The following is a 72,089-nucleotide window of genomic DNA, read 5'->3' as shown; positions in this document are numbered from 1 at the left end:
CAAGCAAGGTTTCATGTTTTTCTGATCATTATTTATTTATTTTTGGAATTAAAATGCCATGGCACTCCATGCACGTGTCCATGCCGTGAGACCAATATGTTTGAAAATTCCTTCTAATTTACTACACATGGAATTAACTCGCACACAAGTACACAAATATGATTTTTCAAACCGTTATGGTTAGCCGTTGCATGTAGATGGTTCAAATTTGAATTACGTTCATTAAATGGCTAGAAATTCACTTAAATGTCTTTAAAAGGTCAAATGACCCCTAAAATTTTCCAAATTTTCCCATGACAGTTGTATTAGTGGATGTTAAATGTAGAAAAAATTTGAAGGCCGTAAGGGGAAGCTATCTCCCGTTCGTCATCAAACATGCATTGTTCCCTCTCGGAAACACGAGCCTTCTAGTGAGTTGCTTCGGTTTGTGAGGGGTGTGTGTCCAAACTTTCGTCCAACATGCCAAACTTTGTACCACATCATCTTGGTGGCATGTCATTACATCAAGCAAGGTTTCAAGTGTTTTTAATCTTTTTTTATTTTTTTTGGAATTTAAATGCCATGGCACTCCATGCTTAATTGTGTCATAGCCGTTAGACCAATATGTTTGAAAATTACTTCCAATTTACTGCACATGGAATTAAATCACACACAAGTACACAAAATATGACTTTTCAAACCGTTATGGTTAGCTGTTGCTTGTACATGTAGTTCAAATTTGAATTACGGTCATTAAATGGCTAGAAAATCACTTAAATGTCTTAAAAGGTCAAATGACCCCTGGAATTTTCCAAAATTTTAAATGATAATTGTATTAGTACTACAAATTTTCTCGTACATTTAAAACACCATCCGTTGTCACTTTACTCCAAATTTGTCTTTCACAGCTAATAAAAAATATCCACCACATCACACACAATTTTTTTGTAGGAACCATTTGCGATGAAAATTTCTGGGTCTATTTAAGTCTTCCTCCTTAAGCTTCGCCTGCTCGTTTGCTCCATTGCCGGTAGCCCTCGAATCCATGAATCCTGATCCCCATTCCCGCACCCCCTTCTTGCAAAGATGACGCCATGGAAACGCTTCGTGAAGGCCCGTACGATGGTTGCGTCCTCCCCGAGTGCCACCGCCTGCGCCGAGAGCGTGGTCGCCTACGCCGAGAGTGCTGCCGCATACGCATTGTGCGCGGCTGCATCCGCCGTGAGGGCGTCTGCGGCAGCCAACAGGGCAGCTGCAGCAGCATAGACGGCTGCAGCTGCTGCTGTGACAGCGGCTGGAAACACCGAGAGCGCTCGAGCTGCCGTCCGCGCCGCCGATGTCGCCCTGGCCCGGGTCGAGGCCATCCATGCAAGATCGAGGACGCAAACGCCAAGATATTCCAGGCCACCTCAGAATCCAGCAAGTAACCCACGTACAAAAAGGTGGCGGTGGCCATGGAGCACCAGCTTCCTCATGAGATCACTGAGAAGGAGCTCGAGATGCAGGAGGCGGCGGAGATCGAGGAGCGCCGGGAGGAGGAGTTGCGTGTGGCCGAGGTCGAGGTAGAGAAGAGTCTGTCCGTCGAGGAATCGGCGGTGGAGTACCAACGCTAGCTTTGGCGAAGCCACTACTAAGAGTACTACAACCTTGAGGACGGCACCGAGGATGAGGACTATGACGTGGTCGACTTCAGCAGGGGGACGCGAAGTCCACCAATGGCGGCATTTCGCCAGGACAGGTCATCGACGTCTCATCTCACACCGGCGATGCATAGGCCGGCGCGGCAGCGGATTTGTTAAAATTATGCGTACTTAGGCTTTGTTTTTAATGCTGGTCTTTTGTTAAAGCAATGTTTAGGTCAACCAGCTTTGTTTAATTACTAAAATTGCTCGATTCAGTAATTGTGGTCTGTGTGCTATACGCTCTTTTGTGTTCCCAAATTAGCAAGCGATGTTAAATTATGCAATGACGTACCTGGGGAAATTTCGACCAAAATTTGAATTATCAAACTCATCCCATGCGCGTAAAGTAGAAGAATTGTTTGCGATGCACACAATCGTTCAAAGTGAATGGTGCCCGGCGGCACTGCGTGCAAAGTTTCCCTCCACATTTCCAAAATTTTGGCCTACCGCCAAAATATCTGCCCCCACCCCCCTTCCTCACCCCCTTTTCGCCTCGACCACAAGTCACATTTCCTCTGTTTCCTCCTTCCTTCCTTCCTTCCTTCCTTCCTAAGCTATAGCCGCTTCCTCGCTTGCTTCCTCGCTCTCGCCGTCTCGCATCCTACCGCCGGGGTCGCCATGGTCTTCTTCAATGACCTCTCCAGCGGTTCCTCCTCCTTCGACTCCTTTACCACCTGGGTATGCCTCTCTTCTCTCCCTCTCGGGCTATGACTTGGAATGAAGGATTTTAACCCAGCGGTCGATTTGAGTCATTTCTTCCTCTTGTAGCTCCCTAGGACCATCAGTTGCAACGAATGGAGCGGGGTGGCTGAAGATCTGTCTGCTCGTTGTCACCATCAATCTCCATGCGTGAAGCTAGTTGCGTTTGAATATATGGACAGTGGGAGGAAGTTTCTGGCATGTGCAGAGAAGGTGAGACCCTCTTTCATTGTTACAAATCATTTGTTAGATGTGATTCAGACAATGTCACGCTCCCAACCCATTCATACCACACCTTCAACCAAACGCATTCTAAGACAGTGTCACAGTTTGTACCTAGTATCTAAAAATGTTGCCATCTCATCAGCGGTGCCATTAGAAAATTATTTGGCACCGCTTTAGCAGTTTGTGCAGCCAACTTTGGTCCACACATCCGAGTAGCCAAGCAGTAAAATACTAAATCTTTATGGCACGAAGGAACTGGGCATCGGAGCAACTAGTTGCTCCGGTGTCCGGGTCCCTAAATTTTTTCCGCTGCATCGGCTCGCCAGTGCAGGTCACCGGTGCGAGACGTAGCAACAGTTGTCTTTACACCGGTTTTGGCATACATAGTGGACGACCTTAGTGCTATTAGTTCTCTGTCACTAAATTTGTGCATGTACACACCTGTTAGCATCAATTTGCTGTCATCCAAACACTATCGCTATGCCGTTGCAGTTATATTTACCTTCCTCATAAAATGTTCAATTTATTATTTATAGTACATGAGTAAGAACTCGTAGCGTTGTTGTAGTTAATTATAGCTTCTGATGTTTCAGAATTTGGTTGTTGTCTCAGTAGCAATTAATTCATTTGCACATTGATCTTTTTGAGAAGATATGTCATAATTAACCTGTTTCTTCAGTTTTTCAAAATAAGTATTGGTGATTTTCTATGTTGCTATAAACCCATTTCCCCTACAATTGTTACTGATCTTGTTTTAAATATTATTGGATAAACGGAAGTGTTCTTACTTGGAGTCTGTTGACATGGATTTTGACCAAGATAAATAAAATGTATAAACCACATAAAATATAAACACAAAACGGCAAAAATCCATTTTATAATGAAAAGATAATCAATTATAATCAACCGCTCAAATTGATGACTAAGAAAAAAATAGGCCTATGATATATTTTCGAATGTCGATTATGCACGCATTAAACCAAAAATTATAAAATATTATGAAACAAATAAACAGCCATTAAGTTTTCACCTATTGGAAAATGGAGAACACATGATTTATATGTACGTGCACCATCGCTGACAAAAAAAGAATATATGAAAAAAATGAGGGATGCACATTTCATATGTACGCGCACCGTCGCCGATAGATACTGATCTAAAATTTCACAGTTCGAGGCTGCTCTAATATTGTCAAATCAGTCTAAAATTTCACCGTCAGATATGACGCCAATGTTGTCGAAGCATCATGGGGTATGTTCCTCCATCAATATATGACTGTATCTTAACGGATACACACAAAACAAATTTGATAGAGATAGACAATAATAAGAGCGATCCGCTGCACACAAAAAATGATGATTCATTGGATTGCGTACATACATGCATGAGGTGTGCGTACGTGACATAGCTAGGCATGCATGCATATATTAGGAGACCCATACGGTGTCATGCCACTTAACAAAAATTAGCCTTAATGAATTACTAGAATCAGGCCTAGCCCACTTTAAAAAAATGGCTACGTACATGCACATGCGTTGCCTCATCATCATCCATCAGCCATACAAGCAAATGGATTAGAGCAAGAGCCCACACGTTGACAAATGATGGCCTAATTAAGCACATATTGGCTGATGGGACATCGCCGGGTAATTAGTGATTAAACAAATAAAGAAGAAGAGAAGAAGAAAAGAGCAGCCCGCTCCCACGATTCCCATGATCCCACGATCGATCAAACGTGGGTGCGCATCCAGCGAGAGCCTTGCTCTGCTCTAGCCCACCCCTATAAAAATAGGAGGCACCGTGGCTGCTCGAGGGTCGGTCCTTTAATCCATCCATCTCCTCCCTGCTAGCCACATACGGAATACATACAAACGCACAAAAAGAAAAGAAGAAGGCAGGCCGTGCTTGCTAGGAGTTTGAAGTTGAGATTCATGGCTCCCCCCTAGCCCCTGATTTGGCCCTTGTGGTACAGATTAGGGAGCTTTCTTCTTCCTCCTCTCCCAAAACCCTAGCCCTTGGTTCGGCCATCGCGGTACAAATCAAGGAGCATATTTCATCTCCCTAAAATTCTTGCCTTTGGTTCGGTCACTGCGGTACAAGCCAAAAGTGCATGTTTAATCTACATAAAAATTTGTCCTTGGTTCGGCCATCGCGGTACGAGCCAAGGAGCATGCATGTTCCTTCTGCATGTTGCATATGCTTCGTCCGAACGATCTCCTTGGTTCGGTCCCCTTAGCGATACAAGCCAGGATGAACGCCTCGTTCCTTGGTTTGGTCTCTATACGCGGATACAAATCAAGTGAGCGTCATAGGTACGAAAACCTGATAAAAATGCCTTAATTTGGTCATCATAAAAAATGGATATGACTAAGTTGGAATGAAATTACGAATGTGCTAAACTGAACTCATGATAAACTCTTGTTTGGTTGCGCTACGGGCATTATGTGTCACGCTAGTTGTAATACAAACAAGAGCATAAAAATATATTCCCTCACTTGGTTACGCTGCACGCGGGCATTATCTTAATGTCACGCGGTGTTAGTAGTAATACAAGCAGGGCAAAACTTAACTAAAAATGTGTTCATGTTACACACCCAAAAACCAAAATCATGTTGGACGAATTATAAAACATGTTGCATCATAAAAACCAATCTTACCTAGTTACGCTACACGCGGGCATCATCTTAATGCTACGCGGTGTAAGTCAAATAAAAACCAATCTTACCAAATACAAGTGAGAGAAAATTAAACAAAATATTTGGACCACATATTTTGGCCAAAGTCAAATAAAATATGGCATGAAATGCTCCAATGCTATAAGAGCCTAAACTATTAGCATCGTCATAAATGGGTGTCACAAACTTACTTTACTTGGGTTATGCTGCACACGAGCGTCAATGATGTGACGCTATGTGGAGTTAGTGCTAATACCACGTAAGGTACAAACATAAAAAAATGATAAATGTCAGATGACTCATGCAATACCATAATTGCTCCACAAACCTTTGCGTGGTTACGCTGCACGCGGGCATTATCTTAGTGCTACGCGGTGTTAGCAGTAAAACGAGTAAAACAGAACTTAAAATAGGTTTACTCCACATCTACATATGCATACAAAATTCATACAAAATAGATGATGAGGCATATTCCATGTAGCCCACATAGGCTATAAACAAACAAAAATATCATAAACAAACTCCACTCAGGTCAAGCTTGATACTGGGCGGACTCAGAGTCAACAAAATATGGCACATATCATATGCACCATAAAAAGCATCAATATTGTATCAGAAAGCTTCGGTCCATTACGCTACACACGAGCACCATATCAGTCTCGCGCGGTGGTAATGTGATGATGCAAAATTTATTAAAATTGGCATGTCACATATATCCATGCCACCAAAACCAAAGATGCCATATAAAATTCCCAAAGAAAAATATATACAGATCCTATATGCCAAGCGTAGGATACAAATATGCCTAGCCAAAATCAATCTCCATTCTGCATATAAATGAGGTTGAACACGAACAAATTGTTGCATGCTAGGAAAATATATCCCCATACATCACACCTGAAATTATGGAGTATTTGAATGAAACCAAACTTTAAGTTCACCAAGGAGTTCATCATCGACTGCGAGGAGGATTTCTCTTGTAGAATATTGTAATAGGCATGTGATGTAATCCTATGTAATAGATAGGTAGGAATTCTTAATCAGGGATTTTCTCTTCGGAGATGTAACTAACAGAATTTTTATGTAAATGTAAGAGTTCTGGAAATAAAGTACATGCAATATTTGATTCTATTTTTATTTTATGCATTTAAATTTCATTCTGTATCAATGACGTGCACGCGTGTTTCACGCCTGCCATTTTCTCGTCATTAGAGTGGGTTGATCAAGAGTGGCCACAGTCTTTGAAGATGTGTCTAGCAAAGCTCTGGAGCATGTATGAGGAAGAAAACAGAGGTAGGCTTTGAGAAAGTGTTGTCAACACTGAAGAATATTTGAAGATGCATGATAAAAATAGGAAGGTGGATAATGAGCTCAGATTTTTTAAATCAGACTTTGCTAAGATGGTGTTGGCGAAGGAGGAGGCACTTTCCTAATTGAACAGTGCAAAATAGGTTCTTACTGAACTAAAAGCAGAGGTGGATAAGACGTGCATGGATGATCTCGATTAGGGAAATGTATATATTGTTCTAATATTGTTCTTATGAAGTTGAACTAGCTATATGTTGTATTGTGCTGTTTTCAGGCAGCTATTGTACTGTGATGTTAAAATATATTTATGTGCCTGATATGAAATTGGCATATAGCTGTTCGATATGAAATGTGAATTTGCGTAATACTGGAATTATGAAGTGTAAACTAATAAACCTGATAAATGGGTCAAGGAACTTTGCATACGGTTCTGACAGTAAACGCGCTTGTGAAGGATAGCCCAATGCCACACAGTTTTCTTCATCAAATTGTGTGTGATGTAGTTGATAAAAGCAAACAGTTAACCAAGGCAGAGCGTGTGCGATATTTACACCTTTCACACATGAGTCTATACATAAAACTGTGTGGGATGTACATATGAACGGAAACGTTTTCCCTGGATTGACTGTGTGGGATGTACATAAGAACAATGTAGGATCGAAAGTAGGTCTATAGGGGGTGATTAGACTACTTGACCAAATAAAAATCTAGCCTTTTCCCAATTTTAAGTCTTGGCAGATTTTATCAACTTAGCATAAGTCAAGCAATCAACCTACACGTGCAATTCTAAGAGTATAGCAGCGGGATGTAAAACATTGCATACGAAGGTAAAGGGAGGGGTTTGGAAAGGCAAACACAATGTAGACACGGAGATTTTTGGCGTGGTTCCGATAGGTGGTGCTATCGTACATCCACGTTGATGGAGACTTCATCCCACGAAGGGTAACGGTTGCGCGAGTCCATGGAGGGCTCCTGTCACAGCCCTAGAATTGCTTGTAACTAATTGCATGAAAGCATTCATGTCATCATGTTTAAATTCAAGAAATTTGAATTGGGGATTGATAAACCCTAGCACCAAATGAACTCAAATAGGTTCAAATAAAATCTTTTTCAATAAACCCAAAATGCTCTAAGAAAAGTTCATGATTTCTGCTTAAGGTGCAAACCTCTGCTAAAAATGATGAATATATTTTTAGGTCATTTTGGATTCTTGAATTAACACAAAAGTATTTGAGTTGGAGCCATTTAAATGCTATATATATTTTAAATGGTCCAAATATTCTGAAGTTATTTGTGGAGCTCTGGAATAGTTCATCTAACATCCACAATAATTTTCAGAATTTACTAAAATGATTTAGGGCATAAACTAAATCAAAACAAACAGAACCAAATATAAAACAAAACAGAATTAGAAAAGAGAGAGACAAGAACCTACCTGGGCCAACTTACCTGGCGGCCCAGCTGTCCTAGCCCAGCAGGCCGGCCCAGCTGACTGGCCGACGCCAGTCGTCCCCTTCCTCGCGCCAGGAGGACAGGGGCACGCACCCAGCGCGCGTGGCCACGCGACCCGGCCACCTCCTGCTTGCCGCTTCGCTCCGGCCCTCTCTAGACTTCGACACGTAGCCCCCTGGTCCTCTCCCTCGCTCCCCTCGTCCTTTCCCTCCCCTGGATCCCTCTCTCTCTCACCACCGAGCGGGGCTCGTCGCCACCGACCCCGTTCACTGTAGCCACCGCCTACTCCTGAACCTCTCTCCACGCCCAGAAGCTCCGCCACTTCGTCCTCGACCCCCTCACTGAGCCATGCAACGCCGGATGCCCTGAAGCCTCGCCAACACCGCCGTTCCCCTCATCGATCGCTGCGGATCCTCGTCGTTGATTCAGGAGCTACAAGACCTCCCCGAGCACTCTGAGCTTCTTTGCGAGTCCTCCATGAGCTCCTCTTTCCCCAACCCCTAACCTCGTTGCGTCGCTCGACCTCTAGCTAGCGCTGCCGCCATGGCCGAGCTCCGCCGCCGCCTGCCTTGTCATGCGCCACCATTGCAGCCCGCGCCTGTTGTTGCAGAGCATGGCAACGAGCTCGCCGTGCCTCCAGGAGGCCGGCTATCCCTTTTGCTAGCTCGCCCGTGCCCCGTAGCACCGCTGCCGCATGTGCCCGAGCGCCGCCGCCGCCCACCTCGACACCGGCGACGCTACAGCCCTCCCTTGCAGCTGCCACTTGCACCACCCGATGCGCCTCTTTGTGGGCATTCGAAAGAGCCTAGCCGCGCTTCAAACGGCCGACGGAATCGGCCAGCCGGAGTACCTCCGCCGTCGGTTGTGGTCGCTGGTGGCTAACCGCCGGCGTAACCAGCCATTAGGGCCTAAGCACACTGCTAATTACCCCGTGCACTCAATGACAGCCGGGCCCCACCGCAAAACTAACCGGCTAACCAAATAGTTTAAGGTTAATCTAATTACCGTGGGGCCACGTGTCAATTTTGACTACGCTGACGTGCCCGTTGACCGGACCCACCTGTCCGTGACACCAATGACGCCGGGTCACTGACAAGTGGACCCCACTGGTCAGGTTTGACCCTGGTCAGCCTCGGTTGACTCGCTGATGTCATACTTACACAATGCTGACGCAGTTAATCATTTTCTGGATTAAAAATAATCTAGAAAATTCCAGAAATTAGTCAAAACTTCAAAAATTCATAGAAAATAATCTATAACTCCAATGGATATAATTTATATATGAAAATTTATCAGAAAAATACAAAGAATCTGTTTATGGCATTTTCATGCATGTTTGAACAAATTAAGGTTGCTGTATACGAGAATTTGAATAAAGCACATTTGAACTGTCACATATGGAGTTTGAATTTGAACCTTTGGTTCAAACCGACTTCATTTAATCTGGTTGCTAGTTGCATTAGCTCAATCAACAGTATATTTCCATGTCATGATCATGCATCATATTGTTGCATTGCATTGATTGTGTTCCCTCTTGTTTATCGGTGTTTGTCCCCTCTTAGTAGACGTTGTTCCGGTGATGTGATCGATGGCACCGATGAAGAGGTATACCATCTTCAGAAGTGCCAGGCAAGCAAAACCCCCTTGTTCATTCCGATACAATCCCACTCTCTCGCTCCTGCTCTCTTTTACTGCATTAGGACAACAACGATTCAACTGTTACATGCTGCGGTAGTTGAACCCCTTTTCCTCTGCATGACCTGTCATTGCCACAGTAAATAGATGAAACCCACTAGCATGAGTAGGATTTGTTTGAGCCCTGATGTGCCTACTCATTCATGCTTGTTTGTCATGCCTGCTACTACTTAGAGTTGAGTCAGGTCTGATTCATCGGGGATGAATTGGAATGTGGTGAACATGTCCTACTGTTGAGAGCTAAGTGTGTGAACACGATTTGGTAAAGGTAGCGGTGAGAGGCCATGTAGGAGTACATGGTGGGTTGTCTCATTGCAGCCGTCCTCAGGAACTGAGTTCTGTGTTTGTGATCCATGAATAGTTACTACCACGCATTGGAATGCTTAAGTGCCCCTCTCGACTTATTAATCAACCTGATCTCTATCCAAGAGTTGCAACTAGTTTCTGGTGTTTGTAGGTAGTGTTAGTAGTCTACCAAGTGGCACCCGGTACAGGTGGGCTTGGGACAGACTAGGCACAATGGCACGGTCTACCAAGTGGCACCCGAATGGTGGGCTTGGGAACCCTGCTCACATCATTTGGGGCCGTGAGCGACACCCCGGCCGGATCTCCTTGCGGATGGAACCCGAATAGGCGATAAACCTGGACTAGAGACTTGTGTGGTTAGTCAGGTCATGGCAGACTCCCTCGCTAGGCTTCCGCTTGAAGGTTGCCGAGATACACGATGTGTACATGGTGGTAACTGGCGAGAGCATGTGTGAAGAAGTACACCCATGCAAGGTTAACATCATCTAATCAAATAGTCATGTCCGCGGTAAAGGACTTATGGGTTGCCTGTACAGTTCATAGACAAGTGAAACTGGATACATTAAAATGCGCAAGATAAGCGTGAGTGCTATGGATGGCGATCTCGTAGGGAGACGGGAGCGGATCCATAGTGGTGTATTCATATGGTGAATATGTGGACTCGTGTGCGCCACCTCAAAAGAGTTACTTGCAGTCGTAGTTCAGGATAGCCACTGAGTCAAAGCTGGCTTGCTGCTGTTAAACTCCACCACCCCCTTTGTTGATACTGAGGCATATGTAGATAGTTCTGATGTAAGTCTTGCTTGGTACATTTGTACTCATGTTTGCTTAATTTATGTTTTTGCTGAGAGACTTCAGTCTCACTAGTAGTTCTGCGTGGATGTCGACGTTTAGCTTGTTACCTCAGCTACGATCTTGTGCCCTCGGCGGGATCTTGTAGATAGTCAGGCTTCTCAGCCTTTTTCATTTGTAGTTGTCTGTACTCAGACAAGTTAAGCTTTCGCATGTGCTTGTTGCTTGTATGCTCTATATGTGGGGTCATGAGACCCATGTTTGTAATACTTGGCTCGTCGGAGCCTAATGAATAAATACTTTGAGTTGTAGAGTTTTGTTGTGATGCCATGTTGTATTTGCACATATCGAGCATATTGTGTGTATGATTTGAAATGCTTGGTATGTGTGGGATCCGACAACCTAGTTGTTTATCCTTGGTAGCCTCTCTTATGGAGAAATGTAGTCTAGTGCTTCCACTGAGCCATGGTAGTCTGCTACAGCCGGGTTTACCGGAGTCCTGCTAGCCCAGTTGCTACTGCTCCGGAACACATAGACTGGCCGACATGTGTCGTTTTTCGATCCTGTGTCTGTCCCTTCGGGGAAACTTCACGCGGTGTCCTTCGGAGTCCTGTTAGCCTGCTACAGCACGGAATCCAGGAGTCCTGCTAGCCCAGTTGCTACAGCCCGAATTCACTCGCTGATGACCGACACGTTCGTTACTAGGTCATGTATGCCTGTCCCTGTAAGTTAGTGCCACTTTGGGTTCACGAGTAGTCATGTCGGCCCGGGTTCTCTGTCATGTGGATGCTAGCGACACTATCATATACGCGAGCCAAAAGGCGCAAATGGTCCCGGGCCAGGTAAGGTGGCACCCGTGGGAATACCGTGCGTGAGGCCGCAAAGCGATATGATGTGTTACATGCTAGATCGATGTGGCTTAGGATCGGGGTCCTGATAGCTTTGGTATCAGAGCCTGACTGCCTGTAGGATTACCAAGCCAAACTGGTCGAAGTCGTGTCTAGAATTGCTTTAGTTATATAAGGGAATTGATTGTGGAAGGGGTCGTAAGGCTCTTTTTACTCCTTATACCTTATGTCCTTCTGATCTGAGTCATCCTACCTTTCCTACGGGGTTAAGAACTAGGCTTCTCATCTTTCTATCAGGTTCACATGATACTAACCCGTAGACTCATAGGATTGTTGGTTTCAAGCCTCAGTTCAGTTTCTACTACTTCCGTGTGTTAACAGTTGGTCTCGGAACCTTGATATTGTGATGTTGAGTGGTTATGCCACTATTTTGCAGGATGTCTCAAATCTTTTTGAGCATTTACAGCCGTTATGCTGTCCGAGTCATCCCAGGTTTCTAAATAGTCTGATGCATTTGCAAATTCCTTCTTCCCGTTCCCGCTGTCCCTTTGGGCCAGATTAACCACACTAACCGGTGTGTTGAGGTACTCCACTACCTCAGTATATATGTTGGAGCTATTATTATGACACTAGGTATCTTAGAGAACCACTCAGTAATCTAGCAATGTTTTGTGTTCCCAGTGTGATGATTCTGGCCATCATTCTCAAAAGCATCCCGTGATGCCATTTAGTAGTAGGTATTCTATTCCTGGGTTCTTGAACCCGAGATTCACCCTACTTACTTCATGTTGATAGTGTTTGCTAGTTCCTTTAGGATATTAGTAACCTTGTGATAGTCTTCGAGGTCCGTGGTATATCATTCTTCCAAATACCATGAACTGCTTATGGCAGAAGTTCTTTTGAACCAAAATATCACAACCAGAGTGCTCTTGATAAGTTTCCATTCTACATTATGAATCTGCCAGTTCTACCTTTTTGCATGGGTTATCCGGAAGAAATGTTGAGCTTTGCTCGACATACTAATCTATGCATCCACAACTCAGAAAGATATATGTTCCTTTTAGTTGTTCCTCTCTTTAGTTGAATCCTGATCTCCGTCTATCATTTGATAATCAAGAGCATGTCATGCATTCATACTCCTCGATACCTCATATTCTTGTGGTGTGTCAAGCCATTCTATTCCAGAATGACTAGGAGAAACAAACTCCGGTACCTCATCCATTTCTAGGATTGGGTCAAAGTAGTTGTATTCCATAGATCAAAATGCCAATCCAGTTTTTGTTTTGTTCTACCTTGGAGTATTACCATCTTTATATCAAGAATGTCATGGGAATTGCACACCATCTTATGAATTCTTGGTACAGTGATACTTCTCGCCATCATTATTCATTCCTCGGTCTTTGTGTTGTTGTGACCGGAATGTCGACAAGTGAACCGTGATGTGTGAAATCAATACTCCTAGCAACCCCGTTGCTCGGTAGTTAAAGGACAATAACTTCATTCTTAGCGTGTTGGTTATTCAATCATCATCCTGAGATTGATCGTTTTACCTAGTCCATTTTTCCTGGTGCACTCCTCGATCAATGAGTTAGGATTGTGTCAATCCCTCGCTCTTTAGATCATATCGTCTTGCCCTGAAAAGCAAGATTGTTCTCGAGCTTAGTAACATATCGGTGGTTCGTGATTTTCTGAATATCTTCTCGGAGGTATCACCAGGTTGTCACCTGACCACTATGTTGAGTTCGTGATCAAGTTGGTTTTCCAATAAACCACTCTTTCTCCAAGAATCTGTGTTGGGTACCCCTGAGCTAGTTGGTTAAGCTAAACAACAACTTGGAGAGTTGGAAGATGGAAGCTTGTCCGACTTAGTTCATCACTAAGGGATATCTTGTGTGTGTGTGTTGAAGAAAGATGATATCATCATTGATTGATCCTCGTGATCAGTTGTTGGATCTATTATCTTACCAACCTTTGATTTGAGTGTGGGCACCAAATCAAATCAGAACCAACGATGTTCATAATGTTGTCTTACTCGTGGTTGTTTCCTCGAGCATACACCATTATATCTCTTAGTCTAACCAATTCTATCATCTTGTTCACATAGTTAAGGAACTCCATTTGTATGGAAACCTGGATGACTTGTTGTTGAGCCCATCGACAACATCCTTATTCTATCGATGATTTTGTTGAACATTAAGCTAATGTTGGAAACTTTTGAAGGCATTTCTTCATGCTAGCTCATGAAGCATATGTTTGGATGAAAGAAGTAACTTCCTCTAATTCATTTGCATCTGATGCAAGTTGCCGCTGTGAATTCGAGAAAGCTTGTTTTTGCCTCCTCTGGAATCATCCCAAGTCAGTCATGCAAGTGCGAAGTATACTATGGTTTGGGAGATTAGCTACCTCCATTCTATATGTGTTCCTAGCACACCAAGCCACTGATTGATTTGTTCAAGAAAGAGAAGTCTATGCTTGAGATCTAATCCACGGACTTGCGTAAAGACTTCGAAATTCTTGATGATGGATCCTAACTAGAACTTGGTAGTATTTTGTTGTAAGACTACTACGTGGGCATGCTTGTCTGGGACAGTGTGTTCACATGTGTGTACCAGAACCAGCTCATGTTTTGGAGCTTGTTACCATAGTCCATTTCCTGAGAATCTCGCAACGTCATCTCGTCGATTTGTGTTGCAACCTTTCCTTTTCAGATGTTGTCTGAATTATCCTGTTACCAACCGGATTTGAATCTCAGGCAGATATGATGGTTGGAACTTCTTCCAAGAACTATGATATAGGTTCCAGTGAAGTGGACGCACCTAGCTGGAAGCACTGTTATTGTAGTATCTTGATTAAGCCGTTTGGTCACTTCCCATGAGGATTTCATGCGACTTTTTCTAGAAGTTGTTCCTTATGGATGTTTCTGCTCCCGAAGTCGGACCTATACTCGATTGCCATGTTAATGCCTTTGAGCATGATCGTGGTACCTAGAACATCAAGGAGAACATTAGAAGCGGAGTGCTAAATGTCTCTCGGTCGATCATCCAGTTTTTGTTTCCTTGGCAACGTTAAGGTGAAATCTAAGAAAGTGCTGTCTTCCTTTGCATCTGCATTCTCCATCATTGTTCATCATGGTAGTATGATGTGTTGCCAGGATCCTTGGCACGGATGTTGGTAAGATCTTGATGAGTATGGAAATTCTCGAGTTCTTGAAAGCACGCTCAGACACTAGGTTATATCTTCGGTATCAGTCGGATTGTGCCTTCCATTTGCCGAATGATCTATAACCATAGTTCCATTCCAAAACTGAGTATGCCATTTCTTCGAATTCCTTCAAATGATCGTTTTTGAATTGCCATTAGCCTGGTATGAAGAGCTTCAATGATCCTTTCCGATAGAGTTTTTTTTCTGTCATCAACGTGTTGGATGTAGATCTCAAAAGCAAGACGTCAAGATAAACTTGATGCAATGAATCAAAACCTTCAAGAATGCAATGGATCATGAAGATTGTGTTAGCTTTGTGTCCCCTCTGTCTTCTTACCTCACGTCTTGAATCTCGGGACGAGATTCTTGTTTAGTGGGGGTGAGTTGTCACAACCTTAGAATTGCTTGTAACTAATTGCATGAAAGCATTCATGTTTAAATTCAAGAAATTTGAATTGGGGATTGATAAACCCTAGCACCAAATGAACTCAAATAGGTTCAAATAAAATCTTTTCAAATAAACCCAAAATGCTCTAAGAAAAGTTCATGATTTCTGGTTAAGGTGCAAACCTCTGCTAAAAATGATGAATTTATTTTTAGGTAATTTTGGATTCTTGAATTAACACAAAGTATTTGAGTTGGAGCCATTTAAATGCTATATATATTTTAAATGGTCCAAATATTCTGAAGTTATTTGTGGAGCTCTGGAATAGTTCATCTAACATCCACAATAATTTTCAGAATTTACTAAAATGATTTAGTGCATAAACTAAATCAAAACAAACAGAACCAAATAGAAAACAAAACAGAATTAGAAAAGAGAGAGACAAGAACCTACCTGGGCCAACTTACCTGGTGGCCTAGCTGTCCTAGCCCAGCAGGGCGGCCCAGCTGACTGGCCGACGCCAGTCATCCCCTTCCTTGCGCCAGGAGGACAGGGGCACACGCCCAGCGCGCGGCCACGCGACCCGACCACCTCCTGCTTGCCGCTTCGCTCTGGCCCTCTCTGGACATCGACACGCAGCCCCCTGGTCCTCTCCCTCGCTCCCCTCGTCCTTTCCCTCCCCTAGATCCCTCTCTCTCTCACCACCGAGCAGGGCTCTTAACCACCAACGCCGTTCACCGTAGCCACCGCCTCCTCCTGAACCTCTCTCCGCACCCAGAAGCTCCGCCACTTCGTCTTCGACCCCCTCGCTGAGCCACGCAATGCCGGACGCCCTGAAGCCTCGCCAACACCGCCGTTCCCCTCGTCGGTCGCCGCGGATCCTCGCTGTCGATTTAGGAGCTACAGGACATCCCCGAGCACTCTGAGCTTCTCTGTGAGTCCTCCGTGAGCCTCTCTTTCCCCTACCCCTAACCTCGTTGCTTCGCTCGACCTCTAGCTAGTGCTGCCGCCATGGCCGAACTCCGCCACCGCCTGCCTTGTCGTGTGCCACCATTGCAGCCCGCGCCCATCGTTGCAGAGCACAGCAACGAGCTCGTCGTGCCTCCAGGAGGCCGGCTATCCCTTTTGCTAGCTCGCCCGTGCCCCGTAGCACCGCTGCCGCATGTGCCCGAGCGCCGCCGCCACCCACCTCGACGCCGGTGACGCTACAGCCCTCCCTTGCAGCTACCACTTGCACCACCCGACGTGCCTCATAGCGGGCATTCGAAAGAGCCTACCCGTGCTTCCAACGCCCGCTGAAATCGGCCGGCCGGAGTACCTCCGCCGTCGGCTGTGGTCGCCGGTGGCTTACCGCCGGCGTAACCGGCCATTAGGGCCTAAGCACCCTGCTAATTACCCGGTGCAGTCAATGACAGCCGGGCCCCACCGCAAAACTAGCCGGCTAACCAAATAGTTTAAGGTTAATCTAATTACAGTGGGGCCACGTGTCAGTTTTGACTACGCTGACGTGCCCGTTGACCGGACCCACCTGTCCGTGACACCAATGACGCCGGGTCACTGACCAGTGGACCCCACTGGTCAGGTTTGACCCTAGGCAGCCTCGGTTGACTCACTGATGTCATGCTTACACAATGCTGACACGGTTAATCATTTTCTGGATTAAAAATAATCTAGAAAATTCCAGAAATTAGTCAAAACTTCAAAAATTCATAGAAAATAATATATTACTCCAATGGAAATAATTTATATATGAAAAATTATCAGAAAAATACAGAGAATCTGTTTATGTCCTTTTCATGCATGTTTGAACAAATTAAGGTTGCTGTATATGACAATTTGAATAAAGGGCATTTGAAATGTCACATATGGAGTTTGAATTTGAACCTTTGGTTCAAACCAACTTCATTTAATCTGGTTGCTAGTTGCATTAGCTCAATCAACATCATATTTCCATGTCATGATCATGCATCATATTGTTGCATTGCATTGATTGTGTTCCCTCTTGTTTGCCGGTGTTTGTCCCCTCTCAGTAGATGTTGTTCCGGTGATGTGATCGATGACACTGATGAAGAGCTATACCATATTCAGAAGTGCCAGGCAAGCAAAACCCCCTTTTTCATTCTGATACAATCCCACTCTCTCACTCCTGCTCTCTTTTACTGCATTAGGACAACAACGATTTAACTGTTACATGTTGCGGTAGTTGAACCCCTTTTCCTCTGCATGACTTGTCATTGCCACAGTAAACAGATGAAACCCACTAGCATGAGTAGGAGTTGTTTGAGTCCTGATGTGCCTACTCATTCATGCTTGTTTTTCATGCTTGCTACTGCTTAGAGTTGAGTCAGGTCCGATTCATCGGGGATGAATTGGAATGTGGTGAACATGTCCTACTGTTGAGAGCTAAGTGTGTGAACACGGTTTGGTAAAGGTAGCAGTGAGAGGCCATGTAGGAGTACATGGTGGGTTGTCTCATTGTAGCCGTCCTCAGGAACCGAGTTCTGTGTTTGTGATCCATGAACAGTTACTACCACACATTGGAATGCTTAAGTGCCCCTCTCGACTTATTAATCAACCTGATCTCTGTCCAGGAGTTGCAACTAGTTTCTGGTGTTTGTAGGTAGTGTTAGTAGTCTACCAAGTGGCACCCGGTACAGGTGGGCTTGGGACAGACTAGGAACAGTGGCACGGTGTACCAAGTGGCACCCGGATGGTGGGCTTGGGAAACCTGCTCACATCGTTGGGGCCGTGAGCGACACCCCGGCTGGATCTCCTTGCGGATGGAACCCGAATAGGCGATAAACCTGGACTAGAGACTTGTGTGGTTAGTCAGGTCGTGGCCGGCTCCCTTGCCAGGCTTCCGCTTGAAGGTTGCCGAGATACACGATGTGTACATGGTGGTAAGTGGCGAGAGCGTGTGTGAAGAAGTACACCCCTACAGTGTTAACATCATCTATTCGAATAGCCGTGTCCATGGTAAAGGACTTCTGGGTTGCCTGTATAGTTCATAGACAAGTGAAAGTGGATACTCTAAAATGCGCAAGATAAGCATGAGTGCTATGGATGGCGTTCTCGTAGGGAGACGGGAGCGGATCCATAGTGGTGTATTGATATGGTGAATATGTGGACTCGTGTGCGCCACCTCAAAAGAGTTACTTGCAGTCGTAGTTCAGGATAGCCACTAAGTCAAAGCTGGCTTGCAGATGTAAAACTCCACCACCCCCTTTGTTGATACTGAGGCATATGTAGATAGTTTTGATTTAAGTCTTGCTGGGTTCATTTGTACTCACGTTTGCTTAATTTATGTTTTTGCAGAGAGACTTCAGTCTCACTAGTAGTTCCGCGTGGACTTCGACGTTTAGCTTGTTACCTCAGCTACGATCTTGTGCCCTCGGCGGGATCTTGTAGATAGTCAGGCTTCTCAGCCTTCTTCATTTGTAGTTGTCTGTACTCAGACAAGTTAAGCTTTCGCATGTGCTTGTTGCTTGTATGCTCTGTATGTGGGGTCATGAGACCCATGTTTGTAATACTTAGCTCCTCGGAGCCTAATGAATAAATACTTTGACTTGTAGAGTTTTGTTGTGATGCCATGTTGTATTTGCACATATCGAGCATATTGTGTGTATGATTTGAAATGCTTGGTATGTGTGGGATCCGACAACCTAATTGTTTATCCTTGGTAGCCTCTCTTATGGGGAAATGTAGTCTAGTGCTTCCACTGAGCCATGGTAGTCTGCTACAGCCCGGTTTACCGGAGTCCTGCTAGCCCAGTTGCTACTACTCCGAAACACTTAGCCTGGCCGGCATGTGTCCTTCTTCGATCCTGTGTCTGTCCCTTTGGGGAAACTTCACGCGGTGTCTTTCGGAGTCCTGTTAGCCTGCTACAGCCCGGAATCCCGGAGTCCTGCTAGCCTAGTTGCTACATCCCGAATTCACTCGCTGATGACTGACACGTTCGTTGCTGGGTCATGTATGCCTGATTCCCTGTAAGTTAGTGCCACTTTGGGTTCACAACTAGTCATGTCAGCCCGGGTTCTGTGTCATATGGATGCTAGAGACACTATCATATACACGAGCCAAAAGGCGCAAACGGTCCCGGGCCAGGTAAGGTGGCACCCGTGGGAATACCGTGCGTGTGGCCGCAAAGCGATATGATGTGTTACATGCTAGATCGATGTGGCTTAGGATCGGGGTCCTGACAGCTCCACCCATGAAGGGTCCATGAAGAAGCAACCTTGTCTATCCCACCATGGCCATCGCCCATGAAGGACTTGCCTCACTTGGGTAGATCTTCACGAAGTAGGCGATCTCCTTGCCCTTACAAACTCCTTGGGTCAACTCCACAATCTTGACAGAGGCTCCCAAGTGACACCTAACCAATCTAGGAGACACCACTCTCCAAAAGGTAATAGATGGTGTGTTGATGATGAACTCCTTGCTATTGTGCTTCAAATGATAGTCTCCCCAACACTCAACTCTCTCTCACAGATTTGGATATGATGGAAAGATGATTTGTGTGGAAAGCAACTTGGGGAAGGCTAGAGATCAAGATTCTTGTGGTTGGATTGGAATGTCTTGGTCTCAACACATGAGTAGGTGGTTCTCTCTCACAAAATGTCTGCTGGAAGTGTAGGCACGTTCTAATGGCTCTCTCTCGAATGGATAGGAGGGTGGAGGGGTATATATAGCCTCCACACAAAATCTAACCGTTACACACAATTGAGCCAACTCGGTCAGACGGAATATATGAACTCGGTGAGACCGATTCAGTTCAAAATGTGAACGTTGGGCTTTTAGGTGGGATCGACATGATCTACTCGGTGGGACCGATGAGCTAGGGTTAGGGAAAACCTCATCTCGGTTTGACCGATTACGTGAACCCGGTGAGACCGATTTTAGTAATAGGCTAACAGATAGTTGGTCAGGCAAACTCGGTGGGATCGATCGCTCCTTTCGGTGATACCAAAACGTTACAAAAGGAAAACAGAGAGTTTGCACTGCGAACTCAGTGGGACCGATCGCTCATTTCGGTGAGACTGAAATGTTACGAAGGGAATCAGAGAGTTTGCAATCCCATCTCGGTGAGATCGAGATACCTATCGTTGAGACCGAACCTATTAGGGTTTCTGGCTATGGCTATGTCAAGTGAACTCGGTGGCGCCAGATGAATCAAATCGGTGGGGCTGAGTTTGACTTCAGGTTTAGGACTTATTTGGATTTGAGAAAGTGGTTGAGGGCTTTGGAGCATATCACTAAGCATTTTGAGCAAGTAGACCATTAAGCAACACATCATCCCCTTTTAATAGTATTGGCTTTTCCTATGGACTCTATGTGATCTTGGATCACTAAAATAGAAATGAAGAGTCTTGAGCTTTTGCCAATATTTGTCCTTAGCATTTTGAGGGGTCCACATCTCTAGTCGATGCCATGCCAATCATTGAACTTCTGAAATAATCAACTTGAAAGGATATTAGTTCAATGAGCTATATGTTGTTATGAATTACCAAAACCACCTAGGGATTAGTTGCACTTTCAAACAGAAACGTATTCCTTGGATTGACTGTGTGTGATATACATATGAACAGAAACGTTTTCCCTGGATTGACTGTGTGGGATGTACATAAGAACGGAAACGTATTCCTTGGATTGACTGTGTGTGATTTACATAAGAATGGAAATTTTTTCTGGGATTCACCATGTGGGATGTACATACGAACAGAAATGATTGGGTTTCGATGCCTCACCTGATCGCACACGAGCTCATTTTGCCTAGCCTGTGTGCCAAGAGAGCCTATCCTCGACGGTTTCTGGGTCGTGTGGGAAGGACCCCCTATCTCCCACACTCACTTGGCGACGGTTTCAAATGCCGTCGCAGAAAGGGGTTAAAAATCGTTTGTATAGCACCGACGCGTACCAGTGTGTCTTTAGTAAACAGGTTCGCGTGACATAATTCACATACATGTTATCTAAGTAATCAAGATATCATGATTTAATTCACATATGTGATTTATATGCTAAGCAGAGGGCATTCGCATATATGATGTCTGAACTAAGAACATGGTGTTGAATATTGTGTATATGATGTATAAACTATGCAATGCAAGACACCAAATGCATGATATGAGCAGTATAACCGTGCCAAGTTAGAGCATACACCTCGATAGGGGAATAGGACTGGTCATCTATCTTTGAATCCATCTCTGAGGTGCTACCGGGGCCCAGCAAGAGATATGCTTCGACAGGTAGCATTGTCTGCTGTGAAGACCTTGTTTTCACTCCATATTTTGCCATCACACACTCAAATGGCTGATTCACAGTAAGAGTAGTTTAATGTACAAACATTGTCGACAAATGGAAATGCAATGAAGAAAAGGATGGGCAAGATATCATTCAAATATATAATGCCTGGTTAAACAGGATGGCATTGCATATTTCACATATATTATGGCTGGCTAAAAGAGATGAGACTGCATAATTCCCATATATGATATAGAAACTAAACAGGTGGCATTATAGAACATGTCTAAACTAAGCAGATGACATATATGATGTTGAAAGTAGGCACTGCAAGGCAACATATGAATGATATGACCAACATCATCATGCCAAGTTAGAGAAAACACCTTGGGGGGTAAATAGGAGTGGTCAGCTGCGTCTGAATCCGCCTCAGAACAGATATATTCCTCTGGATTACAATCTAGAGAGGGGGGGAGGTTTTCCATTGAACCCACCATGGAGCGATGTCTGCATGAAATTGTATTGCTGCACAAAACACTTCTCTTTTTCTCTACATGTTCAGCATGACTATGTACAATATCTGATACGCATACGAAAAAAATATAGTGAGATTATGTAAGGAGAGCATGCAGAAATCTAGAGTGATGGTAACAACCAGTGGATGGATCCAAAAATAATGATAGCAGGCTGATGATAGGTTTAGTTTAATAAGAAGACAGATGATGATTGGTTTACTATTTGTTTCCCACCCAAGATGAACAACATAGGCATACCCTAGGTGAACCAGATAATAGACAGAGATACTATTCATTGCTACCTCGATATGTGCCACACAAGTAATTTTAAAACTCAAGTTTGAACATTAATTTGGACCTGACTTGGAGTCTAAGAGGTGAACAAGACGATAAGTAGCAGGTAATATTAAGCAATGCATAACATAAGGAGAAACAAAAGAGTGCGACCTCTCTTGTGGACCCGTGTACTCCTCAAGTTTATCTGCTGAGTCGATGATGGTGACGCAGTTGCGGTGGGTGCCGGCAGCATGGAAGGAGATCTGAGGCGGCAAAAGACAATCATGAGTCGTGATGTCTGGTTTGGTGGATGCTTCTGTCGATGGAGAAGCTCAGGTGAGTTGAACGACGTCGCGACAGGAGCAGGAGAAACCACACAAAGTTTTCTTCGACACCTACCTGTAACTGAAGTAATTCTATAAGGGCTCCTTTGGCTTGCAGGATTCTAAAAGCGCAGGCATAGGAAAACACCGAAATAGGATAGGAATGCACGTGGGAAATAGAGCATTTGTAAACACAGGATTTCTGTCAACTTGGGTGTTCGGTTCACAGGAATTGGAAGAGCAAAGGAATGCAAAGAAACATGGCCAAATTAAAGTGAAACCATATGAAAACATGTATAGTTAGAATGTTATTCTGCCACTAATGCACTTGGTCATGTTTTCATGGATAAGATTTTGAAAAGTAGGTCCAGGTGGATGTTTTGCTCCATTCCTTTCAACAAAATGCATGAATAATTGAATATTAGAGTGCCATAGGAAAATTTCCTATTGCTATGTTTTTCCTTTGAACCAAAATAGCCCTAATGGATCGACTTGAATGTAGAGTAATAAGTGATGCGACAAGTGTACAACCTCTTTGCCATAGCCGTGTCGAACTCGGCAACATTGGGTTGGTCGCTGAAGAAGTTGAGGCAGAGGTGGCTGTCGGAGGTGTGGAGGAAGATCTGAGGAATCTGTAGACGGCGACCAGGTCACTGCTCTGTTGTGATGGATGGTTCCGTTGTTGGAGCAGCTCTGGCGAGCCGTAAGACGTCGAGGCTGAAGCAGTACAAGATAGACATCGTTAATCTCAAGTGTGATTCTAATTGCATCTCCAATAGATGATGTAAAATACATTATCAAAAAGTGATAGATGTAAAATTTACACCATCAAAAAACACCTGACTACAACAGATGAGGTAAAAACTGTTGACTCTGAACTTAACTGTCGAAACAGAAATTTACTGTGGAATCTGAATGTTACTGATGAAACTAAACGCACTGGTAGCAAAGAGGCACTTCACATGTAGTTTGGGCTGCTCGAGCACTAGTAGTAGGGAAGCAGTGATCTAAATCAGCAGGCGGTCGACGGGCAACACATTAGCAGATAGCAGCTGGAGCAGCAGCGCGAACTAGAGCCAGAGCAGCAACTCATGTAGCTGCATCAGCCCATGTACCAGCATCAGCAGCGCGAGTGAGAGAAAGAGAAGAGTAGCAGCACGAGGGGGGAGAGCAGAGCAACAATGTGAGCGAGCGATAGCCGGAGCAGCAGCAGCGCGAGCGAGCGAGAGCCGAAGCAGCAGCAACAGATCCAACCGGTATGGACGCCGCCGCCGAAGGGGCCCCGCGCTGGGGGAGAGCCGCAGTGGAGATGTCGCCCTTGGCGCCGGCTTCGAGGTAGCCGCGCCATGGGGGTCCGGGATGGAGCACCGTCGGCGCCGGGAGGTCAAGTTAAGGAGAAGGTGCGATGCGATGAGTGTACAACCTCTTTGGCGTCGTCGAGTAGGCCTCGGCTTCGTCCGAGGAGTCAGTGAGGATGTTGCGGTTCTGGAGGAGCAGGTTAAGGCGGCACTGTGGGGATGGAGCAGCCGCGATAGATGAGGCGATCGTCAGAGCAGCTCCTTGGACGTGGAGGACGGGGCGGCTGAACCGGCGGGACGACGAGATCGACGATGGATCCTCATCTGAGGAGGTGGATGAGGGACATCGAGCTGTTGCGGTGGACGACGTCGTCGGGAAGAGGCTCCGGGTGGGCAGCGGTGAGGTGGCGGACGGAGGGGGGTGGGGTTTCGCGGCTGGAGCAAAGAGGTTATGGCGGCCTAGGATTTCGAATGGCGAAAAGGAGGCGATGGGAGGGGGGAACCATGACTTAGGGATGCGCTTGTACAAAATGTAGGGTGTGTTACAAAAGTACCCCCACCAATTTGAACTAGCGGCCCTTTCGGCTCAGGGTTAGAAGGGGGATTTCGCGTGTCAGGATTTGGCAGCTGGAGGGAGTTTTCGCGCGCGTTGTAATTTTGGGATAGCAAGGCGTGGGTTGTGAAGACGCGAGTTTTGGGAGCACGATATCTGAATTTTCGGGATATAACAAGGCACGGGTTGAATTTTAGGGACAAGCCTAACATGTAATATTGTACGTACCAAATCAATTCGCACTCCCCTCAATGAAAAAAATGAAAAAAAGAAAACTATTCACACCACACAAAGAGAGAGTCTTGTCCCGTTTTACTGTACAAATGCTATTCAAAGCTATGAATCCATGTTATGTCCAATTAAATTTTTTCGCTGGTTGTATAATGCATGTAACCTACTCATACCAACATTTTAGTGCATTCCAAATGTCTATACTACCGCTACAATTTGAACTAAATTTGAATTCATTTCTCTATTTGAATAAGAATCTACAATCATGATTGTTGCCAACTTAAACAATCATTCGTGTATTATCTTAACAACACACCACATGATTACTATAGAGATAGATATGAACTATGTGTACTATATGAACTCGAATTCAATTTTTTTAATACACTTGATGTTGATTCCAAATAATAGTACATTTGATGTACTAACTAGATCTTCATAATCTAAACCATGTTCCATACGTACACCGTGTTTATCACACAAAGTATAGTACCCCGCCCCCTACATTATGACAAGTATTTAGCCTTGAGCTGCAAAAGCCACACATTATCACAAATTATAAGCAATGTTCTATATATTATATGTAGTATAACATGTTCATAACCACACTATGTGTATCACCATTATATATATTCATTCATGCATGCGCCGGTTTAAAACACTATGATATTTTATTCGTATATCCGAATCCACTTTTTTTATAATGAATTATGATCTCTGTTCGTCTTTTACACCCACACAATCCTATTATCTTTGTAGCTAGCGCTAAATTTCTATCGTGCATGCACATGCCTGCCCCCCTCTCACCCTTCCTCAACGTCCCCTCCATCGCGCACATTCATTATTTCTCTTTAGGTCATTCACCCATGGTGTGTGTAGGCCCCCGTCTCCTTCTTTCCGGCACACACACCGGCTGATACACCTCTCTAGCCAAGTGTGCCTACCACAAACACACACTTCCCCTCTTCTCTTCTCACCGTCCATGCCCCCTAGGTCCAATACGGTTCCACGCAGGTGCACACTCCCGCCCCTCATTTCATCGATCTCATACTCACACACTCCTTCCCACCTTGACATAGTAGGCCTCTCGCACCACCTCCTAGACGCACCCATCTCCCCATGTCCATCTCTCCAGACCTTATTTGCTTGTAACACATGCATGCATGTATACCTACCAATCTCCCTACATATAGCTAGGTCGACTATAATTCTTTTTCCCCATGCACCGATCGACGTACCTCACTAGTTATGTCTCTCCCTTTCTCCGACAAACGACGATTGATCTTCCTATGTAGTTACGTCTGCTTACCACAACCATATCGTGCCCCCTCATCATCCTTGCATACCTCCCGACTCATCTCTCACATGCACGTGCATAGACAGGCAGACATCCCCTCTCTTATTGATATTAAACTCGTCCCTCCGTTTGTCTAGCAGGCCTCTACCACCATTTGTGAGAAGCAACTCCACCACTAACTCTCCGACACTCTACCTTTGTCTCTCTCCCAACCTTATTCCTCTGCTACACATATCCATGGATGCCGATCTATCTCCCTCAATACATATCTAGGTCTTTCTCCTTCTCCACACATATACCAGTCGATCTACCTCTCTATAGTTAGGTCTCTGCCCCCTCCCCCCCACACACACTGATAGTCGAACATTGTAGGTAGGTATCCATGACACAGAGACAAACTTCACCTCTGCCCTCTCACATTCCAGTAGGCCAGCCGCCCTGTATCTTTGACATGGGCAAACACAAATTCGATGGCACTCTTTATCGATCGTGCACCCACACACTTCATCCCTGTTTTCGATTCTATCGATATCTCACGCTGATGATCCCTCCACTCTCTTCTCGTGGATCGCTCCCTCTATATATGATATATCCATGACTCTGTTTCACACACTTTGCATATGTTACATTTTTTATTTGAGATATCATCGACACATTGCCTCTGTTTCGCACAAACCATCTCTCTCACACCCACCCACGTACGTATGTACCTGCATGTAAAGAAGAGGTGCAAGCACGACGCACGTACTCACGTCTCGTTCCCGGCCACACCCGCGCGGGTACACGGTGGAGTTCATTTCTTGTACGAAAAGGCAGCCCACATGATAATTTGATGCGTGTAGTGGTTGTTTACTTGAAGGAGGGTCGTGTACCACGCGTAGACGAGACAAAGTTCGACTTGACGTGTTAGTATTAAATAAAGTTATATTCCTCAATGGCACGTACAGAATATAGAACGATTGTCGTCGGGAAAAAAGAAATCCGCTCCACTATATACAATGGAGCCTGCCTGTCGGGGTTTGTCTCTCGTCACACTATCTCACACAAGGCGGAGGTGGCCTCTCTCTCTCTCACCATTGGTGACTGATCCGGCCGCATCCCGTCCACCGGCGGAAAGGGAGGATGTGCATCGTTTCTTCATTCGACGATGTTGAGGCAGCACGTCCCGATCTGCGGTACCCGTTGTTTTCTCTGACCAAGCTCCGACGCGGTAGGGCCTTCGCCACTTGCTCGCTGCTGCAGTATGGGCAGATCCCAGCCGCCGGCGCCTTCCTAGTTATATCCCGACGACCCTCAGGTATAGCTTCCTCCAGCCTTGCTCCACTGCCCATCTTCCCACGTTGCTGCATGTGGAAAATCTTGCATGTGGATCTTCTTTAGTTATTTGCTTAAAACGTATCTCGGCCGGCATACTTTCCATCTTGCAATCTTGTCCTCAAACCGTTTTTGATAAACCACCATGCTGTTATCTTTCCCTTTTAACATGGAATATGCTTCTTTTTTGTAGGCGTATGTGTCTTCAACTCATGTTATTGGACAGTAATTGCTTCCTTTCTACCTCTTTTTGCAAACAGGGCTATCCATTTCACCTTGTTGCTATTGTGACCTTTTGGTGAACTGCACAAACCACTTTTTTCTTAAGGGTGTTTTGGGCATTTCCGCCAAAATGTCACACGGGCAACATTTTTATATTTTGGTGGGCCTATAGAAAGAGAGATTGGTTTTGCTGTCCTCCTCATCCAACTCCGTGCCTAATCTTCTCCAACAAGTAGTTAGTCCTAAAGAGAGATCGCAGAGGTGATCGGCTTCTATTTGTGTGTGTTATGTTTCATCATCTAGTTCCTCTATTATTGTAATCAAACTGACTGAATATCTTTGCAAACAGGGATGATCAGCTCAATTTTAGTGAAACTGCACAAAATGATCGAATTGTGATGTCCTCCATACACCTCTTTCTTGGCTATAGAGCTGCGTGAAATTAGCTGCCAACCAATGAACATTGTGCCCAGGAAAATGCCCATGAAAAACATCGACTAATTATATATTTTATTTATTTGTACACCTTCTCACAACTTTGTCTTCAGTTGTGATGTGAATATTTGCGCTGATCTACGAACCATTGAGATGCATTAGCAGCAATGGTAGTTTCATTTGTATTTGATGGAATGTTGCAACGAGACAATCTTGAGGCAAGAGGACACATGAATCCTAAGTTGAAACCTTTTTTTCTACGGGAACCAAAGTTGAAACCTTCATAGCATCACGGTACAATTTCATTATGCTGGAAAATTACGCGTACATATAAAAAAATCTTGAAAGATTGATAGCAATGCCAGAAACAATTCAACTTTGTTTCGCCGACATGTGGGGCATCCTTCATCTGGCTCCACCTGCCATGCAGCAATATTGAGTGCACAACTGCAGGGGAGATTCACCCCGATCATTGCGCCGCAGTAATAATGACTAGTGAGCAGTCAAATCACAGAGCCCCACCTTCGCCACAGTAAGTTTCTCAGACGAAGAAACCATCATTTCTCTCTTCGTTGAATCTGCTGGTACTCCAATATTCCAAGTGTAATAGGTTGCTCGGGCGAAGCAGCCATGACTTCACCTTTCCCGCAGTAAGTAGGTTGTGCACCGTGACCAAGAAGGAGGGGAAAACGAGAGAACTTAATGTTTATTTGCTAATTAGTAGCACTGCATGCAGTGAACTAACCACTGCATGTGGTGTTTGGTAGTCTCGAGTCATTGAAAACATGCAGGCCCCACATCCCTTAGGAATTGAGTTTGTTTGATTGTGTTAAGGGAAAAACAAAGGATTTCTTCCAAGAGGTTTGAGTGGATGTTAGAATTCTTGTAAAATGTAGTATAAATGAATCCTTAGGAAAAAATCCTACAGGATTTAATCCTACGAATCAAACGATCAACATAGGAAAAATTCCTAAGGATTCTAATCCTTCAAAGATCCTATGAAAATCCTTTGACTCAAAGACACCCTAAGTGTTTTGGGATTATTTGGTTTTCGTAAGGTGACTTATACACCCTCCTTTTATTTTATTCTAGAAACAACCACACGCGAATATTGGACGGTAGCAGCACAGCAATTTAATCAAAAATCAAAACCAACCAATGAACTACTACTAATGGTGAGTGTTTGCTAGTATCTTGTACTCGGTCTGTCCATGTATATAGGGCTTATTGCGTTTTCCGAGACTAACTTTGGCCCTGTTTGGATCCATGGGTTAGAGTTAGTTTGAGCTAGTTGGGGCTCAAATAGCCCTAATGTATCCAAAGGTCCTGTTTGGATCCATGGGTTAGAGTTAGTTTGTGCTAGTTTGGGCTCAAATAGCCCCAAAGTATCCAAACATGAGGGTTAGTTTGAGCTAGTTGCATCTAACCCACCCCAAAAAAAACTATCCCACCCAAGAGGTGCTAATTTCAGTTAGTTCTCATGGGACCCACTGAAAATTCACCCTTCTCTCTCTATCCCGCCAGCTAAGTGGTGCTAATTGGAGCTAGTTCTCGTGGGGCCCACTCAAAATCAGTTTTCTCTCTCCATCAAGTGCATTTATTGTCAATCTAACCCTGTCGTCCAAACACCTCTTTGGCTAGAGTTAGTTCAGGGCTAGTCATAAGTTAGTCTAACCTCTAGCGAAGTTAGAGTATCCAAATAGGACATGCAAGTTGCTCAAAGCATACCGTCAAATTCATACGTGAAAGGATCTTCGAATGATATAATTCTCAAAGTATATAAAATCTTATCAATAGTAAAAGGCAACCTAGAAGAATACACTAGGCCCTATATATATGTATGGATGAAGGGAGTTGTACTAATCGCAACACATGCATGCGTGTGGAGTACTACGGTACTAAACAAGAATGTTTTACATGCATTGGTTAATTATATCTTAGTTATGGCACTTAACAATTTAATGCACAAAACAAGGACGGTTGACACGATTAGCAGAAAGCAAAGTGCGTTTTTAGCGGGGATTTTCATCATTCTATGAAGGTGCAAAACCAAGTGTTACTGTACTACTACACCAAACAAGTTCAAAACGAGATACTGGACCCACTCACGGCACGGCACGGCACGCTTGTCTTGTTTGGTCCGTCGGTCAAAGTGCTTCCTCTTCTTGGCATAACAATAGAGTACAGTAATTTTTTTAGAATGCTCTTGGCATGTCGCTAACATGTGGGAGCGAGTGATGAGTTAACCGACCTCAATAGACGGCAAAATCGCCAGCCCGCCGCACTTTGAGAGAGATGAGGAGCGAGAAGCGATACGGGCTGGTGGATTACTAGAGCTAAGTGTCGCACGGAGGCCAAGAAATATGGTGATAGCGTGGGTTGGCCATGTATGATGTAACCACACTGGCCTACCGTGTTTCAGACTCTTACGGTCTACTGTGGAGAAGATCGGGTAGATTTTATACCACTAAATAAAAATATTTAAGAGTCCAGACGCTCCACCGTGAGGTTTCTTGCTCCTTCTTGGTCGTCAGAAAGCGTTCTTCTAAGTTTTGCCGACACGTGGGACATCCAGCATCCAGGTCCACGTGTCATGCAAGAAAATGGAGTTAAGTATAGTAGGAGAGAATCACCAACGGTCATGAACGTAGGTGGAGTACATGCATGAATCACCCGAAAAAAGGAATACATGCACGAAGAGAAGAGGTGAAGGCACCGACGCGACTCCACCGACACAGGTACTCTTTGCCTCTTTCCCTAATACTCACGCGCGGGTACATGGTGAGCTCATTTCTGTATGAAAGAGGCAGCTCACCATACAATTTGGTGAGTGTAGTAGTTGTTCATGGGAACCATGCCTGGACGAATCATAGTTCGATCATGATGCGGTGGCGCGTTTTTTATAAATTAAGTTATCATATTCAATGGCACATATGCAACGTTATTTTCTCAATGGAACGTGAATCGTGCACGCACTGAATGACGGAGCACGGGATGGTAGCCATGGACATGGTTAGCCCTTTTTGGAGACTAGAGGCCTCTTGGAGACTAATACACTACTTTTGATGTGTCATGTCAACTCGCAAATGAGGAGAAGCTTTGCTTACTACTACTACGACCTCTCCCTCGCTCACGCGCACGCGCGGTGGCTCGCAGGACGAGGAGAAGCTTTTGCTTTACGATAGTGCGCTTAATACAGCCGGTGGATGTGCAGCAGTTCATTTGGTGTCAAATTGCCAGAAGTATCTATACTGTAGTACCATCATCATTGTTTGACTTCCGGAAGAGGCGAAGAGCCAAGCGCACGGTCACCTACTCACAGTATAACAGGCCGTGTTTGCATGAATTTTTCAATGTAGTACAATCTGAGTGGATTGCTCCAGTGGTCATCACACGTGAGCCAATTGATTCACACCCTTCCGCGCTCCATTTTGTCTTGCGTTCCTTCCTCCGTCCAGCACGCTGACAAGTGGGCCCCATGCTCATGTATGCCAACGTGGTAGTCAATTATTTTGCTAGAGTTAGCTATCACACCCTTTCGATGCCACTTCAATGTACCCACTAGAAACAAGTTAGACTTGTTCGGTTCAACCGCCTCCCTAGGTGTTGCAGGAGTGCTGCAATGTGTTAGCGTCAATTGCAAGATGAGCCAGCCAGCTAGCAGTGAAGTTGCCAACATGCTCAAAGTGCACGCAACATTGAGTAGAAAGAAGCATGCCCAGGAAATTAATGCGTGCTTAGGGAGGCCTTTGCTCAAAGAGCAAGTGTATATAAGGTATAGTCGGCAGGCTATAAGGACAAGGAGCGAGAAGCGATACGGGTTGCTGGATATACTATAAAACTAGGTGTCCCACGGAGGTAACATTCAAAGTTATTCTCACACTATAGAATAGTATAGGAATGTGGAGAGATATGGTTGATTTTATATCGCTGAATAATATAAAATAGTATGAGTGCAAACGCTCCACCGCGAGGTTCCTTACTCCTTCTCGGTCATCGGGAATCTATGTTCTTCCACTCTTTTATTTTACGTGAGCTTTGTTCATCCTTTTGCCAACACGCGGGACATCTAGCATCAAGGTGCATGTGTCATGCAAGAAAATGGAGATAATCAAATAAGCAGTCCGTAAGTGAGTCGTGCACTTCGATGGCACCTACTATGCAATATTTTTTCTCTTCGATGGCACGTGAATAGTGCACATACTCAATGGCGGAGCACGGGATGGTAGCCATGGACATGGTTGGCCCTTTTTGGAGAGAGAACTAAATAACTTTGATGTGTCCCGTCAACTCGCAGAACGACGAGAAGCTTGCTTACTATGCCTTCTCCCTCGCCAACGCGTGCGTGGTGGCTCGCAGCACGCGGAGAAACTTTTTCTTACAAGCGTTGGACGTGCAGCAGTTCATTTGGTGTCAGATTGCCAGAGGTACTACTGTAGTACCATCATTATTTTTCAACTTCTGGAAGAGGCGAAGAGCCAAGCGCAAGGTCACCTACTAACCAAGTACAGTATACTATAGCCAAAGCTGGTCCACCTTTTTAGAGCCTGGTTAATTAATATAGGCGGCTCTTCCAGTGGCACATCATTTAGAGCAAGTACTCTCTTCATAGGAACTTAAAACGCAGGAATAGGAAAAATAAAGGATTGGAGTGGCATGCCCACTTGAATCCCATAGCATTAACACAATGTTCCCCTAAAAAACAGAGTGTTTGACACAAGAAAAACAAAGGAAGTGAAAAAAAGTTGGAGTGGATGCTAGATCGCCAATTAACACATGATTTCATAGGAACAAAATCCTATAGCATTCTATCCTATGAATCAAACGACCAATGTAGGAAAATTATGAGGCGGGGTGTCTCCAACAATGTTCCTCGGCTCACACCTAGAATCACGATGGTCGAACATGGAGTCATTCATCTGGTACACGTGGCATCTTAGATCTGGACACAAGGTGACGTACACCATCAAGGTCCACGGTCAAGGGGGTCAGGGCGGACGCGACCTCTCACTGCGTTCGCCATTTGAAGCAATGCGTCGGCCGAGGGATCCGCCCGCTGCACTCCCAGCTATACCCGCCCCCTCGCCGTATTCAAAAACCTACATTTAAAACCACTTGGAATGCGAGAAACCCACTCCGGCCACACACGTCCGATCAGGAGCAGGACGCGGCCAAGCTCCTCCTTCCACCATTTTCATCACTCTTACGGCGGCATCCGAAGAGCAGGAATAGCAGTTCTCCGGCATCAAAGCCGTCTGGGTGGCCCGCCAAGCCCGGCAGTTACGAGCGAGGCAGCTCGCTGCTCCACCAACCTCGCCTAGCCCATCGGAGGCAGTTGCCGCACTAAGCCAGTGCGTGGTTCCACAGCTGGCCGCTCCAATACAACTCGAGGAAGAGTGCCGACTTGCTCCACACCGGCTTGTTGGGGAGCATGGCGGCACGGGCATCATCACTGCCCTTGACGCCGCTGTGTCGTACATCGCCTCTAGTGTCTGTGACTGCGCCATCCGCCATCGACATGCGCGTAGCCGCGCCATGCAGGTAGAGAAAGAAGCCACCGCAGATGTCGACGAGGTGACGCGGCTACGCGAATGTCGACGAGGTGACGGCCAGAACATCCCCGCTCGCCGCCATCATCGAGGAGAAGTAGAACACGGGAGGCCACCACCGATTGTATCCCATGAAGGCCACCACCGAGGCAACGCCGGTGAATACAGCCGGTGTCTGGCACGATTCTTCTTCAGCCGGATGCTGGAGGAGGACAAAGAGATCAGGCGGTGACCATTTAGATTAGGTATATTAATTCTACCAAGCTGGTTGTAATGGGAGTATCATAAGTAGTATCATGCATGCCAACTAGGCAAATTTGATGAGGTGGCGCAGAATTAAATGAAGAAAGAGAGGGTTGAGTATCATATTATGATACCGTATGGAACTAAGTTACTCCCACTGTGGTTAGTCTTAGGCCTTGTTCGGTTCAACCTCCTCCCAAGGGCTTTGGAGAGGAATGGTGGGGAATTTGGCTTGTACATGATTTAATCCCCCACAATCCCTGTTAATCCCCGTTAAAACCCCTTGAACCGCACATGCCCTTAAGGTTAAAAATGATCGGGATTACAGAGGACATGGTACAAACTTCAAGGACTTAAAGGTGAGGGTTTGTTTCCGACTAGGTCTACAACCTAAAGGTTTATATAAATCGGACTTCACTATCCCCTCAGGCACATGACCGGGTACACTCACGGTGGAGCGCATTTGCACACGAAAAGGCAGGTAACGTGACAATTTGAGACATCTAATCGTCCACTTAATGTGGGGTCTGGGCCAAATATCAGCCATACCAAGTGCGACCTGAACACGGTAGCGCGGTTATTGATCGAGTTTCTTTTTACTGGTACGTTAAATGAAAAAAATATGGCCGCGCGCGTATTCAATTTAAAATGGTCGCTACGGAGCAAAAAACAATTACTACTCCACTAGTCCACTTCGGGACTTGCTTGCTAGGGTTGTTCTCTTCTTCTCACTCTCTCACCCTCTCCGGATCTAAACAAGACCATGGTGTCCACTCTCTTTGTCTCTCTCTCTCTCTTCTCTCCGAGTGACACAGATCCGGCCGGATACCTTCCAGTGGTGGTTGCCGGTGGCGAGGGAGGAAGCCGACACGCGCCGCCTTCTCTGACCTGGTGCCGGCGTGGGAGGTCCTCCTAACCCTTGCTCCCCGCCGTCGAGTTGGCAGATCCCGTCGCCTGCCTCGCCACATCCCGCCGACCGGAGGTATAACTTTTTTTAGAACCGGCCTTGTTCAAATGGCCCAGCTCCCCACGTCGATGTATCTTTTTTTCATCAAGTTAGGATTGCTCCCCATGTCGCTGCATCCTGCATGTGGATATTCTTCTAGTATTACAAAGCTCTCCATGTAGCTAGCTCCGTCGGCTTGTCGAACACTCGTACACCACCTAAATTTGTACTATTAGAAGAAAAAAGGTACTGCAGATACTGGCTAACGAACCGATCTCTTGGTTGGAAAGGGAAATAAAGATGCTGGCCTGACCGGTCTCTTGGTCGAAAAAGGACAGAAAGTGGGGGGTGTTGGGTCGACAATGCAACCTAGAATGAGCACGTCTAGATTTCTTGTGGTAACATAGGAAAGGTCACTGATGAGAACAAAAGATGCACAAATACAAACATGCTTTGCATGTTTGCCGCACTCGCCAACACCTCTGCCTCACCACTTTATACCTCGGTGGATGTAAAACGTGTTTGTGCCTCCCTTGTCCCTATGCCCTTACTGCTGCTGTTAATCTAACATCACAGGTAAAATGAAACAATGCAACTGTTAATGTGATGTCGTTGTTAAGTAATGTTGCTATCAATCTATTGCCATTGATAAAATGAATCAATGCCACCACCGTTTTATGAAATGCCTCTGTCTTGCTTTATTTCTCATAAAGAGTGTTTTGGGACGTTACACCAAACTCTGACACCGGTAACATAGTTGCATCTCCGTTGAACTGCACAAAATTTAATTGCACAATGGTTGACATGACGATGTGTTTCTCCTTTCCGTATCACCCTTTGTTAGAACGATCGTTCCTGTTAACCATGCACGTATGTACTGATCAAGTGCTACTCCCAATCTGTCATCACATAGTCATAATGCAATTGTTATGCATGTTAATGTAAGCCCCCATTAATCTAGTGGCAGTGTTGATTTGATCTGATGGCACTTCTTAGTTAATGGCACTTTTTCATACTATCACTGTAATGTCATTGATAACATATGAGATGCTGCTGTTAATCATATGCTGCTGCAAAAAAATGACACTGCTTAAATAACCATGTTACATATTTGTGCAAACAGGGTTGTCTATCTCCATATGGTGTCTATTTCTGCAAACGGAAGCACAAGCCTCAATTTTAGTGGAACCTGCTGTCAGCTGACCTCACGGTGCTCCAGGTATTCCTACATTCTTAACTAGGTATAATGACCAATGCAAGATGAAATAAGATTATTCGTACGTTGACTTGTTGTTTGCAGTGTGGAATGAGCCTGTCATGTGTGGAGGAGCAAACAAGCACTACAGTCGCTCCGTCCATTCAAGATAAAAGAGACCGGGTCATTGATGGCCTGGCCGGCGAGTAGGGGTCATGCAAACAGCGGTGCATTATTTTAGTGCAACTGCACAAAAAGATATTGGGGTTAGTCGGACAAATTTTCTACAGCCACACGGAAGGAATTGCGCTCATCGATTGCATAGAATTTCCTCCGTGCCATCATAGGAGATCCCAAGGTGGAAATGAACCACCTATAAAATTATGCATAATCTTCCTCACGGAGGTTAGTATCCCCTTCGTCCAGATGATCATGTTTTGTCATGTCGAGCTATTGATATCTGCTACTATTTTGCGACACCGTTTAAGTACACCGCTTTCCTATCTTTCCACATTCAGGACAATGAAGATGATTTCAGTGGAACTGCACAAAATGGTCTGATGTTGAGTGATCTCTATTGTCTCCTCCGTTTGTTGGAATGTGTCAATGTAAATTGCTAGATGAGCAATCAAGCTAGCTGTGGAGTTGCCAACATGCTCAAAGTGCACGCAACATTGAGCAGAAGAAGCATGCCCAGGAAATTAATGCGTGCGTAGGGAGGCCCTTTGCTCAGAGAAGCATCTATAATTTTTTTCTTTATTTCTACACCTTCTCACAACTTTGTCTTGGTTATAGTATTGTGAATCATTTAGATGCGTAAACATCCTGAACTTAAGTGCTTGTGAATGTTAGCTAGTATGCATACCGTATCTTGTGAAGCTTAGTCTAGTGTGAATGTTAGCGTGTTAACCTTTACAATCTATGTATATTGTGGGCATGTTATTTGACCCCTCATTTTGCCGCGCTACGACCAGTGTGAGTGTCTGCATGCAGTACACCATCCTGTAATTTGGTGGATGCCTAGCCGGCCGGAAAAGGAGCTATAACTTTTTTTCAAGTTGAAAAATGTTACCGATGAGGAGCCATAATTAAGTTGGAGGTGTCTCTTTTTTCTTTCGAATGGGCAATAAGCTGGAGAGGTATAGAGTGTCTCTAATGGGCTGCCTCTAGTGTTAAGGCCCTCCAGTACGAAACACGGGCAGCCGACTGGGCCGATACAAAAGCCTATCCATCTTAACGCCCATTTTGCTTTTGTTTTTTGCGAGGAAAAGCCCATATTTCTTGAAGAGGGGGCGATTCCAGAAAAACCCTCCTTCCTCCTCGTTTCCACTTATACTACAGCTCGCTGGACTCTCCCGCTTCCGTCGCCCCCAATTGCCCCTACTCCCCATCTTCCTCACTCGTACAAAAATCCCCGCTAACCTTCTTCCTCGCTCGTACAGAAAACACGTGCTCCTCTTCTTCCACTCCTACAGAAAACCCCAGCCCTCTTTATTCCCCACTCGCAGTGCTAGTAGGCTCGTCTCTGGCTACTCTACTCAAACCCGTGAGCTCGGCGCGATGCCCACAAGGAAAATGGAGCCGACTGGCCCCAGCGCCATGAAGATGAGGCTCCCGCCAGCGGCAACGCCGGTTGTAGATCCCGCACCCAACAGCGCGGGGAGAAGCGGCGAGCCCCCCCCCCCCCACCCGGATCTGAGGAACCCGTAGAATCTCCGGTGGACCGCATCAGCGATCTCCCGGATAACATCCTTGGGGAGATCATCTCTCTTCTCCCCACCAAGGATTGATGCCGCACACAAGTCCTCTCAACTCGGGGGTGCCCTCTATGGCGCACGGCGCCCTCAATCTTGACTGTCATCAGATATCTGTCCTTCCTGAATTTGATCTCCTCAGAGCCAACGTTTCCTCCCACCAGGGCCCCGTTGAACGCCTCTATATCCCGACACGCTACCTGCTGTCCATACCCTGCACGATGGACGCTTGGCTGACATCCCCTGAATTCAAAAAACTCCAGCAGGTTGAGTTCTACCATTACCATGAACCGAACACCAAGAATTTGTGCCCGCACCACCGTTGTCCATCTCGTGGTTTTCCTCCTCTCTCCACACCACCACCTTTGCCTGGATCCATCTACCAGACGATCTAGTACAAATGCTTCGACTCCCACTGCTAAAAATACTTTCACTTGTGGTGGTTTATCTGTCGGAGGCCTCACTGCACAACATCATCCACTCTAGTTACCCTGCCCTGGAGTGCTTGCTGATTGTTTTGGGAATAGAAATCCCTATCAGTTGTATCCAAATAAAGTCGCCTCACCTTAAGAGCATTGGAATTTGTTGTGAAGGACAGCAACTCATCGTCCAAGATGCCCCTTCACTTCAAAGGTTGATCCTTCATTATTGTTATAAACCTTCACAAATAACTGTCGTCTTTGCGCCCAAACTGGAGACCTTGGGTGTAATTCGTGATCCGTTTAATGATCACAACAAGTTGGTGTTTGGATCCTCACTTATTTAGGTACTGTATATTATCATCTACACATTTGTAATCATAAGCTGCATTTTTCATTTGCGCGCATAAGTTTTATATCATCTTGGAGTACCCTTTGGGTACTAATATTATGTTATATGCTCAATGAAGAGTTCGTCCATGGATGGCCTATCAATGCTGCTGGATTCTGTCAAGATCTTATATATCAGAATGTTTAGTTATGATCTGAACATAATTATTGGCTTGCTGCGATGCGTTCGATGTCTGGAGAATTTATATATAAAGGTGATGATTTCATGCACATAGAAAGCCCGTATATATTGTACTAGAATTAACTGTTCAGTTGTCGCTCTTTCGACATACTCTTTTTTCAGACCTTAACTATTTCCAATCTTCATGTCTACTTAGGCACTAACACATGGAGAAAAACATATAACCAATTGGTGGCATAATAAGCACTAGGATTTTCTCAGTTCTCATGACATTCGTTTGAGGACAATAACGATGGAAGGATATGCATCCAACCAGGCAAACAGAAGCCTTGTCACATTCTTCCTGTTGAATGCGAGGTTACTATTCTCCATGAGGCTTAAGTTTTCCAACAAGAAATTTCTCATGGACAGACATGTTGAAAAGCAAAAAAGAAGAAGTTTCAGGTGGACAAATGGGCTTCTGAACGTGCCCGGCTTCTATTTACAACAACTCTTAGTCATGCTCCAATATTTATTTTGCATAGGATGTTGATTTTATGGATCATACCGATCCATTTGTTTTGTGACTGCGAAAAACAGTGGTTGGGTTAGATGTTATTGCCATGTTCATTCTGGGTTTTGTCTAAATTTGATGAACAATTAATCCTTGGGCTTTTTGTACCATTTGTAAGCTTGAGTTACATGTTGTTGCCCTCATACTCCCCTCCGCCTGCCACTACACTGCCACATCTTCCACGGCTCCTATTCGTTCCCGTCCGAGGCCTCGCCGTCGTTCTCCGCCTTAGTTCGCTCGCTGTGCCCACCGCCGTCTGGCTTGTCAACATGGTCAACAACCGAGAGGAATCAGCAGATGACTGTACGTGGAGAGGGTGATAGTAGGGACCCACTAGGGTCATTGCAGTACGCAAGCAGGTGCCTCATTATTACAAGCCAAAAAATTACTTCCTCCTAATTGTTTGACAACGAGCGGATAACACCAGGGACCCAGCAGATCGCCTGGTTGTTTTTTAGTTTTAGAGACGGAGCTCAACTGCGCGTTGTGTGGGGGCTGTGGCCCGTCTAGCCCACGCTTACGCTTTTATTTAAGCACATGACGAGCCCAGTTGATATCTTTTTTCTTTCTGAGAATGGCTAGCCCAGTTCTTTTTTTGGAGAATACCCAACCGAGGCCTACTTGCTTTTCTCAGCCCTGCTGGGCTGCAAATCTTTCAAGACGACGAGGGATGTATTCGGCTTCCCCAGAAAATGGGCTATAAGTAGTAAGAAATGGGCTATAAATTTTTAAACCAAAGCCAACCGGCAATTACATTGAAATATCATTTTTTTTCTAGATTTCAAGATTTTAAATTTCATTCATTTTTTTGCGGAGAATTTTTTCTGAATTTTTTAATATATTTTTTAAAAATTATTTTTAACGTGACTCGAGATTTCGTGATTAAAAGAGTTCGAACCCCACCGAAATATGAAAATTTCGTTGATTTTTTTAGAAGTGCCTAGAATATGGTCTGTAATGATAATAAAAAGAATATGGGCTTCAAAATATCCTTAAGAATTAGCAAATGGGCTGTAAATTATTGAAGATAATGGCAAATGGGATGGAGGCTGACTTCTGGGCCTACTAGGTTGATGATGACGTTGTCCTAAAAAAAATTGACGCGTATGCAAGGCTTTGTCAACTTGGTTAACACAGAGCAGTGACTATTGGATGTCCATGCAACGGCCGTCATGCTTCTTCAATCTCTGATCTTCCTGCTCCAGCCGCCCAAACCAGCGCCGGTGGGACTACCTGCTCCCTCCTCCCGTGGCCGGCTGTGCTGCCATCAGGCCATCCCTCTACCCACCCGCACATCCTGTTATTTCTCGACGACGTCAGCCTCACCCCGCAGCCGACTAGTCCGCCCTCGTACTCCCCTCAGTGTGGGCATCCGCTGCATTGGCTTCGCCGGCTCCGGGTCATTCCCTTCCTGGGCCTGGGCCTCGCCCTCGTCCATCGCGTTTGTGCTCTCGGCGTGGCGTGGTCAACATGGTCAACAAACAACAGCCATCGGAAGAGGGATGTAAGTGGAGAGGCTAACAGTAGGGACCCACACAAGCAACTGCCTCCTTATTACGCGAAAACAGTGGGGCTTCTCCAGGTCATTCCAGTTTGGGGCCTCACCGTCGTCCACCACCCTGGTGCTCTCGGCGACGTGGTTAACGTGGTCAACGTACGACATCCATCGGAAGAGGACTGTACGTGGAGAGGCTGACAGTTGGGTCCATGGCCGCACTCAAGGAAGTGCCTCCTTATTACGCGCAAAAGAATGATTCCTCCACCTGACAGCTGGGACCCACCGGAAGGGCCTCTGTATTTCACGAAAAAACGTTCCTCCCGCTGACAGCTCGGACCCACCAGCTATATCTTCGCACGCAAGGAAGTGCCTCCTTATTACGCACAAAAAAATGAATACTCCCCCTGCTAGCTGGGACCCACCATAGTGGGAGGCTGACTTGTGGGCCTACTAAGTTGACGCGGATGGAGGCCGTTGTCAACTTAGTCAATATGAACGATTCTAGCTCCAGTGACCGTACGATGTCCATCCAACGGCTGTAGTGCTTCTTCAACCTCTGGTCTTCTTGCTCCAGCCGCACAAACCAGCACCGGTCGTGCTGCCTGCTCCTGCCTCCCGTGGCCGGCTTTGCTGCCACGCAGGCCTCACCGCCCCACCCTACTCCAACCTCTGGCCAGGACATCCCTCTACTCACCCACAACCCCTGTTATTCTGTAGCGACGACAGCCTCACACCACAGCTGAAGTAGTCAACCCTCATACTCCTCTCCGCGTGAGCATCCACTGCCGCGTCTTCCCTGGCTCCGCGTCATCCCCTTCCTAGGCCTCGCCGTCGTCCACCGCCTTAGTGCTCTCGGCGCGCCGTGGTCAATGTGGTCAAGGATCGACTTCCATCGGAAGAGGACTGTATGTGGAGAAGCTGACAGCTGGGTCCATGGCCGCAGCAAGGAAGTGCCTCCTTATTACGCGCAAAATAATGATTCCTCCACCTGACAGCAGGGACCCACCGGATGGGCCACCGTATTTCGCGAAAACAACATTTCCCCCTGACTACTGGGACCCACCAGCTACATCTTCGCACGCAAGGAAGTGCGTCCATATTATGGGCAAAAAATATGATTCTCCCCCTGAGAGCTGGGACCCACCAGCTATATCTTCGCACGCAAGGAAGTGCCTCCTTACCTCCCTGACAGCTGGGACCCACCCGGTCGAACCGTACGTAGGGTTGTCTGTCTAGTCGCGACGTGTATGTACATACGGGTCGATCGGTCTGTCTGCAGGCTGCAGCGATGAACCATGGCCGAGTAAGGAAGGGCACGTGTCGTAGTAGAGGCACGGACAAAGCATGTCACGCAGTCCCATCTATATCGTGTACACGTATGTACATCCACGGTGCAAGAAAGTAAATACGGCCACGTACGTACATACATGCGGGGTCTCGAACGCCTACTCGCGCATACGTACGGCCAGGGCTCGTGTACATGGAGAGGCAGCAGAGGGCAGCAACGGCGTCCTGTTCATCGGCAGCCAACCGGTTGGGTCGGAATGGAGAAACTGTGCCGTGTTCATCAGGAGGCAACGGAATGCGTCCTGCTCATCGGGAGCAAACCGGCTTGGACGGAACTGCCGAAACGAGGCCTGGCATATCGCAGAATGGAGGAAATGGCCTTCTGTTCGACTGCCTATGGTCGAAACAGGATCATGTTCATCGTGAGGGGTCTGGCGTACCGCAAAACGGAGGAAACAGACTTCTCTTCGACCTCCTACGGTCGAAACGGGGTCCTGTTGATTAGGAGGGGTGTGGCATGCCGCAAAAAGAAGGAAACAGACTTCTCTTTGACCTCCTACGGTCGAAACGGGGTCCTGTTCATCGGGAGGGGTGTGGCGTACCGCAAAAGGGGACTCCACGGGCTACTGTTCATCCACCGTCTACTGCCTTGCTCCAGCCTCCACGGGCTACTGTTCATCCACCGTCGACCTCCTCCAACCTCCACCTGCGATTGTTCATCCACAACGTCTCCCTCCTGCCTCCACTAGCTACTGTTCATCCAGCCTCCACCGGCTATTGCACAACCAGCCCTCCACGGGGTCCTGTTCATCCATCCCCAACCAGCTCGATCGGGGTCTTGTTCATCCAGCGGCAATGGCCTCTACTTGCTACCACGGGGTCCTGTTCATCCAACCCCCATCGGGAACTGTTCATCCAACCCCCAACAACGCTCACTGTTCATCAAGAGGCAGCAGGTTCGATCGGCTTTGGTTAGCAGCAGTAGCAAAGGAATCGCTCGATCGGGTTCAATTAATAGCCAGGGATCGATCAATCGCTCGGGTTCAGTTACATGTAGCTAGCCAGTGCAATCGCTCGGGTTCAGTAAGCGAACGCCTCGCTCGGGTGTAGTTAGAGCCCAACGCCTCGCACACATGCGCGTACATGTACGAGAGAAACGCGCAAACCTCCGTGCATTGCTTGGCCCTGACCACCCACCATAACCAGGAACTCCCTAATATTTTCCTCGCCCTTGCTTCTACCACGTTTTTTCCGTCATGGAAGACCCAAAGAATGTCTTGCGGTTGCGTCTCCGGCCCGCCCAGGACGAAAAGCCCATTTTCTGTCATGATTTTTTGTCATAGAAGTAGGAGCCCACCACATCTATGATGATACCGGGTTTTGTCATAATTATCGTCATAGAAGTGTCATAAGCATGACCGGAAAAAAATTGTTCGGCCCAAAATGTCACGGATGTGTCTTTTTTTGTAGTGACCCCTGTTAATCCATTGGCTAGCAAGGCCTTACTTTTGAATAAGCCGGGAGCGCTTCAGCATGTTCCTCTGGAATAATCTTGCTTGGCGGATTAAAATCCATGGGAAGGCGGCCAACTCTATAACCCGGCAGAGGGTTCTCATCGGCTGGGGCGGTATTCTTGCAATAAAACCAAGTCTTAACCCATCCCTTAGGGTGGCTTGGCAGGGTGGCTGAAGGACAACAACCATCTCTGCATCTCTGGATTGAGATTCCACCAAGTGCTAAGCTCGGGCCATCTGTGCATCCAGTTTGGCGGTTCATATAGAAAAATTCTTTGAAGAGAGCGACAGTGGGCTCAATTTGCAAATATGCTTCACAAAAAATTTGAAAGTCACAGATATTTGATATGGAATTTGGGCCCATGTCTTGAGGATGAAGGTTAAAGTGGTCAAGACTTCCCGAAAGAATTTTGACTCGGGCGATGTGAAGCCTCTATGGAAATGGTCAGTAAAAGCCACAACTTCTCCTTCACCGGGTTTAGGAACATCATCCCCCTTGGCCGGTTTACCAACTAATTTCTTCCTGAGCCGCCAAGATACCTTGGTCTTGATAATCTTTAAGGATGGCCTCGTTGACTAGGGAAGGCACTCAATTGGAAATACTGGTTTTTGACATGCTTAGCTGCCTAAATACGATGGAAGACTACGGAAATATAAGTGGCGGGTTACTTAAAAAGTAATGACTCCTCATCATAGTCATATGAATAAGACATCATAATGGTAAGTCGCCCTAAACAGTGAATCGGGTTATCTACAAATGCAGTTTCTGAAAACTTGGCGAGTTACAAATATGTTGCTAAGCCGCCTAAGATACAATGGCGGGTTAGCTAAGTTTGAGGTTGCTGAATTTTTTGTTAAGTATGAGCAAACAAGTTTCAGACTAGAACAGCTACACTTATGGATCTATGGGCAGTTCAAAAAAGAAAATTAAATGCTAAACCTAATGGTGTTGACGGAAGTACTCATGAACTACTCATAGATTATGGAGGAAGCAGGGTCTATTCAGATGCAAGACTAATGTTAAAACTATTACCGCGGTATTTCTATGGCCTTCTCAGATCAAATACAGGATCTATTCAGGATATCATGGGGAAGGACAGACAAACACCAACGACCTCTATGAACTCCGACGAGATAATGTGAATCTAAGGAAAGGAGGTTTATGTACCTGGTTGTAGTGGCCGAGAGCAGAGATGCGCCGCTGAACTCCGGTGAAGACAGAGCGGCGCTGCAGTCCCAAGCGAGGTGGCTAGTGAAGGTCGACGGGCGCGGCGGAGCTCCAGTCACAGAGGTTTTCGAGAGGAAGAAGAAGAAGGAGAGAAGATGATGTAAAATGAGAAAGGGGACCCCCGTGCGTATTTATAAGGGGGAGGCAATAGTAAATGGCAGGTGCGATAGTCGAGGAGGCGCAATAACTTTTGGAACAAAAAGATGCCTCAATTCTCGGGATAAGTGGATTTACACAAGATTTGTTATGATGTCATGAGGGATTTCCCAAAACTGTGGAGGTGACATCATCCTTTCATATGGCGGGTTATGAAGTTTTTCAAAGCTAAGATTGTAAGACCCAAAGGGAAGACTCGCCAGACTAAAGGATTGAAGATTGACAAGAACAAGTTCAAATCAATCTAGGGCCTAATGTTGGGGATATAACCCCACGGTACAAACCGCCCTGAAAGGGCCATATCAAGTCATTGGTGACTCTTAGAGTTAGGCCTCAGATGGGCCAGGACGATCAAGACACTGGATCAGAAGGGCGGCTCACAAGATGGGCCAGCCTAGGACCTGAAGCCAGAAGGCGGCAGGTGGTTCAAAGGTGTAAGCCGCCATACGGTGTCTTGTCGCACAAGGCAAGGCAACTTAGAGTTAGGCTCGGTCACAAATCGTAACCTGACATGGAATCTTGTAAGCCGGAGACCTCGACATGTATATAAAGGTGAGTCCCCGGCATAGAATAGGGCAAGTTACAATCAATCGATAGCTAGGTCAAGCGAATCCGCTCCCTTGTAATCGATACTCAAGCAATAAGCAGAAAAGCAGGAGTAGGCTTTTACCTCCACCGTGAGGGGCCGAACCTGGGTAAATTCGTGTCCTTCGACCTGCTCAACCCTGACAAGCTAATCACCGTTTGCGATGGTCTCACGTCTAAGTCCTCACACTGGGACATCTGCCATGACAAAACCACGACACAGACCTTAACAAAGCATGCCCCAAGGATCTGTTCGCTCTTCCTCGCATTGATCAAATCGTCGATTCGACTGCTGGTTGTGAGAGTTTGTATTTCCTAGATGCGTACTCCGGTTATCATCAGATAAAGATGGCCTTCGAGGACCAGGAAAAGACATATTTTATCACACCTTTTGGAGCATTTTGCTACATCTCCATGCCTTTTGGGCTCAAGAGTGCGGGGGCTACTTATCAGCGTTGCGTGCAGAGCTGTTTTCACAATCAGATAGGGTGCAATGTTCATGCTTATGTCGATGATATCATCGTCAAATCTCAGAAGAAGGAAACTTTTCTTGCTGGTCTCAAGGAGACCTTTGACAACCTCCGGCAGTACAAGATGATGCTTAACCCGACCAAGTGCGTCTTTGGAGTTCGAGCAGGAAAATTGTTGGGTTTTCTAGTTTTAGAAAGAGGTATTGAAGCTAACCCGGAGAAAATCAAGGCAGTGACCTCGCTTGCTAAGCCGGCCAACATCACTGATGTCCAGCGTAAGGCGAGTCGAATTGCAGCCTTGAGCCGTTTCATAAGCCATCTTTGTGAGAAGGCGATTCCTCTATACCAGATGCTGAAGAAGACCAACAACTTCGTCTAGAGTGATGCTGCAAATAACGCTTGAGGCCCTCAAGAAGCAGTTGTGTGAGCCGCCCGTTCTGGCCGCCCCCATTGACAAAGAGCCTATACTCCTGTATATTGCTGCTAAAAATAAAGCGGTAAGTGTTGCAGTTGTCGTGGAATGCAAGGAGGCTAAGAGGGAGTATGGAGTCCAGTGGCGTGCATATTATATTAGTGAAGTCCTGACCGAGTCCAAGCAACGGTATCCACATTGGCAGAAGCTGGTTTTCGGGGTCTTCATGGTGAGTCGCAAGTTGAAGCATTATTTCTGGAGCTTCCTATTATTGTGGTCAGCTCAGCCCCGTTGGGAGACATCATCCAAAATAGGGAAGCCACAGGACGAGTTGCTAAGTGGGAAATTGAGCTTGGGCCGCATCATCTAAAATATGTGCCAGAGCTATTAATTCCCAAGCATTGGTGGACTTCATCAACGATTGGACCGAACTTCAAGTTCCCGAAGAAAAGCCAGACAACACTTATTGGACAATCCACTTTGATGATTCCAGGCAGCTGGAGGGCTCGGGGGATGGAGTTATCTTATCTTCCCCAAGAGGTGATAAATTTTGTTATGTTCTAAGGATCATGTTTCCCTGTACTAACAATGCAGCAGAGTACGAAGCTCTCCTCCATGGTCTCCGTATGGCTAGGATATGAATCTTAGTCGGGTCAGATGCCTCGGAAACCCTGACTTGGTTCTCAGCAAGTTTCTGGAAAGTGGGATTCCAAGGATCCCCGCATGGCGGCTTATCGCAAGCGCTGACTAACATCGCAGGTCACTTCAAGAGTTATCAGGTCGATCACATTGATAGGGGCTCAACGAGGCAGCTGATACATTGTCGCGACTTGGCTCTCAGCATAAGCCAGTCCCTCCCATTGTTTTCCTTGATGTGCTCCATAATCCTTCTGTCAAGTTGCCATCCAAGGAAGATCTAGCTATACCTGACCCAGAGGCATAGTTGGTGGTGGCTCTTCGTGCTACCCCAGATTGGATGGTTCCTTATTTGACATATCTCACTCGAGGTGAGCTCCCTAAGGATGAACTTATCGCTCGTCAGATCGTCTGACGCTCTAAGTCTATGACTATTGTCCATGGCGAGTTGCACAGAAGAAGCATCACCCGTGTTTTTCAATGTTGTGTTTCCCCTGATGAGGGCCGTGAGATCCTCAATGATATCCATTCCAGGGATTGTGGTCATCATGCCGGCTCAGAATCCCTGGTTGTGAAGGCTTTTCGACATGGTTTTTATTGGCTCACGGCTTACACAGATGCCGAGGATATCGTGCGCAAGTGTGATGGATGTCAGAAGTTTGCACGTCAGGCTCATGTACTTGCTTAGGGACTTCGAATGATTCCCATCACTTGGCCTTTTGCGGTATGGGGGCTTGATATGGTTGGTCCACAAATGGTCCAAGGACAAGAAAACTCATCTTCTAGTTGATGTTGATAAATTCACCAAGTGGGTTGAAGCAGAGCCTATCAGCAATTGTGATGCAAAAACATCAGTCAATTTCTTAAAAAAGTTGATCTTTCACTTTGGTTATCCTCACAGCATCATCACTAATAACAGCACTAACTTGTCCAAAGGAGCCATGAAGAAGTTTCGTCAGCAAGAGCACATCCGGCTTGATTTGGCCTCAGTGGCACACCCTCAGTCCAATGGACAGGCAGAACATGCTAACCAGGAGATTTTGCGAGGCATCAAGCCAAGACTTATGGTTCCCCTTGAGCGTACTCTGAGTTGTTGGGTTGAGGAGCTCCCTTTCGTCCTTTGGAGTATACGGACTACCCCCAACAGATCAACTGGCTACACACCTTTCTTCATGGTTTACAGTGCTGAAGCAGTGCTTCCAAGAGATATTCGTCATGATTCCCCCAAAGTGGCGGCTTATGTTGAAGAAGATAACGAACAAGCTGGACGGGACTCTCTTGATGCTCTGGAGGAACATGACTTGGCAGCATCAAGATCAGCATATATCAGCAAGAAGTACGTCGCTATCACAACCATAGAGTTCGTTGCCGTACTTTCCAAGAGGGCGACTTAGTGCTCTGATTGATACAAGATCAAACCGCTATTCATAAGCTTTCACCTCCTTGGGCAGGGCCTTTTGCCATCAGCAAAAACCTCAACAACGGTTCATATTATCTGTTTGACATATGTGAACACAAGAAGTCACGTATATGTGAGGAGGAGACCAACAGGCCTTGGAATATTGCTCATCTCCGTCCTTACTACACTTAGAGCCACTGGCTCTAGATTTTGTACATACCTATGTGTATATATCTTTTATGATCAAATTTAATAAAGCTGGCATCCACGACACTCATGGCCTCTATCATTTTGTCCCATATATTGTGCATGAGTCTTTATTTCTTGATCATAGGTCACTTGGGGGCTCCCAACTCATCAAGTTTAGCTATTAACATCCCTTTCGACCTGGCATATGCCATTATGTATCATGGTTAAACTTGCATGTTTGCTTGATGCTCATCAGCCAAGATGACCCGACGTACTCTTGATAGTCAATCTATTATGACCCTGAACTTGTGAAGGTTAAAACACTGACATATGTCATGTGAGAGTCGGCCTACAGAATGCTAGGATAAACCATAGGCTAACACGCCAGCTTCATTGAAGCAAGACTCGAGCCTCGAAAGCCGTTTTTTGTCAAGCCTCGAAAGCCGACCTAACATCTATCTTTATATGTCTATTCAACTTTTTGTTTTAAAGGGCTATCTTTTTTGATCAAGATTGATATTGACCATGAGTCGCCGGGTCATTTATACACCAGCTTATTTTGATCAAAGGAAGGTTCATATCGACCATGAGTCACCGGGTTATTAATATACTGGGTTCTTCTAAGCATAAGTTGTGCAGACAAGGATGAGTTATGGGTGACTTATACAAATATGACTCGCCAGATCATTACTTCACGGCAGCAAATCATTCAAAGGCTACTGGGTGGGTCAACAGATCACCACACCAGTTCAAACCCTTCTACAAAATATACTCCCAAGTACCAAAGCGCACGATGGCACTACAGATAAGACAAGTGTTTTCTATTACCCTATTACATTGCTGCATGGGGGGCTCAAATATCAACAAGTTTTTTCATGGACAAACTCATTACTGCAACCGGACTTTGCGCCTTCCGGGTTGTTGCTTTCCGGGTTCACACCTTCTTGGCGGTCTCCAGCATGCGATGCCTCCGGGATTCCACGGGCTACTATTGATCCACCATCTACTGCCTCGCTCCAGCCTCCACGGGCTACTATTCATCCACCATCAACCTCCTCCAGCCTCCACTTGTGATTGTTCATCCACAGCGTCTCCCTCCTGCCTCCACCAGCTATTGTTCATCCACGGGCTCCTGTTCATCCAGCCTCCACCGGCTACTATCCAACCAGCCCTCCACGGGGTCCTGTTATCCACCCCCAACCCGCTCGATCGGGGTCCTGTTCATCCAGCGGCAATGGCCTCTACTAGCTACCATAGGGTCCTGTTCATCCAACCCCCAACAACGCTCATTGTTCATCAAGAGGCAGCAAGTTCGATCGGCTTCAGTTAGCAGTAGTAGCGAAGGAATCGCTCGATCGGGTTCAGTTAACAGCCAGGGATCGATCAATCGCTCGGGTTCAGTAACATGTAGCTAGCTAGTGCAATCGCTTGGGTTCAGTAAGCAAACACCTCGCTCGGTTCAGTTAAAGCCCCAACGCCTCGCACACATGCGCATACGTGTACGAGAGAAACGCACAAACCTCCGTGCATCGCTCGGCCCCGACCACCCACCATAACCGGGAACTCCCCAATATTTTTCTCGCCCTTGCTTCTACCACGTTTTTTCCGTCATGGAAGACCCAAAGAATGTCTTGCAGTTGCATCTCCGGCCCGCCCAGTACGAAAAGCCCATTTTCTGTCATGATTTTTTGTCATAGAAGTAGGAGCCCACCACATCTATGATGATACCGGGTTTTGTCATAATTATCGTCATAGAAGTGTCATAAGAACGACCGAAAAAATTCGTTCGGCCCAAAATGTCACGGATGTGTCTTTTTTTGTAGTGACCCCTGTTAATCCATTGGCTAGCAAGGCCTTACTTTTGAATAAGCCAGGAGCTCTTCAGCATGTTCCTCTGGAATAATCTTGCTTGGCGGATTAAAATCCATGGGAAGGCGGCCAACTCTGTAACCCGGGAGAGGGTACTCATCGGCTGGGGTGGTATTCTTACAATAAAACCAAGTCTTAACCCATCCCTTAGGGTGGCTTGGCAGGGTGGCTGAAGGAAAACAAGCATCTCTGGATTGAGATTCCACCAATTGCTAAGCTCGGGCCATCTGTGCATTCAGTTTGGCGGTTCATATAGAAAAATTCTTTGAAGAGAGCGACAGTGGGCTCAATTTGCAGATATGCTTCACAAAAAATTTGAAAGTGGAAGATATTTGATATTAAATTTGGGCCCATGTCTTGAGGATGAAGGTTAAAGTGGTTCAAGACTTCCCGAAAGAATTTTGACTCGGGCGATGTGAAGCCACTAAGGATATGGTCAGTAAAAACCACAACTTCTCCTTCGTCGGGTTTAGGAACATCACCCCCCTTGGCCGGTTCACCAACCAATTTCTTCCTGAGCCGCCAAGATATCTTGGTCTTGATAATCTTTATGGATGGCCTCGGTGACTAGGGAAGGCACCCAATTGCAAATAGTGGTTTTTGACATGCTTAGCCGCCTAAATACGATGGAAGACTATGGAAATATAAGTGGTGGGTTACTTAAAAAGTACTGACTCGTCATCACAATCATATGAATAAGACAACATAATGGTAAGTCGCCCTAAACAGGGAATCGGGTTATCTACAGATGCAGTTTCTGAAAACTTGGCGAGTTACAAATATGCTGGTAAGCCGCCTAAGATACAATGGCGGGTTAGCTAAGTTTGGGGTTGCTGAATTTTTTGTTAAGTATGAGCAAACAAGTTTCAGATTAGAACAGCTACACTTATGGATCTATGGGCAGTTCAAAAAATAAAATTAATTGCTAAACCTAATGGTGGTGACGCAAGTACTCATGAACTACTCATAGCTTATGGAGGAAGCAGGGTCTATTCCGATGCAAGACTAATGTTAAAACTATTACTGCAGTATTTCTATGGCCTTCTCAGATCAAATACAGGATCTATTTAGGATGTCATGGGGAAGAACGGATAAACACCAACGACCTCTATGAACTCCGACGAGATAATGTGAATCTAAGGAAAGGAGGTTTACATACCTGGTTGTAGTGGCCGAGAGCAGAGATGCGCCGCTGAACTCTGATGAAGATGGAGCAGCGCTGCAGTCCGAAGCGAGTTGGCTGGTGAAGGTCGACGGGCGTGGCGGAGCTCCAGTCGCAGAGGGTTTCGAGAGGAAGAAGAAGAAGCAGAGAAGACGAGGTAAAATGAGAAAGGGGACCCCCCGTGCATATTTATAAGGGGGAGGCAATAGTAAATGGCAGGTGCGAAAATCGAGGAGGCGCAACAACTTTTGGAACAAAAAGACGCCTCGGTTTTCGGGATAAGTGGATTTACACAAGATTCATTATGATGTCATGAGGGATTTCCCGAAATTGTGGAGGTGACATCATCCTTTCATATGGTGGGTTATGAAGTTTTTCAAAGCTAAGGTTGTGAGACCCAGAGGGAAGACTCGCTAGACTGAAGGATTGAAGATTGACAAGAACAAGTTCAAATCAATCTAGGGCCTAATGTTGGGGATATAACCCCATGGTATAAACCGCCCTGAAAGGGTCATGTCAAGTCATTGGCGACTCTTAGAGTTAGGCCTCAGATGGGCCAGGACGATCAAGACACAGGATCAGAAGGGCGGCTCACAAGATTGGCCAGCCTAGGACCCGAAGCCAGAAAGCGGCAGGTGGTTCAGAGGTGTAAGTCGCCATACGGTGTCTTGTCACACAAGGCAAGGCAACTTAGAGTTAGGCTCGGTCACGGATCGTGACCTGCCCGGAATCTTGTAAGCCGGAGACCTCGACCTGTATATAAAGGCGAGTCCCTGGCATAGAATAGGGCAAGTTACAATCAATCGATAGATAGGTCAAGCGAATCCGCTCCCTTGTAATCGATACTCAAGCAATAAGCAGAAAAGCAGGAGTAGGCTTTTACCTCCACCGTGAGGGGCCGAACCTGGGTAAATTCGTGTCCTTCGACCTGCTCAACCCTGACAAGCCAATCACCGTTTGCGATGGTCTCACGTCTAAGTCCTCACACTGGGACATCTGCCGTGACAAAACCACGAGACAGACCTTAACAAAGCATGCCCCAAGGATCTGTTTGCTCTTCCTCGCATTGATCAAATCATCGATTCGACTGCTGGTTGTGAGAGTTTGTATTTCCTAGATGCGTACTCCGGTTATCATCAGATAAAGATGGCATACGAGGACCAGGAAAAGACATCCTTTATCACACATTTTGGAGATTTTTGCTACATCTCCATGCCTTTTGGGCTCAAGAGTGCGAGGGCTACTTATCAGCGTTGCGTGTAGAGTTGTTTTCACAATCAGATTGGGTGCAATGTTCATGCTTATGTGGATGATATCATCGTCAAATCTCAGAAGAAGGAAACTTTGCTTGCTGGTCTCAAGGAGACCTTTGACAACCTCCGGCGGTACAGGATGATGCTTAACCCGACCAAGTGCGTCTTTGGAGTTTGAGCAGGAAAATTGTTGGGTTTTCTAGTTTTAGAAAGAGGTATTGAAGCTAACCCGGAGAAAATCAAGGCAGTGTCCTCGCTTGCTAAGCCGGCCAACATCAATGATGTCCAGCGTATGGCGAGTCGAATTGCAGCCTTGAGGCGTTTCATAAGCCACCTTGGTGAGAAGGCGATTCCTTTATACCAGATGCTAAAGAAGACCAACAACTTCGTCTGGACTGATGCTGCAAATAACGCTTTTGAGGCCCTCAAGAAGCAGTTGTCTGAGCCGCCCGTTTTGGCCGCCCCCATTGACAAAGAGCCTATACTCTTGTATATTGCTGGTAATAATAAAGCGGTAAGTGTTGCAGTTGTCGTGGAATGCAAGGAGGCTAGGAGGGAGTATCGAGTCCAGTGGTGTGTATATTATATCAGTGAAGTCCTGACTGAGTCCAAGCAACGGTATCCACATTGGCAGAAGCTGGTTTTCGGGGTCTTCATGGCGAGTCGCAAGTTGAAACATTATTTTTTGGAGCTTGCTATTGTTGTGGTCAGCTCAGCCCCGTTGGAAGACATCATCCAAAACAGGGAAGCCACAGGACGAGTTGCTAAGTGGGAAATTGAGCTTGGGCCGCATCATCTAAAATATGTGCCACGGATAGCTATTAAGTCTCAAGCATCGGTGGACTTCATCAACGATTGGACCGAACTTCAAGTTCCCGAAGAAAAGCCAAACAACACTTATTGGACAATCCACTTTGATGATTCCAGGCAGCTGGAGGGCTCGGGGGATGGAGTTATCTTATCTTCCCCAAGAGGTGATAAATTTTGTTATGTTCTAAGGATCATGTTTCCCTATACTAACAATGCAGCAGAGTACGAAGCTCTCCTCCATGGTCTCCGTATGGCTAGGAGTTGAATCTTAGTCGGGTCAGATGCCTCGGAAACCCTGACTTGGTTCTCAGCAAGTTTCTGGAAAGTGGGATTCCAAGGATCCCCGCATGGCGGCTTATCGGCAGGCGGTGACTAACATCACAGGTCACTTCAAGGGTTATCAGGTGGATCACATTGATAGGGGCTCAACGAGGCAGCTGATACATTGTCCCTACTTGGATCTCAGCATAAGCCAGTCCCTCCCAATGTTTTCCTTGATGTGCTCCATAATCCTTCTGTCAAGTTGCCATCCAAGGAAGATCATGCTATACCTGACCCAGAGGCACAGTTGGTGGTGGCTCTTCGTGCTACGCCAGATTGGATGGTTCCTTGTATGACGTATCTGACTCGAGGCGAGCTCCCTAAGGATCAACTTATCGCTCGTCAGATCGTCTGACGCTCTAAGTCTATGACTATTGTCCATGGCGAGTTGCACAGAAGAAGCATCACCGGTGTTTTTCAATGTTGTGCTTCCCCTGATGAGGGCCGCGAAATCCTCCATGACATCCACTCCAGTGATTGTGATCATCATGCCGGCTCAAGATCCCTGGTTGTGAAGGCATTTCGACATGGTTTTTATTGGCTCACGGCTTACACAGATGCTGAGGATATCATGCGCAAGTGTGATGGATGTCAGAATATTGCACGTCAGGCTCATGTACTTGCTTAGGGACTTCGAATGATTCCCATCACTTTGCCTTTTGCAGTATGGGGGCTTAATATAGTTGGTCCACAAATGGTCCAAGGACAGGAAAACTCATCTTCTAGTTGATGTTGATAATTCACCAAGTGGCTTGAAGCAGAGCCTATCAGCAATTGTGATGCAAAAACATTAGTCAATTTCTTAAAAAAATTGATCTTTCACTTTGGTTATCCTCACAGCATCATCACTGATAATGAGACTAACTTGTCCAAAGAGCCGTGAAGAAGTTTTGTCAGCAAGAGCACATCCGGCTTGACGTGGCCTCAGTGGCACACCCTCAGTCCAATGGACAGGCAGAATATGCTAACCAGGAGATTTTGCGAGGCATCAAGCCAAGACTGATGGTTCCCCTTGAGCGTACTACGGGTTGTTGGGTTGAGGAGCTCCCTTTCGTCCTTTGGAGTATACGGACTACCCCCAACAGATCAGCTGGCTACACACCTTTCTTCATGGTTTACAGTGCTGAAGCAGTGCTTCCAAGCGATATTCGTCATGATTCCCCCAAAGTGGCGGCTTATGTTGAAGAAGATAACGAACAAGCTTGACGGGACTCTCTCGATGCTCTGGAGAGGAACGTGACTTTGCAGCATCAAGATCAGCATATATCAGCAAGAACTACGTCGCTATCATAGCCGTAGAGTTCGTAGCCGTACTTTCGAAGAGGGCGACTTAGTGCTCCGATTGATACAAGATCAAACCGCTATGCATAAGCTTTCACCTCCTTGGGAAGGGCCTTTTGCCATCAGCAAAAACCTCAACAACGGGTCATATGATCTGTTTGATATACGTGAACACAAGAAGTCACGTACATCAGAGGAGGAGACCAACAGGCCTTGGAATATTGCTCATCTCCGTCCTTACTACACTTAGAGCCACTGGCTCCAGCTTTTGTACATACCTATGTGTATATATATTTTATGATCAAATTTAATAAAGCGGGCATCCCCGACACCCATTGCCTCTATCGTTTTGTCCTATATATTGTGCACGAGGCTTTATTTCTTGATCATAGGTCGCTTGGAGGCTCCCAACTCATCGAGTTTAGCTATTAACATCCCTTTTGACCTGGCATATACCATTATATATCATGGTTAAACCCGCCTGTTTGCTTGATGCTCATCCGCCAAGATGACCCGACGTACTCTTGATAGTCAATCTATTATGACCTTGAACTTGTGAATGTTAAAACGCCGACATATGTCATGTGAGAGTCGGCCTGCAGAAAGCTAGGATAAACCATAGGCTATCACACTAGCTTCATTGAAGCAATACTCGAGCCTCGAAAGCCATCTTTTTGTCAAGCCTCGAAAGCCGACCTAACATCTATCTTTATATGTCTATTCAACTTTTTGTTTTAAAGGTCTATCTTTTTTTATCAAGATTGAGATTGACCATGAGTCGCCGGGTCATTGATACACCAGCTTATTTTGATCAAAGAAAGGTTGATATCAACCATGAGTCACCGGGTTAGTAATATACCGGGTTCTTCTAAGCATAAGTTGTGCAGACAAGGATGAGTTATGGGTGACATATACAAATACGACTCGCCAGATCATTACTTCATGGCAGAAAATCATTCAAAGGCTACTGGGTGGGTCAACAGATCACCACACCAGTTCAAACCCTTCTACAAAATATACTCCCAAGTATCAAAGTGCGCGATGGCACTATAGATAAGACAAGTGTTTCCTACTACTCTATTACATCACTGCATGGGGGGCTCAAATATCAACAAGTTTTTTCATGGACTAACTCATTACCGCAACCGGACTTTGCGCCTTCCGGGTTGTCGCTTTCCGGGTTGACACCTTCTTGGCGGTCTCCAGCATGCGATGCCTCCAAGTTATCCTGCGCTGCCTTTTCTCCTCCGATCTGAAGGTTGTTTAGATCCCAGTCGATAGTTGTTAAAGCTTGGAAGAAGGCATTGTCTTGCATGATAATTGATGGGTCAACATCAGGAGCGAAGATATGCTTACGACGTGCAGGAGTCAAGTGAAAGGGCTCAATGGTCGGCGGGTTAACCCGCGCATTATCCTCGTCATAAGCCGGTTGATATATGCCCAGGTCTAGGTCTTCAACCAATTGACTCTCCAAGACACGAGTTTCCTTCACACAATGGGCATAATCCGCTAAAGTAAATTGACTTTTGTCAACACTAAATTCAGGAAAGCCGCCAAGCATCTCAGCTGGCTCCATCTCTGGCACAAATGCTTTGGCGCGACTAAGAGACATCATTGTGCTCGGGCAGCTAATTTCTTACACTCTTCAATTTTTTAGGGATGGTCGATAGTTGTTTCAACACATCCCTTATAAATTGTGGCGGCTCTTTCCCACCCTTCACAGACATGATGGTAAACAAGCTTCCTGCAAATAGCTGCCCAAGGAAGGTGTATATAGCTTTTAGCTTCACCAAAGGTGCTTGGAGGGCATTTACACTTCTATTTCCTGCAAAGGTTAGATGTTTGTAGGTTAAAACCAATGATCTATCAATTCAACTTTAACATGGGAGTCGATAGACGAGTTACCAACAATTATTCAAAGAGTTTCTTACCAAAGATAGTTGTAGTCATGTGAGTGTTATGCTGCTTGAGCATGTTCAGATCTTCCATAACTTGCTTGAGTCGGCCTTCTGCTTCTTCCAGCACGTTTCACCAATGTTGCTTTTTCCTCCTCATATGAGGCCTTCAGCGAGTTCAAATTTTTAGAGGCAATCAGCACAAAATTGTTGAAATGCAGAAGCTGATGACTCGGCCTTTGTTGGGGATATTACCACTGGGCGTAAACCGGCCAGGAGAGGCCGGGTTAACCCCATAAGTTGTTCATCTGTATCTGAAGTCCATGAAGACAGACGGTGATGCTTCATGAAGGCCCAGGGCCCAAAGCCGGTTTAAGGACTGTAGACATAAACCAGCATTGACATGTAAACTTGTGTTGTAAGATAGAAGTAGCAGAGACCGAGCCAGACACGATTATGAGCCGGCCTCGGGATTCTGTAAACCGGCGGGCGTCAACCCATGTATATAAGGGGACGACCCGGCGGCGGTTCAGGGACAACAGACAACAACTCGAGACTCGGGCAAAGCGTATTGGCTCCCTGGTCATCGAAACCCCATCAATTCCATCACAACTAGACGTAGGCTTTTACCTTCATCGTAAGGGGCCGAACTAGTATAAAACTCTCTTGCATCCCTTGTCCGCTTTAACCCCTTTAAGCTAACTCGTAGCGATGGCTCCACGACTAAGTCCTTTCTCTAGGACATCTGCCATGACAAAACCACGACAGTTGGCGCCCACCGTGGGGCTATCGCACGATGGTTTCAAGTTCTTGGAGGGCAACTTTGAAGGGCTCAAGGGTTACGCTGTGGGCCGGATGACCAAGAGCCGTCACAGCAAGCTCTACATCGACGATGTAGGCTGGGGCCCCGAGGTCGGCTCAATCGAGTACGGGTACCGGGTCCCCTTTGGTGGCATACATGTTTTCATTGGCAAGATCGGCGAACCGGGCCCTGAGCCGGACATCTGCACCGACCTCGTTGAAACGGCTCAGCGTGCGAGATCTGCCCGGGTCAAGCCTGTCATGAAGCGTGCCTTCGTGGGAGTTATTCATGGAGGGGAATCTGAGGATATATCGGAATCTGGTGGTGAGACCGTCGTTTATTCCGGCGACGAGTCATCGACTGGAGAAACCAAGTCGTTATATCAGTTACAAGATGGCCGGATTGGGGGCTGTTCCGATGGCAACAGTATTCCGGACCCCTTTGATCTGCCAAACCGGGTCGCAATCTTCATGGCCGGCATGCAACCGGCGCTCCACTCTTCAACCGCAGCGGCGATGATTTCCGGATCGGCAGCAGCAGCAGCGGCCGAGGCAGGATGCCCTGTGCGACCGCCAGCTCAGGTTCTATCTGATTTGTTTGACGCGTTGGCAACGCTGATGGCGGAGGTTAACCCGGCGGATCAGGATGCACACAATGCGGAAATCGCGAAAGTGAAAATCAGATCATCCAGGCCAAAGCCGACTTAGCAGCTGAGGATACCAGGATAGCCGCGGAGCGGGCCGCTTTGGATGCACAAGCTTACCGGATTATGCTGGATCAGAGTGCGTCGAACGAAGTCCTGAAGAGGAGGCACCGATCTCGCTTGCCACCGGTTTATGACGCTAGAAATCTTTTTAACACCCCAGGAGCGGGGACCAGTAATCCGCCGGTGGTAAACCGGGCGGAGGCACCGGGGGCAGGGGCGCCGGTTCAGCCACGTTTGGTGGATCCGCCTCGTCAACAACATTGTGGCACCGCATGTCCCCATGCCGCCGGGTCATTATTCTAACCCGATGGACAACATTGTCGCTGCCGCTTCACGGCTGGCGGCCATCCCGATCGAAGGCGATTCTCCAGCGGCGGTCGAGACGCGTTGGGTTAAGGAGCTTCTTCAGACAGCCTTGGTTCAACATGAGGCTTATTCATATAGTGGCGATCGGATTCATTCCACTCCCCGTCCAAGCCGGAGTTACAGCAGGCGTATGGATGAACTGGCAGTATCAAGAAATGCGCGGAACCGTGATCCGCCCCGTGGCAATAACCCCGCGGGTGGTGCTGGTGATGCTCAAGAGGTGGTGGACCGGGCTCGGGCACGCAGAGAAGCCGAGTTAGCTACGCAGCATGAAACCCGCCAGCTTACTCCGGTTCGTCCAACCACATCGGTGGAACCAGGAGTTACCTCTAGTTCTTTGGGAGTGCCATGTCTTGTCCCAGCATTACGCAATGTGTGCCTGCCCAAGGATTTCAAGGGTCCGCGCAAGGTGCCGAATTACACCGCCGATTTATCCCCTGAAACATGGGTCGAAAGTTATGAGATGGCCATGGAGATGTTGGATGTGGATGATGTGGCATGTGCGAAATACTTCACCATGATGCTAGAAGGGACAGCCCATACTTGGTTAAAGAGCTTACCGGCTAATTCTATCAGGTCATGGGCCGAGTTGAGAGCCTGGTCTATTCAGAATTTCAAGGATACATATAAGCAGCCCATGTCAATTGTGGACTTAGCTGCCTGTGTCCAGGAGGAAGGAGAGTCAACAACCCATTGGGTGCGTCGGGTTTCGGAGATTTTGCATTCATCAGATCGCATCAACGCTGACACCGCAGTTTTAACATTGGAAGGCAATTGCCGGTTTGAACCCCTGAAGTTGAAGTTGGGACGGCTCAAACGTCATTGTAATGACATGGGAACCCTCATGGCTGCACTGGTGAAGTATGCCGACTCTGATAGTACCAAGGATCCCGAGTCTGACGATGATAAGACAGGGAAGGGAAACAAGAGCGGCAACACCAAGGGGCAACACCACAACCCGGCGGGTCATGGAAACGGCGGCAAGTGTAAGGCGGACCATGGTTTAGACTCTGTGGCTAATACTAATACACACGACAAAGGCCAGCGGCGTAAGGGTAAACCGCCCCAGCACGGTGGAAGGCCAAATCCTAATCCGGACCGTTTGTCTTATCTGTTGAACCAGCCCTGTCCAAAGCATGGGACGAAGGAGGAACCGTCCACGCACGTCTGGAAAGATTGTTACATCATGCAAGAGTTCAAAAATTCTGATTCTTTCCGGTATGATCATGGACCAGGAGGCGGTTCGGGCCCCGGGTCTCATGGGCCGGGTTATGGTGGAGGAAATTCCGGTTCAGGCTTCCACGGTAATCAGGGTGGACATAACAATCAAAGTAATCAGGGTAATCAAGTGGCTATAATCATCAGGGCAATCAGCAGCAGCGGCAGTCGGGTTACCAGAGCAACCCGAAGCAGTTGAATAGCGGATAGTATCATGTCTTCACCACTAGCATGGACAAGCGCGATCAGAAGCTTCATAAAAGGGTGGTGAATGCCGTTGAACCGGCGGTGCCCCGTTATTTGCGCTGGTCCGAGCAGCCGATTGTGTGGAGTAGAGAAGATCATCCACCCCGGGTTGACAATCCGGGTCATCTGGCTCTGGTGGTGGCACCTTAGGTGGGAGGTTATAAGTTCACTAAGGTACTCATGGATGGAGGGAGTAGTATCAATATCCTTTATTATGAAACTTTTCGTCGCATGGAGTTAACAGATAAAAATCTTAAACCATCCAATACGGTGTTCCATGGTGTAGTGCCTGGTAAGTCGGCATATCCTATTGGTAAGATAGCTCTGGAGGTGACTTTTGGAGATGAGCATGACTCGAGATCAGAAACCTTGACCTTTGAAGTGGTGAAAATTAGCAGCCCGTATCATGCCCTATTTGGACGACCAGCTTATGCTAAGTTTATGGCACGGCCTTGTTATGTCTATCTGCAGCTCAAGATGTCAGGTCACAAGGGAACTATAACCGTGCATGGGAGCCGCAAGATTGCTCTGGAGTATGAAGAAGGTGATGTGGCTTATGCGGAGTCGATTTGTGCAACAGAAGAGTTGAAGTTTTACAAGGACAATGTTGATCCGGCAGATATGACTTCGTTGAAGAAACCAACTACAGAGCATGATCTGGCCCTGAAGTTTAAATCGGCTGATGAGACTAAGCTTGTTGACTTCGTGCCTGGCGATTCGTCCAAGCAGTTTAGCATCAGCGCTAACTTGGATCTGAAATAGGAAAGCGCGCTCATCGAGTTCATCCATGAGAATCGGGACATCTTTGCATGGAAGCCTTCCGACATGCCAGGTGTACCGAGAGAACTTGATGAGCACACTCTCAATGTTGATCCCAAGTATAAACCGGTCAAGCAATTTCTCCGCCGGTTCAATGAAGAAAGACGCAAAGCTATTGGAGAAGAAGTAGCCATGCTCTTGGCGGCTGGATTTATCGTTGAAGTATTCCATCCTGAGTGGTTGGCTAATCCGGTGCTGGTCCTCAAGAAGAATGGCACTTGGCGTATGTGTGTGGACTACACAGATCTCAACAAAGCTTGTCCAGCAGATCCTTTTGCCCTTCCCCGTATTGATCAAATTATTGATGCTACGGCGGGTTGCGAGCGTTTAAGCTTTTTGGATGCATACTCTGGTTTTCATCAGATCAAAATGGCAGTTAAGGACCAGGAGAAGACAGCCTTCATAACTCCCTTTGGATCCTTCTGCTATGTGTCCATGCCCTTTGGGCTCAAGAGTGCCCAGGCGACTTATCAACGGTGTGCGCAGAATTGTCTGCATAAACAGATCAGCCGCAATGTTCACGCCTATGTGGATGATATTGTGGTGAAATCAAGGAAGAAGGAGACATCGATTGATGACTTGAAGGAAACTTTTGATAACCTAAGGGTTTATAAAATGATGCTTAATCCGGCCAAGTGTGTCTTTGGTGTACCTGCAGGCAAGCTCTTGGGCTTTTTGGTGTCTAACAGGGGCATTGAAGCTAATCCAGAAAAGATCAAGGCCACACCTCCTTGGCTAAACCGAAATGTATCAATGATGTTCAACGCCTGGCAGGCCGGATTGCCGCGTTGAGCCGGTTTGTCAGTCGCCTTGGCGAGAAGGCCATCCCTTTATATCAGATGCTGAAGAAAACGGATAATTTCGTGTGGAGTGACGCCGCTAATGAAGCATTTGAGGACTTAAAGTGGCAGCTGGCTAATCCGCCGATTCTCGCTGCTCTAGTGGACAAAGAACCATTGTTGCTATATGTGGCAGCTAATGCTTGGACTGTTAGTGTGGCTATTGTGGTGGAGCGCAAGGAGGCAGGAAAGGAATATCCGGTTCAGCGGCCGGTTTACTATACCAGTGAGGTACTTATTGAGTCCAAGCAGAGGTACCCGCATTGGCAAAAATTGGTGTATGGGGTTTTCATGGCAAGCCGGAAGCTTAAGCAGTATTTCCAAGGTCATCCCATCACGGTGGTCAGCTCTGCTCCTTTGGGGGATATAATCCAGAACAGGGAAGCAACTGGTCGGATTGCTAAGTGGGCTATCGAGCTCGGGCCTCATGGGTTGAAATACATACCCCGAACGGCGATCAAATCTCAGGCACTTGTGGATTTCATCAATGATTGGACAGAATTACAAGCGCCAGAGGAGAAGCCGGATCACACTTATTGGACTATTCATTTTGATGGGTCCAGGCAATTGGAGGGCTCGGGGGCTGGAGTCGTATTAACTTCCCCACGAGGTGATAAGTTTTGTTATGTTCTCTGTTTAATGTTCCCTTGCACTAACAATGCAGCTGAATATGAGGCTTTACTCCATGGTCTTCGGATGGCTAAGGAGATGAACCTCAGCCGAGTTAAGTGCTTCGGTGACTCAGATCTGGTGGCTCAACAAGTGTCCGGCACTTGGGATTCCAAGGACCCACTAATGGAAACATATCGTCGTGAGGTGGATATTGTTGCAGGTCACTTTAAAGGTTATCAGTTGGATCATGTGGACCGGCGGAAGAATGAAGCGGCGAACGCTTTAAGCCGCATGGGTTCCCAACGTAAACCGGTTCCACCTAATGTCTTCCTGGATGTTTTGCATAATCCGTTCGTCAAGCTCCCTGGTGAAGAGGATTTGGCTGTTCCTGATCCGGACGCTCAGTTGGTGGCGGCTCTTCATATTATCCCGGATTGGACGGTTCCATATCTGGCGTATATCAACCGGGGCGAGTTACCAGAGGATGAAACCTTGGCCAGGCAGATAACCCGGCGGTCCAAGTCCATGACTATTATCAATGGAGAGTTACATCATTGCAGTGTGACAGGGGCGTTTCAACGATGTGTGTCTCCTGAGGAAGGCCGTGAAATTTTGTGTGAGATCCATGAAGGAGATTGTGGTCACCACGCGGGTTCAAAATCTTTGGTGGCCAAGGCGTTTCGTCACGGTTTCTATTGGTTGACAGCTCATGCTGATGCTGAGGACTTGGTCAAAAGATGTGATGGCTGTCAGAAATTCTCAAGGCGCGCACATGTACCGGCTCAAGAGTTGAGGATGATTCCAATCACCTGGCCGTTTGCAACTTGGGGGCTGGATATGGTTGGGCCTTTCAAGAGGTCCAAGGACAAGAAGACCCACCTTTTGGTGGCGGTTGATAAGTTCACGAAGTGGGTGGAGGCAGAGCCAGTTAGTAAGTGTGACGCAGCCACGGCGGTTCAATTCATCAAAAAGGTGATCTTTCAGTTTGGCTTTCCACATAGCATTATAACAGACAATGGTACCAATCTGTCAAAGGGTGCCATGAAGGAATTCTGTCAACGTGAGCACATCCGGCTTGACGTGTCATCAGTGGCTCACCCCCAGTCCAATGGTCAAGCGGAGAGGGCCAATCAAGAGATCTTGAGAGGCATCAAACGTCGGCTTATGGTTCCTTTGCAATGGACGCCGGGTTGCTGGGTTGAGGAGCTACCTTCAGTGTTATGGAGCATCAATACCACACCCAACAGATCGATAGGATACACACCGTTCTTCATGGTTTATGGAGCGGAAGCGGTTCTTCCTAGTGACATCCGTCACGACTCACCTCGTGTAGCGGCATACGTTGAAGATGACAACGAGAAAGCACGGCAGGAAGCTCTTGACCTGTTAGATGAGGAGTGTGACATGGCGGCAGCCCGTTCGGTGATTTATCAGCAAGATCTGCGTCGTTATCATAGTCGCCGGGTTAGAACCAGAACCTTTCAGGAAGGAGATTTGGTGCTTCAACTCATCCAGGATCAGATGGATATGCACAAGCTATCCCCCCCCTTGGGAAGGACCTTTTGTGGTCAGCAAGAATCTGCACAACGGGTCATACTACCTAATCGATGTTCGAGAGCACAAAGACTCACGTAAATCGGAGGAGGAGACCAACCGGTCGTGGAATATTGCTCATCTTCGGCCCTACTATACTTGAGCTACAGGCTCTGCTTATGTACATATTATGACATTGTATATATTATGATCAATATAATAAAACGGAACCTCAGCTAAAGCGGGGTATCTGTTGTTTTCTTACATCATGTGTGGTTACATGGAGCTTACAAAGCGGCGTCTGGTTTACCCCTTGATTTAGCTTCTCAAAGCTTAATATTAGATCACTTGGGGGCTCGGTCGTATCCGAACCATAGCTACACCTCTTGATCGGCGCAATGTCATAGCATCACTTGGGGGCTTGGTCGTATCCGAACCATAGCAAAACCTCTTGATCGGTGCAATGCCACAACATCACTTGGGGGCTTGGTCGTATCCGAACCATAGGTACACCTCTTGATCGGCGCACTGCCACAGCATCACTTGGGGGCTTGGTCGAACCCGAAGCATAGCTACACCTCTTGATCGGCGTAATGCCACAGCGTCACTTGGGGGCTTGGTCGAACCCGAACCATAGCTACACCTCTTGATCAAATTTGGGGCCTGGCAGCCTGTGAAAAGCCTCGACTACAATGGTTTTTATTTGCCTTTTGCTGAGTTTTCTTTGTTTTAATAAGATTTGTGACGTTTTTAAACCGGTGTTTATCAGCCGGGTTAGGCTGTCAACTACAAGTTGACAGTATACAATCAAATTATAATCCGGAGACTATCAGCCCGGTCTGGTTTTGACTCAAAGTCACCAGTATGGTATAAACTGGTGTTTATCACAGCCCGGAACGGTTTTCTGATAAACCGGCATCATATAACAGGAGTTAATTCTACTCCGGATTAGGGTTATTACCCTCATTACAAAGTTGGTCAGCCAACACTATGCCTAAAGGTTACAGGTACCATATATTTCCATATTTGGTTATCTTTTACCTTGGTTATAAACCTTGGTCATATATATATTTGGGTATCATGACCCGCCCAGTGGTAAACCGCCAGGGTGCTTTAAGCTTCTTATCTGCAGGAACAACTTGAATAAATAGCTATGGATTATGAACATCATATCTTAAGCATGGCGGATTAACACGCATTAGTTGCAGATGGATATGCACGAAGGCATAACAGACCAAGTGTTTTAACTAGCCTATTAGAAGGCGTTTCAGTGCCGAAAGGGATAATTGTTTCTCAATAAGCATTGCAGCAAGTGGAAGACTAAACCGACCCCCGGATTATGATTGCTTATCAGCTTGACCTGACGGCTACGGATCATCTTGCACCGGTTCATCTTCGTCCCTACCCAGCGGCTGGAAGTCAACAGTTGTCCAGTCGATCCCAGTTAAAGCTTGGAACACAGCTTCGTCACTTATAAGGGTGGACGGTTCAATGTCAGGGGCATAAGTGTGCTTACGGATTGGAGGGATCAGGTTTTGAGCCTCAGGAGTTGGTGCAGCAACCCGCTTGTTATTGGTATCATAACTCGCCTGGTAAAATGAAAGATCAGCCTCTTCAGCAAGTTGACAAGCCAGTGGACGTACTTCCCGGTTTATGGCGCGGAGATCTTCAGTGCAAAATTCTGATATGTCTTCTTTTAAGCTTGGGTAGCCTTTAGCCACGTCCGTCGGATCAAGATCAGGCACCCATGCTTTTGCCCGGGTTAGTGCGGTCAGAGCGCCAGCCCTTGCAGCAGACCTCTTTAGCTCTTCTACCCGGGCAGGCAGCATAGATAGCCTATCTAAGGTATCCTTGATTAACGCCGGGGGTAGCTTATTGTGAGAAGCGGTGCAGATAATTTGTTGTGCGCCGGTATACAGTTGTTCTATCAGCATGTAGGCAGCCTTCAGCTTCTTCTGAACATCAGAGCCCAGATGACTAATGCGAGTTCCTGCATCATTGCAAACATCGGCAAACCAGCAATGCATGGGAAGATATGTTGAAAGTATAAAGTAAGGATGCTTACCAAACACAGCAGCAGTCATGGCATGTATCTGCCGCTTTACACCAGTCAGCTCGTCTACCGCCGGTTTGAGAGCTGCTTCAGCGTCTTCAGCTCTTTTCCGCAAAGAGGATTTCTCTGTGTTCCAATCCGCCCGCTCCTTGGCGAAGCTCTCCTTTAGCTTTTACATAGCGGCTAAGGCGCTCGTCAGCTCATCTTTTGCTTTGGAAGTTTCGGCCTGTTGGGACTTGATGTTCTCTTGCAGATTAGCGGTTTGGCTTTCCTTCTTGCTCAGTTCAGCCTATAAAGAGACAGATACATAATGAGTTGACGGTACATATTTGAAGTACCAAGCACATAACAAGTTATGCCCTTGATACTTGGGGGCTAATGCATATTTGCTCCTTATCAAAAATTTCTACAAGTCCCAAGCACAATGCAAGTATTAATCTTGGCACTTGCTCAACAACTGTTGGTACGGGAATTCTTATACAGTCCTGATTCATCTTTATAAAGTTAAACCGGCCCTTGGGGGCTATACCGGTGAAAGAGCAGTATGGCAAATTTTAAGGAACCAGTTCATCATAAACAAGTAATCTGGTCCCTGGAGGCTAAATATGCAAAGTCAAGTTATGGCAAAGTCCCGGTTTAGATTGGTATCATAAACTGTCACTTGGGGGCTACTAGGAGTTGATCAACTGCAATTGGACAAAAGATAAAAATAGTAGTTACCTCATATCGCTCCTTCATCAGGTTTACCAAACTAGCTTCATAGTCACAGCTGGTATACAGACGGTTCAAGAAGCCAGAGTGAATGTCTTGAGCATTGAGATGGGCGTAGCTTGATAAATCGGCATTCCATTTGCCTTTGCTGATAGAAGAGAGCTCGTCCTTGGCAGTATGCTTTGACAAAGCGACAGGGTTGCCAGGAGTGGTGTGGCCAGTGCCAGTAATCATAATGTCATCATCTTGATCATCAGCAGCCTTCGCTGGAGTTGGCGGTTTGTCAGTATCCTTAACAGGACTGGCCGGTTTGTCATCAGTTCGGACAGGGCTGGTTGGCCGGTTTGCATGGCTTCTAGTGTCAACTTGCACTTGTTCGGCAAGGAAGTCATGGTCTTGAGGCGGCGGATCGTTAAGCATGTCGTCAGCGTCAGTTTCTTCTGGATCTGGAGTTGCTTTCGGTTCAGCACCTACATTATCATCAGCCGGTTTGCTTAACCGAGCCTTCTTGCTGGGTCTTGGCTTGGCGCTGAGAAAAGATAGACATAAGGATCAGTACAGTCTGTAAAGATAACACATCAAGAATAAAGACACGTGCATAGCTCACCCAGGAACTGTTTTGAGGGGTGGAAGCTGCGTGGCCGATGACTCGCCAGAGGATGAGTGAGAAGTACCCTGATAACTTGAATCAGACGGGTTAAGAGGCTGGCGGAAACAACCTGCTTTTGGGCATGAAGTATCAATGGGATAAGAGACCTCTGATCAGCGTTTCCGAACCGGACTGTTTGGTAAACCGGCAGAAGTAACTACCTGGCCACTGTGCTGGGTTGTACGGCGAGCTTCGTGCTGCTGCGTCTTCAAAAGAAAGTTTGGGTCCAAGTAAGCAAGAGGGTGAGAAAATTTTACTTTCCGGTTTGCTTGACGGATTTTTGATGTTGGCAGAGGATCTGAATCGGAGGAAAGAATGGTTACCTCTACGTCCTCAGCATGACTGCCTTCAGCGTCGTCCTGATAATAATCATTGTCAATGAGATGTACGAAAAATGAACCAAGAGAGTCAAGTTCTACCTCTGGTTCCGGGTTACCCACATCGTCATCAGCTGGTGGATTGGAGGATGCAGTGGTCCTTCTCTTAGCAGGTTTTTTAACAACCTTGGTCTTTGGATGAACCGGCTTGACCGGTTTATCTTGCGGCTTCGCCGGTTTGTCTTGGGATGGTTTCTTGTTCCAGAACGGATCATCACCCTGTCACAAAATAATCACACTTTCAGATAATATTTAGACAGAAGAAACTTCAGATAAAAAGATTATATGATTCTTACAGCTGGTGATTTGTTGAAGGTGCAGAAAGGGAGTAGTCCGGTTTGGGCACAGACAGCCTCCGGTTCGTTCAGTATCTTTTTTACAGCCTAAGTGACTTCTGCATCTGTAAGCTGAATGTCAATGTGCCGCTGAACATCCTTCAAACTCCCCGTATACTCACACATCAAACTGGAGCGCCGGCTTAAGGGCAGAATACTCCAGCTTATCCAGCAACGAGCAAGATCGACTCATGTCAAACCGTTCGCCATGAAGGCTCTAAGCTTTGATAATTGGGGAGCATAGTTGGCCCTTTCTCTTGCCGTCAACCTCTGAGGAAAAGGATGTGTGTTGCTAAGGCGTTCAGGGCGGTAACCCGGTAGGGGGTTTTCATCAGATGGGGATGTATCCATGCAGTAAAACCAAGTCTGGTTCCACTCTTTGGGGTGGCTATGGAGTTTGGGATGGGGGAAGGTGACTTCCTTCCTGTTCTGAACTGCCATTCTGCCCAGTTCCGTATTAGGTCCATCTGAGAACTCTGTGCAGCGGTTTAAGTGAAAGAAATTCCTAAACAGTTCGACTGAAGGTTCCTCTTGCAGATAAACCTCACAAAAGACTTGGAAGTGGTAGATGTTGGTTACAGAATTGGGACCGATGTCTTGAGGGCGCAGTTGGAAACTAGCCAGTACATCCCGGAACTTTTTTGAACCGGGAGGGCTAAAACCTCGTCCGAGATGATCAGCGAACACGACTACCTCTCCATCCTTGGGTGTAGGAGGATTTTCCGGGCCAGGGACCCTCAAGTGGATGACATCTTTTTTAGCTAAAGCGCCCGTTTTAACAAGATTGTTTAACTGCTCCTCGGTTACTCGAGAGGGAGCCCAATTGCATTCATAGACTTGCTTGGCCATGGCAATGGAAATCTGAAACATGATTATTGCCGGTTTAAAATTTACAGTGGACAACTACACAGCAGTATAAGGACACAAGCATATTGAAAAACTGGAATTGGTTATTTGTAAACTAGAGTCTGACAATGGAAACAGTACAAGGATGAAAGCATTGGCGGTTCAACAGGGGACTAATGGGTATATACTGGGTCATCATTTTGTATATGTAAGTTAAACCGCCCAATCTGGTATTAAAGATGTATAAGTGAAGGGAAAAATAGGTTTCACAAGTTGGCATTATAATTTTGGATCTACCGCATGTCAGAAAATGAAAATATATTCAGACCTAAATATTGGTACCGAAGCAGTTGATGAAGGTTCAGATGGGATTTTCTACTTCAACGAGATGCATGGATGGAAAAGAAGGGCTGCGGCTATCGCCGTACAGGATAAATATCAAGGTTTGAATCAAAGAGCTATTGCATAACGACGAACACCAACGAACGCCGACGACAACCGATGAACACTGAAACCCTAATGACAGATCTATGGCGGAAGGAAAGAAGGCTTACCGATGCTGATGGAAGAGCGGAGAGGCGCCGCGATTCTCTGGTGCGTTCAGGGTGATGCGGCAGCCGGAGTTGAGGCAGAAGCAAAGGTCGACGGTGGCGGCGGAGCTCCAAAGGTCGGGCAGCGCAAGGAAGAGGACGAGGTGAAGAGATACGGGGGGAAAAGGGAAAGACCCCCTGGCCCTATTTATAAGTGCAGAAAGATAAGCGCCAGGCGCGAAAATCAAGGAGCCTAAATTTTGGATATGAGGCGGAGCTGTCGCCTCGATTGTCGGAGACTCGTTAATGACAGGTGACGTCACGGCGGTTTACCATGATCCGAGAAGATGATGTCACGGCGGTTTACAAGATTGTGTGAAGATGTTGAAGAAGAAATTTTCTTATGTATTGAGGATTGACATGAACCAGTTCAAATCAATCTGGGGCCTAATGTTGGGGATATTACCACTGGGCGAAAACCGGCCAGGAGAGGCCGGGTTAACCCCATAAGTAGTTCATCTGTATCTGAAGTCCATGAAGACAGACGGTAACGCTTCATGAAGGCCCAAGGCCCAAAGACGGTTTAAGGCCTATAGACATAAACCGGCATTGACATGTAAACTTGTGTTGTAAGATAGAAGTAGCAGAGACCGAGTCGGACACGATTATGAGCCAGCCTCGGGATTCTGTAAACCGGCGGGCGTCAACCCATGTATATAAGGGGACGACCCGGTGGCGGTTCAGGGACGACAGACAACAACTCGAGACTCAGGCAAAGCGTATTCGCTCCCTGGTCATCGAAACCCCATCAATTCCATCACAACTAGATGTAGGCTTTTACCTTCATCGTAAGGGGCCGAACTAGTATAAAACTCTCTTCCGTCCCTTGTCCGCTTTAACCCCTTTAAGCTAACCCATAGTGATGGCTCCACGCCTAAGTCCTTTCTCTAGGACATCTGCCGTGACAAAACCATGACAACCTTCTCACATAGTTTTTTCTTAGTTTTGAGCAGCTCTTATAAGCTGGCCGCTTTCGATTCAGCATAATTGAGCATATCATGTCATAATCAGCAAATTCAATAGACATCTTGTGGAGTCCCAAGCCAACAAAGTTGCGCGACTCGGCCCTTGGGGGCTACAAAAGATAAAATTATTGTATATTTAAAGTCTGAAGCAGTTTGCAAGCAACCTACATGGCACTTGGGGGGCTAATGCAAGTCTTTTTCTCATAAAGACATAAAGAGAAGTGATATGAGCCGCCCTTGGGGGCTACATAGTGTTTTTCTCTAGTTCATTAACTCGGGTCAACAATTTAAAGACCCGGCTCTCCCACATAGATGAGCCGGCCCTTGGGGGTAGAAGCTACCTTTTTCAGTTATAAGGTCTGGATAGTTGCTTGAAGAACCGGCTTGTTATTTTCATAACAACCCGGCCCTTGGGGGCTACAGCTCAAATTACAAAACCTACTCATAGTCTTACACATACTTAGGTTTTCTTATGTCTAAGACTTGGGGGCTACATAAGTATATACAACATTTACATGAGGGGAATTTTCATACCCCATATTTCCTTTTCAGCATGTGCACCATGCTCGCTTCCATATCCCGGCTTGAAGATAGCCAGGTCAAATAAACTTGATGAAGCTCGTCTGTGCTAGGATCTTCAAAGTTAGGAAGTTCCAGCTTTGCCTTCCCTTTTTCAGATGCGACCGACTCACCTTTAGTCACAAGATTGGCCAGCACATTTGACGCTTCTGGAGCTTTAAAGACTTCTCCAGTGATGTTGACCTCATCATCGACCACTGGGGACGATGGAACAACATTTTCAGCCACCTTCACTAGACCAGAGGCATGAGCAGGGCTTGGCGGGTCAACAACGTCAGCCGCATCATCTGGACCAACTTGAGAGTCCATATGAACTGGCTCCATTGATGTTGTTTTTTCAACACCAGTCGGCTCATCCTATTGGGGCGGCTCGACCCTTTGGGCATCAGAGGCCACCAAGAGTGGATCTTCAGACTCAGGAATTTTTGGAGCCAAAGATGACTCACCAATTTTCCTCCTCTAGGCTTTGGCCCTGCAGTCACATAAACATGATCAAATAAAAGAAGTAATGACTATGAAGAGATACGAATTATTGACACACTTACCCTTGTTTGATGAACAAGGGCGGGAGCTTTGAAGCAGTTGAGTCTCTGGATGATGGTGGCGACTCCTGATAATTTGAATTAGATGGGTTAAGAGGTTGCCTAATAAGGCCGGCTCGTGGAAGAGATGAGGTTGGACTATGAGGCACCTCGGTACGTCGCTTGCGGGCGACAGGCGCATCCGATAAGTCGGCAAC

Source organism: Aegilops tauschii, chromosome 7, assembly GCF_002575655.3.
Source record: "Aegilops tauschii subsp. strangulata cultivar AL8/78 chromosome 7, Aet v6.0, whole genome shotgun sequence".
Lineage (NCBI taxonomy): Eukaryota > Viridiplantae > Streptophyta > Magnoliopsida > Poales > Poaceae > Aegilops > Aegilops tauschii.
The sequence above is the reverse complement of the archived record's forward strand: the minus strand, read 5'-3'. Positions refer to the sequence as shown.